This window comes from Myotis myotis, unplaced genomic scaffold (genome assembly GCF_014108235.1).
Source record: "Myotis myotis isolate mMyoMyo1 unplaced genomic scaffold, mMyoMyo1.p scaffold_m19_p_6, whole genome shotgun sequence".
Classification (NCBI taxonomy): Eukaryota; Metazoa; Chordata; class Mammalia; order Chiroptera; family Vespertilionidae; genus Myotis; species Myotis myotis.
The window spans coordinates 85,986,526-86,058,614 of NW_023416368.1; the positions used below are offsets into that span (position 1 = coordinate 85,986,526).

Consider the following 72,089-nt stretch of genomic DNA (forward strand, 5'->3'; position numbering starts at 1 on the left):
CCTAAGCCAGACTCATGGCTGGCAAGCAAAATGTTGGTGGCGGGAGCTTCTCCAATGTCTGCAGCAGCACTAAGGATATCTAACTGCCTAAGGCATCAGTCAGACAGCCCCCAAGGGTCCCAGACTGCTAGAGGGTGCAGGCCAGGCTGAGGGACCCCCCCCCTCCAGTGCAAAAATTTTGTGCACCAGGCCTCTAGTAACTAAATAAAGGTAACAACAATGTTTACCTGAAAGGCCATATTAGAATGGAATATTTTCTATATCGTCTCCATATGTGAAAACACAATATCAGTTAGCATTAGATGGCTTAGTAAAAGTTAATAAAATATTCTTTTTAATATGTTTTTGATTTCAGAGATGAAGGGAGAAAAAGAGAGATACAAATATCGCTCCCTCTGCCACTTGCTGCTGCGTCAGTAAGGAGGGTAGGAGAGCCAACACCGGGTTTGAATAAAGACTCTTATGCTTTTGCATCAGAACTGGCTGGTTCCCTGGTGTGGTTTCTTGGGGATCCTGAAATCTGGGCATAACATTTGGGGGCTCGTCTGGAATCCCCAAGTCCTTCAAGGGACCCCTGATCCGGAGAGTCTGACTGACCACGTTTGTCTCTGCCAGGTCACAAGCCCAGCTCCTTCTGTGCCCAGGACAGCAGGGAGCCTGAGTGGAAGATGACCTCTAACCAGACACACCCACTGCAGATCACCCTCAAGAAGAGAGCGGACCTCGCCGGACCCCTTGTAATCCTCCTAATGCTGTTGACTTCCGGCCCTTGACTAGTCTAATTTGTCAAGAACCGTCCACCTCATGATTGAGCCAGAAGTTCCAAGACAAAGGGGGGGAATGAAAGGGCGAGGGCTATGTCCTCCATCTTGCCCGAGTAAGGACTATGCCCTCCATCTTACCCTGGATCCTCCATTTTTGGGCAGCCATGTGCTCCGCAAGGAGCTTCTTCCTGGAAGCCCAAGCCTCTGCTAGACACACCCAGGACTTCTTTAAACTAACCAATGACAATCAAGGGAAGTGCACGCCATAGATATACCACATCCTGTGTAACAAGACAGCGACTTGCGCCTGGCCAATTGGCAGAGCCCACAGTCCTTTCTCCTCCCCTTACTCCAACCCCCTATAACACCCCTCTCCCCACAGGGCTGGCTCTCTCTGCCACTTGCTTCTGAGTCAGTAAGGAGGGTAGGGGAGCCAAGCCCAGTTTGAATAAAGACTCCAATGCTTTTGCATCGGGGGGGGGGGGGGAAGAAATATCAATGATGAGAAGGAATCATTGATCAGCTGCCTCCTGCACAACCCACATGAAAGATTGAGCCCACAACCCATGCATGTGCCCTTGACCGGAATAAAAACCGGGACCCTTCAGTCTGCTGGCCAATGCTCTCTATCCACTGAGCAAAACCAGGTAGAGCAATAAAATATTTTTATAAAACAGGAAAAGCGTTCCCTTATTAGAAATATGTAAATGCAGCCCTTGTCAAGTAGCTTAGCTAGTTAGAGAGTTGTCCCGCTAGCCCAAGGTTGCAGGTGAGATTCCCAGTCAGGACACAAGTAAGAGGCAATCAATGAATGCATAGATGAGTAAAATAACAAATCAATGTTTTCTTTTTGTCTTTAAAATCAATTTTTGAAAATTGAAAATAGTTTAAGGGAGCTCTGAGATGACATCAGGCATAACAACATTTGTGTTACAGGGATAGCAGAAGAGAAGAAAGAAAGCAAAGAATTGGAACCTTTTTAAAAAAATAATTACAGAAAATTTCCATAATCTGGCAAAAGAAAATAGACAGAAGTCCAGGAAGTACAGACAGTCCCAAGCAAGATGAACCAAAGGCCTATTTTAAGACCCATCATAATTAAATTGCCAAAGATCAAAGACAAAGACGATCTTAGAAGCAGTAAGAAAAAACCAGCTGGTTACATACAAGGGAAATCCCATGAAAGTGTCAGCTGGATTCTTAATAGCAACTTTACAGGGATGTGCCCACAACCAAGGTGCACGCCCTTGGCCTGAATCAAACCTAGGACCTTTCAGTCTGCAGGCTGACACTCTACCCACAGAGACAAATCGGTTAGGGCAAGCCTGGATATTTTTACTGATGAGAGAAAGAGAGAGAGGCATCAGTGTGGAAGGAAAACATGAATTGGTTGCCGCCCACATCTACACGACCAGGGATGGAACCAGCAACATGGGTATGTGCCCTGACAAGGACTCAAACTGGCAACCTTTCTGTGCTCAGGACAATGTCCAACCAACTTACCCACACTGGCTAGGGCTGGCATGGAATATTCCTAGTAATGAAAAAGACCTACAACCTAGATTACCCTACCCAGTGAGACTAAAATTCAGAATTAAAAACAAAAAACAGATAAAGACTTTCCCAGACAAGAAAAAGGTAAAGATGTTCAGTGCCATTAAACCAGTTTTACAAGAAAAGTTAAAGGGCCTTACTTAAAAACAAAAGAAAATATTAAAAATATGAATAATAAAATGTTAATTAATTATTGTTCCCATAGCAAGAATTTATTTTATAAATTATTAATCATACTTCAACACCTCCAGTCTAAACTCTAATAATCTATTTGACTCACTCGAAATAACAGAGCTTGTAATATTCCTACCAACACTTGGAAGAAGCAAGCCAAACAATAATTTAATACATGCAATGTAGCGATAAAATATGTTATTTCTCTGAGAGGCACTTGTGTCCAGAATACTTGAAAATATTTTATACTTTATTTTAAGTTGCAATGATTGCATACATTTTTATTCATTAAAAACCTGAGGTTGCCGAAACTGGTTTGGCTCAGTGGATAGAGCGTCGGCCTGCGGACTGAAAGGTCCCAGGTTCGATTCCGGTCAAGGGCATGTACCTGGGTTGCGGGCACATCCCCAGTGGGAGATGTGTGGGAGGCAGCTGATCGATGTTTCTAACTCTCTATCTCTCTCCCTTCCTCTCTGTGAAAAATCAATAAAATATATTAAAAAAAACAACAAAAAAAACACCTGAGGCTAAAATAAAGTGAATAAATATTTAAAGGTGACAAACTTGGGGAGAGGAAGTGCTGCATCCAGAAAGATACCCAAGAGGAACCACCCGAAGGACTTCTCATAGGATTTCTGTTCCCCAGAAAAGATCCTGGAAAGAGAGGCACAAAATGTTTATGCAAATTACACCCAGGTGGTTATTAGCTACCTGTAAATACACACACGCACACACACAATACACTTTTTAATAACAGCCATTTATTGACTGAGAAAATAATTAAAATTTGCGTCTATTCTATTTTTAAAAAAGTGTCAATGGGCACAAAATAAATCACTTGTGTAAAGTCACATCACCAAAAGCAAAACTTAATACAGTCATGAGCTACATAACAACATATGCTGAACAACAGACCCCACATTTAGGATGGTAGACCCATAAGATTAAAATGGATTTGGAATAAAAAAATAAAATCCCTAGGAATAAATTTACCCAAGAAGGTAAAAGACCTGTACTCAGAAAATTATAATACACTAAAGAAAGGAATTGAAGAAGATACAAATAAATGGAAGTAAATACTATACTCATGGATAAGAAGAATTAACATCATTAAAATGTCCATACTACCCAAGGTGATCTATAGATTCAGTGCAATTCCTATCAAAATACCAATGATGTTTTCCACAGGACTGGAATAATTCAAAATGTGTCCCTAGCTGGTTTGGCTCAGTAGATAGAGTGTCAGCCTGCAGACTGAAGGGTCCTGGGTTTGGTTCCGGTCAGGGGTACATGCCCGGATTGCAGGCTCAATCCGCAGTGCAGGGCATGCAGGAGGAAGCCGATTGATGATTCTCTCTTATCATTGATGTTTCTGTCTCTCTCCCTCTCCCTTCCATTCTGAGATCAATGAAAATATATTTTAAAAAATATTAGTAATTCAAAATTTTATATGGAACCACAAAAGACCCCAAATAACCACAGCTATCTTGAGGAAGAATAACAAAGTCAGAGATACCACAATAACTGATATGAAATTATACTACAAAGCTATAGCAATTAAACCAGAATGGTACCAGCATAAAAACAGACATATAGAACAATGGAAGAGAACAGAGAGCCCACAAATAAGTCCACACTTATATGGTAAATTAATATATGACAAAGGAGACAAATACACACAATGAAGTGAAAACAGTGTATTCAATAAATGCCATTGGGAAAATTGGAAAATGCGTGCAAAAAAATGAAACCTAGACCACGTTTTTACACAATATATACAAGAAAATAAACAATCCAATTAAAAGATGGCAGACGACCTGAATCTCCAAAGAGGATGTACATTACAGATGGCCAAAAGACATATGAAAAGATGTTCAGTGTCACTGTTCATCAGAAAAATACAAATTAAAACTAAAACTGTGCCCTAACTGGTTTGGCTCAGTGGCTAGAGCTTTGGCCTGCGACTAAAGGGTCTCAGGTTCGATTCCAGTGAAGGGCACATCCCCAGTAGAGGGTGTGCAGGAGGCAGCTGATTGATGTTTCTCTCTCATCAATGTTTCTGATTCTCTATCCTTCTCCCTTCCTCTCTGTAAAACAATCAATAAAATGTATTTAAAAAATAGACAAGTGGATAACGAAGAAGTGGTACATATATACAATGGAATATTACTTGGCCATAATAAAAAATGAAACCTTACCTTTTGCAACAGCATGAATGGACTTAGAGGTTAAACTCAGTGAAATAAGTCAGACAGAAAGATAATTACCATATGATTCCAATTATATTTGAAATCTAAAGAAAAAAATCAATGAGCAAACAAAATAGAAAGACTCATAGAGATCAAACTGATGGTTGCCAGAGGAGAGAAGGTTTGGAGGCTGGAGGAAATGGTGAAGGGATTAAGAAATACAAATTGGTACGATTAAAAATGGCGGCAGAGTACTAGTAAGTTGATATTGCACAGACATGGTCCTGGAACAAACTTGAAGAGCAACTAATATACAGAAAAACTTCCTGAATAATCAAATGGAAGATTCACTGGATAGAACCCTAATCCTTGGGTGGAAGTAGATGGGCTTAATGGTAAAAGCATGAGAGTGGAAGATTGGGGTTAGGAGAGAGAAATCCGTTTGACTGGAATCACTTGAAATAACCTCAGGGATTGAAGGAAGAAATATTTTCTCACACACGGCAACTAATGATTTCAGGTAAGAACTGTTCCTCTAACCAAGAAGCTGCTTAGCTGGCTTCATTTTCTTTCAGCTCCCAAATCGGGAGGAGCAGGTGTCCAGCTCAGCTCTGACTGGCTGCAGGTTGGGGGAAGGGCTTCTCTTGGCAGCTGATATTAAAAGGTCAAGGGACTTGCAGGACTCATAGGCCACCGTCTAAGTGAGGACTGAGATTTCTGGGGCATCCACTTCTCATTGCAGAGCCCAGCTTCCCGAAGAAACCCACCTCAGTCCATGCCTTCTTTCGGGGCCCACTGGTGGTTGAAGCAACTCTGGCAGGACTCCTGGCAGAAATCAACTATCCCGTCTGTCTGGATGACCTGAGAAAGCCTGTCACTATGGAAGGTGAGCACAACGTCCGTCACTCCTGCATCCAGCAGACCTGGGCTGATCTACAGGACAGGTTCCCTTGCCCTGTGTGCCGTCACCCATGTGAAGAGAGGCATGTGAGGAGCAACACCCAGCTGGGAAGGATGGTGGTCATCACCAAGCTCCTCTAGACCACCAGGGGCAAGAAGAGACAGGAAGAGGTGCTTGTGGGACAAGCAGAAGGTCCTGACCTGCTTCTGAGAGAAATACCTAGAGCTGGTGTGTCACCTGTGCACTCAGCCCCCTGACCACCAGGAGAGGCCCATGGAGGGGGCTGCCTGTCATCACAAGCAAAGGCTCAGCAGCTACTTTGAGCCCCTGAAGAAGCAGGTGGCAGACATTCAGAAATTAATAAGCATTCAAAGCAAAAAACTCTTAGAATTTAGAGAGAAGATGGAAAACCAAAGGCTGAAATTATTCTCTGAATCTGAGCACCTTTGGCACTTTTTAGAACATGAGCAAGAAGCAGATCTTTCAAGATTAGCTAATGAAGAAAAGGCTCTTGAAAAGAAACTCAGTGCTAATATAACTGCACTTTCAAAGTACAATTCCACATCCAAAGATCTACCAAGTAAGGTAGTAGAGTGCACTGCGCTGAGGGCAGTGGAATGGCTGTTTATTTATCTTCCATGACTTCGCTTTCATGCTCCTCCTCTAGCCTAAATAAGCTTTCTGGAGTGCCCCACCAATACACTCTTTTATCTTTTCAGAATCCAACTCATCTTTCAAGATCCCAGCCAAACAAAACTTATTCTCTGTAAAACTTGTCTAGACAAGTGTTTTCTTTCTACTTGAAAACTCCTATGAAACATACAACCCTTAATATTTAGTTGCAATATTTCTCATGCTGCCTTGTATTATTTTGCAAGACTACATTGAAGGTGTTGAGCCTACAATAGTGTCTGTTCCCTGTCTCTCATTTGATGTTCAATAAACACATGGCTATATCAAAGACACTGTCCAATGGATCGCACAGGAATTATAAGTCCATACAAATAGGACAAATCATTCTCTAATTCACATCTGCAAGTGAAAGGGGAAGGGAAGATGCCTCCTGAAAACAAATAATTTCATTTCCCCCATTAATAACTACATTTCTACCTGCAGAACAAATCTCTTGTTTTTGCCCACACCAAATCTCTTCTCTATCTTTTGTGACAATAACTATTTTCGTTGGGGACCCACCATCTACCTCTGCATTAAGTCTCAATGGGAACATCTTTCAACACTCTTCTCCCTCCTCTGGCCTAAGGATGGTCATGGAAGTAAAGAGATCTGGGCAATTCAACTCTGTGGGCAGTAATGCCAAGGGAGACCCTGGTTAACACAGATCCACTCCAGGGCAGACCCTGACAGGACTTGAGCTGCCCCTGCTGGGTCCTTTCAGAGACCTGTGTTCCTCTGCCCATTTCAGAGAAATGCCTGTCTTCCTTACATTAGCCAGAGTTGGTTTCTCTGCTTGCAAACAATTAACCTCCACTAAAAAGCCTTCACTTTTTTGAAGTCACTGAAGTGTCTGGGCCTATGACATGGCAGATCATTTTTAGCTTTGTACTGAACGATAGGATTCATATCCACAAATTCAGTGATAAGATCATAGTAATATTTCTACTAATTTATCAATCCAAATTAGTGCTTTAATGTCTCTCCACTTTATATTTTTCAAAGTTCACTCATTTTATTTTGTGCCAGTAGGGTAATTCAGTCATTTCTAGGTACAAATATGTTTCCCCTAAAAATGTTGCAATATACTTAAGAAAATATTTTTTGCAATTATGCTTTCCCTCCATACACTGTAAAATAGGGCACTGTATTCTAGTAATCTGCTTTGGCTCCATCTAAGAAAGAAGAGTAAAAAATCGTTGCATTCCTACAATGCTGCCGCCTAAATTCAAAACATCCATTGTTTTCCTCCAAAGTCGGTTTTCAGGTAATGATAGCCACAGGTCTGCCCATGGGATGCTGGTGGCTGGCCTGCCTGTTGCAGCCGCTCCAGGTCCCACAGCCCTTCAGAGCCAAGGTAGGCGACCCGCAAGGAGGGGAGATTCTGAAAGGACAGAACAGGACTGATAGCTGTGTCCCTAACCCCTCTTCCAAGAAAAAGCCACAGAATGTATCAGTTACTCAGCCTGCCCTTATCTCGGCCAATGGGAAAGCGGGGGAAACTAGCCCAAGGCCAAAAGTATGCTAGCCACCCCCCGTGTCTTTGTGTAACCAGACCCTAGCTGCACCCTGCCCTTGCATCACTAGCCCCCGGCCCTCACTCAACCACCGGAATCGGCCAAATCAGTGGTCAGAGTGTGCCCCCACCCCCCGACCCCAAGCCCTATAAATTCTTTGTTCTCTTGGAACTACGGGCTCTCTCGCACCCTACTGCTGCGTCGGTAGGGGAGGCAGAGGGACCAAGTCCCAGGCTGGAATAAAGACTCTATGCTTTTGCATCGGACTCAGTGCTCCCTGGTGATGTCCTTTGGGGCATGTTGAAGTCTGGGCATAACAATTCGCCCTGCACGTGCCAGTGGGATAGAGGGGAGCCCAGCAGTCGAGCACCGAGGCCACACACAGAGCCTGGACTGTGAGGCCAGGTGCAGAGCTCAGTTCCCAGAGCAGATTCACACTGCATGTGGGCTGGGAAGCCCCCACACAACCATCACCCAGCAAACTACCCTGGTGAAGAACCAGGATAAAAAGGCAAAGCCGATGTGTTAGGGAACCCACCCCACCCTGTAACTCCTCCTGCAACCCCGCACTCTGAGCCAGGCCCCTTCATGAAGCTTATTTCCATCATGTCTTCTTTTATGTCTTGAAAGATGTGTGACACAACATAAGGTTTTCCCACAATGCTTTCATTGATAATGTTTTTCCCTAGTATGTGTTCTTCCTTCAATGCTTTCTAAGAGACTTGGAGAAACTGAAAACTTGACCACATTCATTACATTCATAGAGCTTTTCTGCACTGTGTGCTTAAATGGCTGGGGATGTGCAGGAGGCATCGAACTGATTTGTTTCTTTCATATCAATATTGCTCTCTGTCTTACTCTCTGACTTCCACTGTCTCAATGGAAAAATATCCTCTGGTGAGGATGAAAAAAAAAAAAAAAAAAAAAAAAAGAACCGGGATGGTCAAAGGCTTTTCTACAATCTTTACACAATAGGGCTTATTTTCAGTGTGAATTCTTTCATTCTTTATAATTTCTCTCCACTATTATTAGTGTTTTTGTGATTTTGAAGGGAACTGGGATTAATAAATGGTTTTCCACATGGATAACATTCATAGAGTTTTTCCTTAGTATGAGTTCTTTTATGATGTTGGCAGGAACGTGGAGAAGAGAAAGTTTTACCACAATGGTTACATTCATAGGGTTTTTCCCAAGTATGAATTTTTTCATGATTTCTAAGCAAAGAGGGATAAAAGAAAGTTTTACCACATTCCTTACATTCATGAGACATCTTTCCATGATGAATTAGTTTATGTTCACTAAGACATTTGGCAGAAAGGGCTTCCTCACATTGCTTTCAGTCGTAGAGTTTCTCCCCAGTATGTATATTTTTATGATCTCTAAGAGATGCAGGAAGACTAAAAGCCTGACATACATGGTTTTTTTTTTCCAGTACGTGTTCTATCATTTTATGGGAGGGAAGCTGGATAAGATACACTTTTACCATAATGCTTACGTTCATAGGGTTTTCATCCAGTATGAATTGTTTCATGTCTTCTAAGTAAAGAGGGAAAAGGAAAGGTTTTCCCACATTCCTTACATTCATGAGACTTCTTTTCTTCATGACTTCTTTTATGACTTCCAAGAGAGCAGGGAGAAATGAAGGCTTTCCCACATTCCTTACATTGATAGGGCTTTTCCCCAGTATGGATTCTTTCATGATATTGAATGGAAGTTGAAGAAGACAAAACTTTACCACATAGCTTACATTTATAGGATTTTACAACAGTATGAGTTCTATCATGACGTTGAAGAGAAGATTTATAATAGAAACCTTTACCACACTGCTTACATTCATAGCATTTTATGCCAGTATGAGTTCGTCCATGACTTTGGAGGGCAGACAGATAATAGAAAGCTTTACCACAATGCTTACATTCATAGGGTTTTTCCCCAGTATGAATTCTTAAATGATATCTAAGTTTACAGGGATGATGGAATGTTTTACCACATGCCTTACATTCATGAGGCTTCCTTCCATCATGAATTCTTTGATGACATCGAAGAGAACTGAGGTAACTGAAGACTTTCCCACATTGCTTACATGCATAGGGTTTTTCCTTATTATGAGTCATTTCATGATTTCGGAGGGAAGATGGATAATAGAAAGCTTTACCACATTGCTTACACTCATAACGTTTTACACCAGTATGAATACTTTCATGAATTTGGAAGTAATATTGATAATAGAATGTTTTACCACATTCCTTACATTCAAGAGGCTTCTTTCCATCATGAATTCTTTTATGCTTTCCAAGAGAGCTGGGGAAAATGAAGGCTTTCCCACATTCCTTACATTGATAGGGTTTTTCCCCACTATGCATTCTTTTGTGATATTTAAGGGAAGTTGAATAAGAGAAAACTTTACCACAAACCTTACATTTATAGGGTTTTTCCCCAGTATGAGATCTTTCATGATCTTGGAAAGAAGACTTGTAATAGAAACCTTTTCCACAATGCTTACATTCATAACGATATTCCCGAGTATGAGTTCTTTCATGACGTTGGAGGGCAGATAGAAAATAGAAACCTTTGCCACAATGCTTACATTCATAGGGATTTTCCTCAGTATGAGTTCTTTCATGATTTCTAAGGGAAGAGGGATGATAGGGTTTTTTACCCGTATGCATTCTTTTATGATATAGAAGAGCAGCTGAATAAGAGAAAAGTTTACCACAAACCTTACATTCATAGGTTTTCATTCCAGTATGAGTATTTTTACGATTTCTAAGGGAATAGTGATGATGGAATGTTTTGCCACATTCCTTACATTCATGAGGCTTCTTTTCATCATGACTTATTTTATGATTTGCAAGAGAGCTGCTGGAACTGAATGCTTTCCCACATTGCTTACATTCATAGCATTTTTTCTCAGAATGAGTTCTTTTATGATCTTGGAGGGAAGTTGAATAAGACAAAACTTTACCACATAGCTGACGTTCATTTGATTTTTCCCCAGTATGAGTTCTTTCATGATCTTGCAGGTAAGAGTGATAATAGAAACCTTTACCACAATGCTTACATTCATAGCATTTTACCCAAGTATGAGTTCTTTCATGATTTCTAAGGGAATAGGGATGATGCAATGTTTTACCATATTCCTTACATTCATGAGGCTTCTTTCCGTCATGACATCGTTTATGTTTTCCAAGACAGCTGCTATAATGGAAGGCTTTCTCACATTGCTTACATTTATAGGGTTTCTTCTCAGTATGCATTCTTTCATGATTTCGAAGAGAAGTGGAAAATACGAAAGCTTTCCCACACTGCTTACATTCATAGGGCTTTTCCCCAGTATGCATTCTTTGGTGAATTATAAGGGAATAGCGATGACAGAATGTTTTACCACATTCCTTACATTCATGAGGCTTCTTTCTGGCATGACTTCTATTATGTTCTCCAAAAGACCTGAGCTGATGGAAGACGTTCCCACATTCATAAGGTTGCTCACCAGTGTGTGTTCTTTCCTGATTTCTAAGTGAAGTGTAACTTAAAGCTTTTCCAGATTTCTTACATTGATATGGCTTTTCTGCAATGTGTGTTCTATCATTTTCTCCAGAGTACTTGGGAGAACTGAAAGCTTTGCCACGTTGCTTACTTTGATAAGGTTTCTCTCCGCTATGAGTATTTTTGTGAAGTTCAAAGTAAGTGAGACGATTAAAGCCTTTCCCATATTGCTCACACTCATATGGTTTCCCAGCGATATACGTTCTTTTATAATTTCTAAGGGAAGTTGAATAGTGGAAAGTTTTGCCACTGGGGCTGCCTTCATGGCTCTGAATATGTTGGTGAGGCTTGAAAACGTTCTCACATTCCTTATATTTATAAGGTATTTCTTTGTATTCCTGACACAGGTACAGTTTGGGTCCAATGTGAGAGCTCAGGTGGTTATTCAAGGATAAGTAACGTATGAAGATTTGCCTACACAACCTGGATTTAGGTTGTTTTATTTCAGTAGGAGTTTCCTTCTTTTCATTATGATTTGGAATTTGGCTGAAGTTTTCTCTGCATTGACTACCATCCTTCCTTGTACAGAGTCTCTCTACAATACGATTGCTGTAAAAATCAGAAGCATATTATTAATACTCTGTTAACAATTTAATATTTATTAATAGCATGACAATGACATTTTTAACATTTTCTAAGAAAGGGTGGGGCTTCTGAACATTCCATTTTTGAAAGTGGATATCTTAAAACTTCTGATATAGGCTGGATCATAGATATTATGAAAACACTTATATTCATTAATGGTACTTCTGTATATTGTTTCCAAGTGTAATTATTTCTTATATACTAAACATTGAGGTCATATTTCAAAAAAAAAAACACATTTTGATGAGATTATTCTAAAAATCAATACATTTAAAACTGGACTGATACAATTGGATTATCTGTTTTTGCTTTTCTGGACTTGGGTCATAGGGCTCAGTGGTTCAGGATAGACCCACACACCAGGGGCTAACTGGTTCAATTCCCTGAAAGGGAACATGGCCAGATTGCAGACTTATTAAACCCAGTACAGGACATGCAGGAGGCAGTCTCCTGATTTTTTTATCTCTCACTCTCAACACAATATATCAAAATCAATAATAGCATATTTTTGCACCACCAGCGAGTCTCACTGAACCTCTGAACCAGGTAGTCATAGTGCAATTTCTGGTCAGGGCACAATCCCAGGTTCCAGTCATGATTACAAATGTGGTGCATGCAGGAGGCAGCCATCAATAATTCTCTCTCATCATTGTTTCTTTCTCTTTCTCCCTCTTCCTACCTCTCTGAAGTAAATTTAAAAAAAATTAAACATACAAATGAATAAAATAAATATATAAAAAATATATTAAAAAACACACACACACAAAGACGCTCTTAATGCTTTCTCATGTCAATGAAACTCACCTAAGATTCATCCCATTCTTCTTATACTGATCTTCACTGTCATGGTCATCACGTTGTTCTAAAATACAGGCTAGAAAAAGCATTATAAACTATTAAAGAATATAAAAAATGGTTAGATTTTAAGTACACAATGAGTTGTGATCATTCCTGGTTTAATTACCAGTATACTCCCTTTCCATATTTCAGTTTTTGAAACAGCATTGATGAGCAAGCAATACTCGTTTTCTAATTGCTTAAGTAACAAGTGGTTGCAGGCCAGAGGTGCTCTGTGGTTGACTGTCAACCTATGAACCAGTATAAACTGGGAGGTCAAAGGTCAATTTCCAGTAGGACTGGTTTGCAGGCTAGATCCCCAGTGTGAGGCACGCACGAAGTACCAAATCAGTGATTTTCTCTCATCATTGATTTTTCTCCCATTCTCTCCCTCTCCTTCCTCTCTAAAATCAGTAAAAATATATATTAAAAAATAATTTGTGATACCTACCTACTGATGCCAGGTTCCAGAAGGTTTCCAACATCACATCTGTGTACAGTTTCTTCTGGGTGGGATCAAGGAAAGCCCACTCCTCCATGGTGAACTCCACATTAACATCCTCAAAGGCCACTGAGTCCTAAAACATCCCACATATACATATAGGAGAATGGATGAGATAGACAACCCTGGGGACCCATACATAATTCATAGGAAGTTCACATAGGACACATGATCCCCAACATTCAGTCTATGACTTGATTGTGAGAATATTATTAATTTGCCATATTCACTTCCTCAAGAGAGGAATTTATTGATATGATTTTATGGTGATCACTTCAACTCTTCTTTGCTCTCTAATGTCAGGGTAAAGAACACCTTGAACAACTTCTATATTAATAAGTTAAAATACTTCTGTTTTAAGCCCATCAATTCCTTGTGAGAAAATGCATCTCTATTATAACCACCATTTGATGCAGCAGTCCATGAAACATACAGTAATGTCTGCATAAAGTTTTAATGACTTTGAATACAATAAAGGCCTCATAGCTTTTTCTTCTATTCTCATCACCAAACAGGAGAGGCCAGGCAATGTGTGGAAATTCAAATTAGAACAAAGTGTACTTGGCCATATTTCCTGAAGTACTCCAAATTATCAGAAATAGTCAGATACACCTGAATGAATGAAAATATTCTTATGAAGGAGTATGAATGATCATTCGCTTTTATAATATTTGTTAGTAACTCAGTTCAACCTTCTTTTGCCTCTCTCATTTCCTGGAGATAGTAAGTTAGAGTTAGAGCTCAGGTATGAGCAAGATAGGGCAACTTAGCCCTCTACAAAAGTCCTCTACTCATGAGCCTCAGGGTTACTTCACACTGATTTTTAGGACACATAGACACGTATATTGAAATGATAATATCACACTAAAAAGAAGTCTTTCCAGCAGAATTGTGATACTATAACCAGGGCCTGGACCTTGAGGAACAATTTAAGACTTGGTATGTCCAAGGGCATTTAGTGATAGCTGCAATATTTTCATGTTGAAATTAATTTCAACAGAAACTAATATAAAATGAAATTAAACGTTAACTGTAATTGGAATGTAAACTATAAATGGAAGCATATATGGTATTTATGGAGGAAAAATTAATATAATTAAAATGTCCATACTACCCAAAGCAATCTATAGATTCAATGCAATTCCTATCAAGATACCCAAGATAAATCTCACATAACTAGAATAATCAAAAATTTTATATAGACCACAAAACACTCTGAATAGCAACAGCAATCATGAAAAATAAGAACAAATGTGGATGAATCACACTACCTAATATCCAACTGTACTACAAGACTATAGCAATCAAAACAGCATGGTCCTGGTATATAAACAGCATATAAATCAGTGGAATGGAACAGAGAGCCTAGATATTAAACCCATGCCTTTATGGTCACGGAACTGTTGACAAATGAAGCAAGAATGCACAATAAAGTAAAGATAGTATCCTGTATTATAAAAGGACAATATGGAAATTGTCCCCAGGAGTTTGAGCAACTGGGAGTTCCACTGCTTGCTATGATTTGCGCTGACCACCAGGGGGCAGCACGGAACATGGTGGGCTTCAATGTGTAGAGGGTGGCAGTGGAGGCAGTGCTGGCCCCGATGGGCCCTGATGAGAGCAGGACTGCTATGGGTTGGTGCAGTAGGTGAGCAGATGGCACTAGGCCAAGGCGGATGAGAGTGGATGCCCCCAAAACCCCGCCTGTTACTGCACAGATGGGGAAAGGCCATTAAGGTGGGGGGGCAATGCCGGCGAGCGAGTGGCACCAGGCCAATGCAGGTGGGAGCAGTGCCCCTGATGGCCCCGCTGGTTGCACCACAGATGGCAACAATATATAATAGTGTTTAAACAGCTGTGAAAAGCAAATAGTGCCTTGGTTACAAGGAAACAATTAAAGGGCCTTTTGCAGACTATTATAACTTACTAGAAGCCCGGTGCACAAAATTCGTACACGGGGAGGTGAGGGGTGGTCCCCTTAGCCCAGCCTGTACCCTCTCCAATCCGGGCCCCCTCAGAGGATGTCTGACTGCCAGTAAACCAGCAGACGGACATCCCTCTCACAATCCAGGACCACTGGGTGCTAACTGCTCACCTGCCTACCTGCCTGATCGCCCCCAACTGCCCCCCCTGCTGGCCTGGTTTTCCATCACTGCCCCCCCGCCCCGCTAGCATGTTCGCCCCTAACTGCCCCCTCCCGCCAGCATATTTGCCTCGTACTGCCCTCCCTGCCAGCCTGGTCACTCCCAACTGTCTCTCCTGCCATCCTGGTTGTCCCCAGCTGCCCCCCACACTGTCCTAGTCAACACCTACTGCCCCTCATGCCAGCCTGGCATCCCTTCACTGCCCCCCGCCCCGCTGGCCTGGTCATCATACTTATTTTGTTAAGGCAAAACAAATATAACTAAAATGAAGCTGGTTTGGCTCAGTGGATAGAGCATCAGCCTGTGGACTGAAGGGTCCCAGGTTCGATTCCAGTCAAGGGCACATGCCCAGGTTGCAGGCTCGATCCCCACAAGGGGGTGTGCAGGAGGCGGCCTATCAATGATTCTCTCTCATCATTGATGTTTCTATCTCTCTCTCCGTCTCCCTTTCTCTCTGAAATCAATAAAAAATATATAAATAATAAATAAATAAATAAAATGAAGGGTATATGATAAAACTTTATTAGGGCTAATTATATATGCCTAAAGAGTTCCCCAAAGTCTTTGGTAACTTAAAACTTTCGAGTTTGCTGGCTTAAATAGTAAAAATTATTAAATATCTAGGTATTTTGAAATAACAGGATACTGAAATGTTAATCTGAATTTGCGTCATATGGAGAATCTAGAGCAGTGGTTCTCAACCTGTGGGTCGCAACCCCTTTGGCAGTTGAACGACCCTTTTACAGGGGTCGCCTAAGACCATCCTGCATATCAGATATTTACATTATGATTCATAACAGTAGCAACATTACAGTTATGAAGTAGCAATGAAAATAATTTTATGGTTGGGTCACAACATGAGGAACTGTATTTAAAGGGCCAGAAGGTTGAGAACCACTGATCTAGAGAATAGATTTGAATCTGTTAATGAATAAGTCTTGTATTTTATTTGAAGCAGCTTTTAAAATGTAATGTATTGCCCATCTGAGGAACGTTACTTACATGCCACCTAAAAATTAAGATTATTAAGGGTTAAGAATTCTAATTGGAAAGAAATATGGCATTGGTGTAATGGAAGGCATGAGGCATGAAGCTGCAGTTTGAAGGAAAAAGAAAGTGGAATCTAAAGCTGGTTACTTCTGAGTTATAAGGTGTCTGAAGAAAGATTTGAGAAAGTGGTAGAAAGTTTGTGGAAGTTATGGGATTTTGTGATGAGAAATGTTAAAAAGAAATTGTAGAAATGACACAGGACAGTAAGCCAGGACAAGGGGAATGGGAAAATTGAAGATGGTTAAACAGCAATTTGGAGCCATCTAGTAAAACCCATCTTCCCTAAATCAAGGACACTTAAGAGTAAATGATTTGGCTGAAACCAGTTTGGCTCAGTGGATAGAGCGTCGGCCTGCAGACTGAAGGGTCCCAGGTTCGATTCCGGTCAAGGGCATGTACCTGGTTTGCGGGCACATCCCCAGTTGGAGATGTGCAAGAGGCAGCTGATCAATGTTTCTCTCTCATCGATGTTTTTAACTCTCTATCTCTCTCCCTTCCTTTCTGTAAAAAATCAATAAACTATATTTTTTAAAAAAAGAAAGAGTAAATGATTTGCATTTTGCCTCCCTAACCAGAGGGTATAACCAGATGGTAAATGCCTTCTATCAATGGACTCAAGGAGACAGACAGCAGAAATCCAATTAGTGTCATTTGCTGACCACACCCAAGGACAAATGAAGTTAGAGAATAAACCTTATTTTGGATAATCCTTTTCTAGTCTGTTAAAAGGAAAAGGATCTTTCCTGTTTTTGTACCCAGGAAGCAAGAGTTCTATAAATTATTAAAATGGCTTTATTAATCAGGAAGTTCTTTTAAAGCCATCTTTTCATCATGGGAACTGAAGTTCACTAGCCTGTTTGTGCTTAATACACTTTGATATATGAACTTCTGGAAAAATAAATTTGACAATCCTTCCAGGGTTTGAATTTTAAGAAACTTTCTCTTTCTTTTTTTTTTTTTTTTTAAATATATTTTATTGATTTTTTTACAGAGAGGAAGGGAGAGAGATAGAGAGTTAGAAACATCGATGAGAGAGAAACATTGGTCAGCTGCCTCCTGCACATCTCCTACTGGGGATGTGCCCGCAACCCAGGTACATGCCCTCGACCGGAATCGAACCTGGGACCCTTCAGTCCGCAGGCCGACGCTCTATCCACTGAGCCAAACCGGTTTCGGCAAGAAACTTTCTCTTGACATAGAATTGGCTTTAGATCGCTCCAATAGTCTCTGGAATGCATCAAGTAGTTGTTTCCTCTCCCATGAAGGAAAATTTTCTGCTTAAAGCACATGGAAAACTTTGTCAAATAATAACTATATTTTGCTTTCATCTATAGCTCTGTTATTCAGGAATATTGTGTTTTGCAGATAAGACAATATTCCATGTCATTTGCAAGTACTGCTGATTCTTTTTGTTTTTTAGATAGAAGGAAGCATTTTTAAAGCAATTTTGTAAGTTATATATTTCTCTACCTACCTGTCCCTCCAGTAATTGGCAATCTACACTAATAAAAGACAAAGATGCTAATAGACCGTACCTCTGCTATGCCCACCAGCCATTCAGAGCAACTATATGCAAATTAACCCAACCAAGATTGCGGCAGGCAGCCACGGAGCTGGAGCAAGCAGAAGGCTTGGTTGCCCGGGCGATGGAGGAAGCCAAGCTTCCCGCCTGCCCTGAGCTGGTTGTGGCCTCCGCTCATGGCAACAAAGTTTCAATTATAGAAGACAAATAAATCCCAGATACCTGCTTCCAGCCAGCCTCCACTGGGAGCTTGGGTGGCTGGGAGTTGTGGCCAGCTAACAAACAGCCAACAGCCCCTCACCCAGGCTGGCCACACACTCATAGGGTGATGGTCCCCACTGAAGGGCTTAGTCAGCCTGAAAACGGCCCTCAGCCCCTCACCCAGACAGGCCAGGCACCCCAGTAGGACCCTGCACCCTGAAGAGGCTGTGGCCAGCCTGCAAACAGCCATCAGCCCCTCATCCAGGCTGGCCAGGCACCCCAGCAGGGACCCCCACCCTGAAGGGGCTGTGGCCAGCCTGCAAAGAGCCATCATCTCCTCACCCAGGCTGGCCACACCCTCATCGGGTGAGGGTCCCCGCTGAAGGGCTTAGCCATCAGCCACTCACCCAGGCAGGCCAGGCACTCTTATATAATTAAAGGGTACTATGCAAATTGATCCTAACAGCAGAATGGCTGGGAATGACTGGTCGCTATGACACACACTGACCACCAGGGGGCAGATACTAAATGCAGAAGCTGCCCCCTGGTGGTCAATGCACTCCCACAGGGAGAGCTCTGCTTAGCCACAAGTCAGGCTGCCGGCTGCCAGTACAGCGGTGGTGGTGGGAGCCATTCCCGCCTCCTCAGCAGTGCCAAGGATGGCCAACTGCAGCTTAGGCCTGCTCCCCAATGGCAAGTGGACATCCCCCAAGGGCTCCCAGGCTTCTAGAGGGATGTCTGATTGCCAACTTAGGCCCAATACCCCATGTGCCTTGGTTGTGGGCACATCCCCAGTGGGGGGTGTGCAGCGGGCCTAAGCCAACAGGTGGTCATCCCCCAAGGGGTCCCAGACTGCGAGAGGGCACAGGCCGGGCTGAGGGACCCCCTCCCCCCCGAGTGCACAAATTTTTGTGCACTGGGTCTCTAGTTTTTAATAAGTAGCAATAAAGTTCTTTGCATGAATTCAATAAGACCTGTTTTCAATTTTAGCTATATAAACCAAGAAAAACTGATAATGGGCCTGCTTATAGCAGCCTTGGCTTTCCTCCCTTTTGCAGACCTTTGTCCATTCAGCATTCCATGGGAATGCCTTACAATCCACAAGGGCAGGCCACCATTGAATGTGCGCATGGTACCCTGAAGGGTATGCTAGTAAACAAAAAAGGGGGGTACTGGACTGAAGGACCCTGCTACACTACTATCTAAAGCATTCTTTATTCTTAATTTTTTGAATCTGAATGATCATTTTCAATCCTCTGTAGAACAGCACTTGACCTAAACCCCATCTCAGAAATCACAAGTCTTGTGGCGAGATAGGACACTAATAACTAGATGAGACCCAATGAATTATTAACATGGAGGAGAGGATATGTGTGTGCTTCTAGCTCTACAGGGCCATTGTGGATTTCAGCTCGCCAGATTAAACCCTGCCATGGCATGGCACGGGACCAATCCTCTTCCCGAAATGAAGAATTTGGGCCTGGGAACTCCACAGCCCCGAATGATGCTCCTTCCCCAGACCTAGATGGCCCCCGAATATCCTGGGGAATGATGATGAAGCTGACGGCCAATGATTAGCAATTATTGGAGTGTACTCACACTCTACACATTCCAGATAACTAACCATTCCTCTTTTTGTTTTTCTCATAGCCTGTAAAATCAGAACTGGAACAGTAAATGCATTTCACAGACTCCAATATTCCAAAGCAGAAAGTTCATCACCTCTCTCTGTCTTCTACCAATACATTCAGCAAAACAAAAAGGGGAAGATGTTGGGAAGCACCCGAGACTTGGTTGGAAAGTTTGTAAGGACATTCTGGAAAAAGGGAAGTGTGTGGATGGCTGCCTGCCCTGTTTATGAAAATTCTGACCTAGTGCCCTGACCGGTTTGGCTCAGGGGATAGAGCGTCGGCCTGCGGACTGAAGGGTCCGGGTTTGATTCTGGTCAAGGGCATGTGCCTTGGTTGAGGGCACATCCCCAGTGGGGGGTGTGCAGGAGATGGCTGATTGATGTTTCTCTCTCATCAATGTTTCTAACTCTCTATCCCTCTCCCTTCCTCTCTGTGAAAAATCAATAAAATATATTTAAAAAAAAAAAATTCTGACCTAGGGGTGTGCCAAAGGCAGTGCCCCTAATTATTCCTTGACCTTTCCAAACAATTCTGTGCATGTGCAGAGACCGGGTGTTTACTGGAATCCTTATACTTAATCTTTGGGGGTCCTTGCTTAAAGGATATTACAAACACAAGTCTTTGGGGGTCCTTGCTTAAAGGATATTACAAACACAAGTGTCCTCCCAAAATTACATCTCTTACTGAATATACCTGAAAGATAAACTTTATCTTAAACTGCTGTTACAATAACAGCCTAATGTGGCAGGCAATCAAGGCTCCCTGGGTTCCTTTAGCCAGGTAGTACCTTAGGCCTCTCTTTCACAGCAAACTTTGTGCCAGAGTAATCCATTCATCTATCACTCAGAATCTGTAGGTCAACCGGGCAATGACCCAGCCATTTCACTTCTGGGAATATATCCAAAAAAACTCAAAACACTAAAGCAAAAGAAAATATGCACTCCTGCCCATCAATAGGTGAGTGGATAAAAAAGCCATGGTACAACTCAATTGAATTTTACTCAGCCATAAAAATGAAGGAAAACTTACCCTCCATGACAACATGAATGGACCTGGAGTGCATTATAATTAGTGAAGAAAAGCAGTAAGAAAAACATAAATATCACATGATATCATTTATATTTACAATGTAAAGAAGAGAAATTAATGAAGTATACAGAGACTCATATAAATAGAGAACAGACTGACAGCTGTCAGATGGGAGGGGATGAGAAAAGGGGGAGGGAGTAAACAACACAAACAAAATCTTAGACTCAGAAAACAGCATGGGGTTCCAGAGGGAAAGGGGAGTGTGAGGAAGTGGAAAAGGGTAAAGGGGAGGATTAAATGGTGATGGAAGGGGACTTTGGGTGGGGAACACACAATACAATATAGACATGATGTGTTATGGAATTATACACTTGAAACTTCTATAATTTTATCAGCCAATGTCATCTCAATAGGGTTTTTTTTTTAAATCTTCAATTTGTAGACATAAAACTTACAAAGTGATTTTCTCCAAAAACTTGATGCTACTCTAGGGGCTCTTCTCCCAACTGGTCTCATTTCTGACCTCACCTTTGAGTTCCAGAAGCAGCAGGACAGTCTATCTCAGGCATAGGACATGCCCAATAGCATATTTCCCTTAATGCTGCTCCCAGAGAGACATCATACCCACTGATGTCTTATGTGTAGGGAACAGAGAAAAGGTTTCCACTCACCACTTGTGATGCCTGAAAACCAATGATCTATTCAGTAGAGCAATGACAAAATAGGAAAACCTCTCTTGTGTTAGGTCCAGGGAGAGGAAGGAGTAAGACAAGCTGCCTGCTTGAGCCCTGCTTATTTTTTCTACAGAGCAGGGGTTGGGAACTTTATTTCTGCCAAGGGCCATGTGGCTAGTTATAATGTCATTCATGGGCCATACAATATCATCAACTTAAAAATCAGCCTGCTCTATTTGGTCACACATTTATTTAAGTGGCAGAGCCAGACCAAATGATTCCAGAACCACTTTCAAGAGGACCCAATACCATACTCTGCCTGCCAGTTGCCTAGAAATGCACGAAAGCTCCCACTGAGGTACAAACAAATGAGGCACAACAGGCTCAGCAATGCCACATGGGGAAGCAAAGCCTGGCACCCAGAGCCACAGGTCAGCAAGGCTGAGAAACAGAAGTCAGACCCACATGGCTGGTAATGTTGGGATATGCTGTTCCTGGCAGCAAGTGCAAGTGTCATGTTCACCTGCAGAGGTGTGGATGAGAGTGATGCTGGTGTGTCACACCCCTCACACCCACACCAGGAGAGCAGGAAAAGCCTTAGGACTCACATAGAGGTCTTAGGAGGGCCGGGCTGGCCTCTCAAGTAGCTGAGACCTGGCTTCAGACCCAGAAATGGAGCCTGGTATGGTCATGTGAGGCTTTGAAGATGGGTCCTGGGCAAGCGTTCTGCACAGGTAGGGATTCTGTGGTTTGAATCATCTGCCTACTGTATAGGAGACACCACCCAGGCTTTCTTATCAGCTTGTTCAATTGGGAGGCAATAGGGACAAAAGCAGACTGAGGCTCAAGCTGTAGCAGGCAACCATCAAAAAATGCATAGTTTGGCCCTAGATGGCTTGGCTCAATGGATAGATCTTCGGCCTGTGGACTGAAAGGTCCCGGGATTGATTCCGGTCAAGAGCACATGCCTGGGTTGGGGGCTTGATCCCCAGTAGTGGGCGTGCAGGAGGGAGCCAATCACTGATTCTCTCTCATCATTGATTTTTTTTCCCTCTCTCTCTGCCTCTCCTTTCCTCTCTGAAATCAATAAAAAAAAATATTTTTTAAAAAAAATGCGTAGTTTGGGGAAACCACATGACTTACTGGTTGAGCGTCCACCTATTAACCAGGAGGTCACAGTTCCATCCCTGGTCTGGCCACATGCCCAGGTTACAGGCTTGATCCCTAGTGAGGGGATGTGCAGGAGGCAGCTGATGGATTATTCTTCTCATTATTCATGTTTCTATCGCTCTCTCCCTCTCCCTTCCTCTCTGACATCAATAAAGATATATATATATATATATTTTTTTTTTTAAATGAATAGTCCGAATGCTAATTACAAGGTAAGAAAAACCCTGCAGATTTTGTACTCTGCTGAGGAGTCAGCTGCCTGTGCCTGAGTGTGAGCAGACTCTACAGTGACTGACTTGTGTGCCTCCGGGGAAGGAGTCATTTCCCAAAGATTCCTGTGAACCTGACTGGTGCCTCCTTCTCAAGAGAGATGCTCTAGTCCCACCTCTGGACTCCCAGCAGCACGCCCCTCCTGGTGGCTCCACCATGCTGAGGGTTGGGCAGAATACAGAACAGCCTGAGTTGGGTGCTCAATACTGAGTGCCACTCCACCCACCTTCCCCCAAGCCTGACGGACACCTACCCCTCAAGGGAGACCCCCAATCCCCGCCTGCCTCACACTTAGTGGGCCTGCCCTGCAGAGATCAGGATCCTGGAGAATCTGGCACAAACTGAGTTGTGTGGCTCTAGGTCTGGGGTCACTTTTTCTTTCCAGGCATGACTTGTACAGAGTCCTCCCTTCACAAGACCAAATTTTGGTCTGTTTGCATCTGATAAACTCTGCTGGCCTCATCCTGAGGACTTCCTGAGGCCCTGCCCCACCATAAAAGTGTGGAGCATCCAGCCGTAGTGGCTAGTTTTGGTATAAGTTGGACATTTGCTAAGAAATGATCAAAACTGTATTGGGGGTGGGGGTGGGGTCGGGGAGCCTGGAGAAACAGTGCTGCAGGGATCAGCATATGTGGATAGTGAGCCTTAAATTGGACCTTTCTATTTTACAGATTTATTTAAAATAAATGCGGAGATTTACATACTCTTTTTTAAAAATATATTTTTATTATTTCAGAGAGGAAGCAATAGGGAGAAATAGAAACATCTATGATGAGAGAGAATCATGGATTGGCTCCCTCCTGCAAGTTCCCCACTGGGGATCGAGCCTACAACCTGGTCATGTGTCCTTGACTGGAATAGAACCTGGGACCCTGTAGTTCACAGGCAGAAGCTCTTTCCACTGAGCCAAACAGTATGGAGTTTCCTCAAAATCAACAAACGGAACTCCCATTTAACCCAGTGATCCCAAGAAATCAGAAACACCAATCAGAAAGAATATATGCACCCCTATGTTCACAGTAGCAAAATTTACAATAGCTAAGAGTTGGAAACAGACTAAGTGCCCATCAGTAGGTAAGTGGATTAAAAACCTGTGGTACATCTACACAATGGAATACTACACTATGGTAAAAAAGAATTCTTACCATTTGCATCAGAATGAATGGACCTGGAAAGCATGATGCCAAGTGAAGTAAGCCAGTAGGAGAAAGATAAATAAAATATCACATGACCTCACTCATTTGTGGAATATAGTGAACAACATACTAGTAAACTGATGAACAAAAATAGATGCATGACCTACAAGCATCGAACAGACTATCAAACCTCAGAGAGATGGCAGGGGAGCGGGGGATAAGACATCAACCAAAGGACTTGTATGCATGCAAATAAGCATAACCAATGGACACAGACAGGACGGGGTGAGTGCATGTGCTGGGCGTAGGAGCATCTGAGGAGAGGTCAATGGAGGAAAAAGAAGTTATATGTAATACTTTAAATCATAAAGAATTTAAATTTTAAAAAATTGCTAAAGGGACTGCTGTAAATAAGAACAAGAAACAGAGAGAGAAGCCTATGCATACAGAATTAAAATGGCAATAAATAACTACCTACCAATAATAACCCTAAATGGATATGGATTAAATGCTCCAATCAAAAGGCATAAGGTAGCTGAATGGATACAAAAACATGACCCAACTATATGCTGTCTACAAGAGCCCCATCTCAGAACAAAAGACACACACAAGATGAGAGTGAAGGGATGGAATCCATTTTTCCATGCAAATGGAAAACAAAAAAAATGCTAGAGTTGCAACACTCATATCTAACAAAATAGACGTTATAATGAAAGCCATCACAAGAGACAACAAAGGTCACTTGTAAGACCCCCAGAGGGAGACCCTTACTCTGTCCCGCGGATCGACGGCAACCCCAATCAACCGCAGGAGGCGTCAACTTGATGCAAACAGCAAGAAGCTTTATTCCAGCGCGCTGGGGCTCAACTCGTAACTCACGCAGGAGCAGAGGAGTCGAGCCCCGAGCAGAAAGTCTTACAAGTATATATAGGCAAAAACCACACATTGGGAGGGGTTACACACGGAAGGGGGAAGAGGGGAACAAAGGAATTCCAAAGGGGAACTGGGCTCGTTAATAACATGTTTCATGACAGGGCTTAAGCTTAGTCAACAGTCCCATCTGGTAATCTCATATCCTGTCTTTCTTAACTGTCAGAGCACTGTTTGCTCTGCTTGCTCTTTGCTCGGGGCTGTTTCCTGGGACAGCTTTAAGGGCTTTGTTCCCATCACTGGCAGGGACCTTGGGGAGTTGAGATAAAACAGGCAGCTTTTAAACACAGGCAGCCTTTAAACACACACAGCTTTTAAACACTTTTATTCTTTCAACTACACAATATTAAAGGGATCGCTCCAACAAGGGGACACAACCCTGCTAAACATATATGCACTCAATATAGGAGCGCCTAAACACATAAAAAAAAAAAACTTCTAGAGGACTTTAACAGAGAGATCAACAACAATATAGTCATAGTAAGGGAATTCAACACCCCGCTGACTTCACTGGATAGATCTTCCAGAAAGAAACTTAAGGAGACAATGACTCTAAGTGACACACTGGATCAGATGGATTTAATCAACATTTATAGAATATTTCACACCAAAGCAGTAGAATATACATTCTTCTCAAGTGCACATGGATTATACACAAAGATAGACCACATTAGGACACAAAACAAGTCTCTACAAGGCCAAAAAGACTGAAATCATATCAAGCATCTTCTCAGATCACAGTGGAATGAAATTACAAACCAGCTACAGTAAAAAAACACAAAAACATTCAAACACATAAAGGCTAAATAGCATATTATTACACAATGAATGAGTTACCAACGAAATAGAAATAGAAATCAAAAGCTTCATGGGAAAAAATAAAAATGAACACACAATGACTCGAAATCTCTGGGACACAGCAAAAGCAGACCTGAGAAGGAAGTTCATAACACTACAGGGATACCTCAAAAAACAAAGAAAATCACAATAAACTATTGGACCCTACCACTTAAAGAATTAGGAAGAGAACAAGAAGAAAAGCCCAGGTAGAAGAAAGGAAGGAAATAATAAAGATTAGAGCATAAACAGATAACATAGAGACTAAAAAAAAAAAAAAGAATGAAACCAAGAGCTGGTTCTTTGAAACGATAAACAAAATTGATAAGCTAGCCTGACTTGAAAGGACCCAAATAAAACCAGAAACAAAAGTGGAGAAGTAACCACCGACACCACAGAAATACAAAGGATTGTAAGATAATACTATGAACAACTATATGCCAACAAGCTGGACAATGTGGATGAAATGGACAAATTCCTAGAAAAATACAATCTCCTAAAACTGAATCAGAAGGAATCAGAAAACCTAAATAGGTCAATAACAACTGATGAAATAGAAGCAGTAATAAAAAAAAACTCCCAGCTAACAAAAGCCCAGGTCTGGACGGCTTCCCAGGGGAGTTTCACCAAACATTCAAAGAAGAACTAATACCTTTATTCTTCAAACTATTTCAGAAAATCCAAGAGGAAGCAACACTTAACACTTCCAAACTCTTTTTATGGCGCCAGCATTATCCTAATTCCAAAACCAGATAAAGACACTACAAAGAAAGAGAATTACGGGACAATACTACTGATGAACATAGATGCTAAAATCCTCCACAAAATATTAGCAAATCGCATCCAACAATATCTTAAAAAGATCATACACCATAATAAGTGGGATTTATTCCAGGCTGGCACAATATTTGCAAATCAATCAACATGATACATCACATAAACAAATTGAAAGATGAAAATCACATGATCATATCAATAGAGAGAGTAAAAGCATTTGACAAGAGTCAACACCCATTTTTGATAAAAACTCTCAGCAAAGTTGGAATAGAGAGAGCATATCTCAACATGATAAAAGCCATATATAACTAACCTATAGCCAACATCATACTCAATGGGGATAAACTAAAAGCATTTCCCCTATTAACTGGAACAAGACAGGTATGTTTGCTTTCATCACTCTTATTCAACACTAGAGCCTAGTGCAAGACATTCTGGCACTTGGGTTGCAGGAGGGGGTGGGGGGGAGGGTCCCTCAGCCTGGCCTGTGCCCTCTTGCAGTCTGAGATCCCTCGGGGGATGTCCGACTGATGGCTTAGGACCAATCCCTGTGGAGAGGAGCCTAAGTCAGCAGGCCAACATCCCCCAAGGGGTCCTCAGCACTGCCCCAGAGGCAGGAGAGCCTCCCGCTACCGCCAGCTGTGAGCCCGGCTTCTGGCTGAGCAGTGCTCCCCCTGTGAGAGCACACTGACCACCAGGGGGCAACTCCTGCATTGATCATCTGCCCCCTGGTGATCAGTGCACATCATAGCAACTGGGCATTCCACCATTTAGTCAATGTGCATATTAGCCTTTTATTATATAGGATACTACTGGAAGTCCTAGTCACAGCATACAGAGAAGAAGAAATAAAAGGCATCCAAATTAGAAAGAAGGAAGTAAGACTCTCATTATTCACAGATGACATGATATTGTACACCAGGGGTCCTCAAACTTTTTAAACTGGGGGCCAGTTCACTGTCCCTCAGACCCTTGGAGGGCCGGACTATAGTTTAAAAAAAAACTATGAACAAATTCCTATGCACACTGCACATATCTTATTTTGAAGTAAAAAAAAATAAAAAAATAAAAAATAAAAAAATAAAATGAAAAAATAAAAACAAAAACAAACAAACAAAAAAAGGGAACAAATACAATATTTGTATTTGCATGTGGCCCGCGGGCCGTAGTTTGAAGATCCCTGTTGTACACAGTAAAACCTAAAGACTCCACCATAAAACTACTAGATTTAATAGTGAATTTGGCGCTTTTTTTGCCGCATTTATTGCGAGGATGAAGACCGTTCTCTGCAATCAGACTGTAGACATCCCAGAAAATGTGGACATCACTCTGAAGGGATGCACAATTATTGTGAAGGGTCCCAGAGGCACCCTGGGGAGGGACTTCAACCACATCAATGTAGAGCTCAGTCTCCTTGGAAAGAAAAAGAATAGGCTCCGGGTTGACAAGTGGTGGGGAAATAGAAAGGGATTGGCCACAGTTCACAGTATCTGCAGTCATTGTACACAACATGATCAAGGGTGTTACACTGGGCTTCTGTTACAAGATGAGATCTGTGTATGCTCCCTTCTCCATCAACATTGTTATTCAAGAGAATGGTTCTCTTGTAGAAATTAGAAATTTCTTGGGCAAAAAATACATCCTCAGAGTTCAGATGAGGTCAGGTGTTGTTTGTTCAGTATCTCTAGCCCAGAAAGATGAGTTGATTCTTGAAGGAAATGACATTGAACTTGTATCAAATTCAGCTGCTTTGATTCAGAAAGCCACAACAGTTAAAAACAAGGATATCAGAAAATTTTTGGATGGTATCTATATTTCTGAAAAATGGAACAGTTCAGCGGGCTGATGAATAAGATCTAAGTTATCCAGCTATAGAAACACCGAGATGCCGAATGATTTGTCACACTTCTTTGTGAAACTAAAAAGATGTACAATAAAAGCCTTGTATTGATTTGGGGGGGGAGGGGGAATGAATTTGGCATTGTAGCAGGATACAAAATCAACACCCAAAAATCGATGGCTTGTTTATACACCAATAATAAATTCTCAGAGAAACTAAACAACAATCCCATTTACTTTGGCAACAAAAAAAATTAAGATACTTAGGAATAAACTTAAACAAGGTGGCAAAAGACCTGTACTTGGAAAACTACAGGATATTGAAAACAGAGCTAGAAGAAGATATAAACAAGTGGAAGAATATACTCTGTTCATGGATTGGTAGAATCAACATCATTAAAATGTCCATACTATCCAAGGCAATCTACAGAGTCAATGAAATCCCATTAAAATACCAATGTCATCTTTCACAGAGATAGAGCAAATACTCCAAAAATGTATATGGAATCAAAAAAGACCCCAAATATCTGCAGCAATTTTGAGAAAGAAAAACAAAGTAGGAGGAATCACAACACGGAATTTGAAGTTATACTACAAAGCTACCAAAATGAAAACAGCCTGGTACTGGCACAAGAACGGGCATATAGATCAATGGAACAGAACAGAGAATCCAGAAATTGAACCAATCCATTATGCTCCATTAATATTTGACCAAGGAGGCCAGAGCATACAATGGAGTCAAGAGAGTCTCTTCAATAAATGGTGTTGGGAAAATTGGGCAGATACATGCAAAAAAATGAAACGAGACCACCAACTTACTCCATACACAAGAATAAACTCAAAATGGATAAAAGACTTAAATTAAATGTAAGTCATGAAACCATAAAAATCCTAGAAGAAACCACCATAGGCAGCCAAATCTGAGACATCTCTCCTAGCAATATGTTTATAGACACATCTCCTAAGGCAAAGGAAACTAAGGAGAAAATAAGCAAATGGGACTACATCAAAATATACATCTTCTGCACAGCAACAGAAACCATCAATAACACAGAGAGCCCACTGTATGGGAAAAAATATTTAGCAGTGGTACATCTTATAAAGGGTTAATATTGAAAATATATAAGGAACTAATACAACTTAACCGAAGGAAGGCAAACAATCGAATTAAAAAATGGGCAACTTCTCCAAAGAGGACATACAGATAGCCAAGAGACATGAAAAATGCTCAGTCCCTAATCATCCCAGAGATGCAAATCAACAGGACAATGAGGTATTGACCATAGCACTGTCACAAAGATGGCGGAGCCCACAGTGGAGACTGGGTTTCCATAACACAAGATGGATGCACCCACAGCAGAGGCCAAGTTCCTGTATCGAGCCTTAATGAGCAATTAGCAGGGACCTCACACCTTGTCAGAATGGCTACCATCAACACATCAACAAATGACAACTGCTGGTGAGGATGTGGAGAAAAGAGAACCCTAGTATACTGCTGGTGGGAATGCAGACTGAGTGCAAACATTATGGAAACCAGTATGGAGTTTCCTAAAAAATTAAATATGATTTGCCATTTGACCCAGTGATCCCACTTCTAGAATATACCCTAAGAAAACCTGAAACACCAATCAGAAACAATGTACGCAACCCTATGTTCATAACAGCACAATTTACAATAGCTAAGATCTGCAAACAGCCCAAGTGCCCATCAGTAGATGAGTGGATATGAAAGCTGTGGTACGTTTATACCACAGAATACTATGCAGCAATAAAAAAGAAGAATCTCTTACCCTTTGAGACAGCATGGAGGGACCTGGCGAGTATCATGCTAAGGAAAATAAGTCAGTCAGAGAAAGACAAGTATCACATGATCTCAGTCATATGTGGAATCTAAGTAACAAAAAATAAACTAATGATAGGAGTGGATCCAGAGACATTGAAGCATGGAAGAGAGTGCAGAATCTTGGAGGGAAGGGGTTGGAGGGTGGGTGGGTGGGAGCTAATCAACCAAAGGCCTTGAATGCATATATGCATAACCCAGGGAGACAGACAATAGGGTCCTGAAGACCTGGGGTGGAGGGTGGGGCGGGGAGCAGGAGGACGCGAGAAGGCTGGAGGGGGGCCAATGGGGGGAGAAAGGTGACATACATAATACTTTCAACAATAAAGAATTATTTTTTTAAAAAAGGAAATACACGCCCTAGCCGGTTTGGCTCAGTGGATAGAATATCAGCATGCAGACAAAGGGTCCCAGGTTTTATTCCGGTCAAGGGCATGTATCTTGGTTGCAGGCTCCTCCCTGGCCCAGGCTCTGGATCAGACTCCTGCAGGAGACAACCAACTGATGTGTTTCTCTCTCACATCATTGTTTCTCTCTGTCTTTGCCTCTCTCTTCCACTCTCCCTAAAAAATTAATGTGAAAATAGCCTCAAGTGAGGAATCACAAACAAAAAAAACAGAAAGGAAGCACAAATTGGTAGATACAAAATAGTGAGGGGTATGTAAAGTACAGCATAGAAAATATCCTATCTAATAAAGAGGGAATATGCAAATTGACCATCGCACTGTCACAAAGATGGCGGAGCCCACAGTGGAGACTGGGTTTCCATAACACAAGATGGATACACCCACAGCAGAGGCCAAGTTCCTGTATCGAGCCTTAATGAGCAATTAGCAGGGACCTGAGTCTATGCCCCCCACCCAGTGGGCTTGACAGGGGACCTCAGGCCACGCCCCCTGCCCCTGTGCCAGGCTAGGGAACCTCAGACTGCACCCCCAGCCCGGCAGGGCTTGACAGGGGACCTCAAGGCATGACCCTGCCCTGGTGCTGGGCAGGGGACCTCAGGCCACGCCCACCACCCCGGGGGCCCTGAGGCTGCGCCCCCGCTGCCCAGCAGGGCTTGACGGGGGACCTGAGGCTGCGCGCCCCACCTGGCGGGGCTTGACAAGGGTGGGGCCGGCCAGGTCTGGATCTCGCCCAGTGAGGCCGGCCGGGTCTCGGTCTTGTACAATTTTGAGGCTCCATGGGTGGGCAGAGACTTGACTCTGGGTCCTGCGGCACACCCCAGACTCTGACAGGAGGAAGATTTTCACATACATTTTACTAATTTTCTTTCATCTCTGACACTTCGATTATAGAGAAAGGGCAAATAGTAATATTAAAATACTTCCTCTAATTAATCCCTTTAATGTGCACGAATTTCATGCACTGGGCCACTAGTAGTCAATAATATTCTATTAACCACGTGTGGTATCTGATATGTATTAGACTTTGTAAGTTTATACATGTCTAATCACTATGTTGACACCTGAAATTAATATATAGTGTCAACTTATTGAAAAAAAAATTAAGCCCTAGCCAGTTTGGCTCAGTGACTAGAGCGTCAGCCTATGGACTGAAGGGTCCCCAGATCAATTCCAGTCTGCAAGCAACCTTCCAAGCAGGGCCCTTGTTAAGGCACATGCAGGAGGCAACCAATCGATGTGTTCCTCTCACAGCGATATTTCTGTCTTTCCCTTTCTCTTCCACTCTCTCCAAAAATCAATGGAAAAACATCCTCAGGTGAGAATTAAAACAAAAAAAAAAAACATTTTAAAGAAAATGGTGTATACACACACATAGAGGAATACTATTGTATTACTCAGCCATTAGAAAAAGAAATCCTGCCACTTGTAATAACACATTCATGGACCTTGAGGGCAGGATGCTTTGTGAAATAAGTTAGAAAAAGAGAAATACCATGTGTTCTCACTTATCTGTGGAACCTTTAAAAAAGCAAGTCCAGCCGGAACCGGTTTGGCTCAGTGGATAGAGCGTCGGCCTGCGGACTGAAAGGTCCCAGGTTCGATTCCGGTCAAGGGCATGTACCTGGGTTGCAGGCACATCCCCAGTAGATGTGCAGGAGGCAGCTGATCGATGTTTCTCTCTCATCGATGTTTCTAACTCTCTATCTCTCTCCCTTCCTCTCTGTAAAAAAATCAATAAAATATATTTAAAAAAAAAAAAATCAAGTCCATAGATACAGCGCACAGACTGATGGTTGCTAGAGGTTGCGGGAGTGGTGTATGGGGGTGAGGTGGGGGTCAAATGGATGACCGGTATCAAAAGGTACAAACTTCCAGTTATAAAATAAGTCATGGAAATGCAAGTTACAGCAAGGTGACTGCAGTTAGTAATACTACATTTCATATTTGAAAGTTGCTATGAGTAAATCTTAAAAGTTCTCTTTACAATAAAAAAAATATTCTTGTTTGAAATCCCAGCAGCGGCCGTGGGAAGATGGCTGCTGGGCTGCAGCGGCATTGCTCTTCGTATGCAAAGCTGCGGGAGGCTGACTTTTGTGATGGCGGATCCTCTTTTAGGACTTCCATGGAGTGGAACACACAGGGGTCACAAGTAACGTTGTTTTGGAAACTCCCTTCCTTGTTGGCATTGAAGGTTTACTCCAAGGCAGCACTTACAGCCTTTTATTCTGTAGTTCCTGTGGGATTCCCATTGGTTTCCATCTCTATTCTACCCATGTTGCCCTGGCTGCATTGAAAGGTCACATCTGCCTTTCCAGGGACAAAATGGACAAAATGGAATGCTATCTCTTAAAAACAAAAGCCGTACTAAATGCATCTGAGATGGACATTCACAACATGCCTCTACCAGAAAAGACTGCAGAGCTAAAAGAGAAGATAATATTAGCGCATAAGCACTGAAGTTCACTGATGAAGATGCTGAAGGAAGTGACTCCTGACCAGTCCAATGCAAAAAACTGATCTAGAACCACAGCTTGAGTATCAGGGTCAGGCCTCACTGCCACCTTCAAAGACAGGTGCTGTCGATCGTTTCTTGAGAAAGATCAACTTCAAGAATGGACAGGAAATGTGGTTTATTATGTTTACATCTAGGTTGATTTTCCAAATGATTTGTGAAGCAGCTTATAGAAGATGAGAAATTAAGGAGCTCTCTGGCCATGATTCATATCTACTTGACTTTTGAAATTATTTTAGCTCTCTGATCAGTTTCATAGTAATTTCTGAAAACACCGTTAACTGCATATTCAGGGATTAAGGGGCAATGTGCCATGAATGAGCTTAAGAAATACATGGTAATAAAGTTGTACTTAATGTTAACTACTGCGATTCCTACATGGAGCAGTTATATGAATAGTTGTAACCAAGAATTAACATTTCAGTTAAGCAATAAAGGTTTTATATTCTGCATTTTCTCAAAAAAAGAAAAAATATTCTGTAAGTATGTATGATGACAGATGCTAACAAGACTTATTGTGATGATCACTTCACAATACACACACATATCAAATCATTATGATGTACACCTTAAACTAATATAATGTTGTATGTCAATTGTAACTTAATGAAAAATAAAATCCCTTGTATAAAAAAAGATTACAGTGGATTTGAAAAACTGGAGTCACCTAGTGATGTCACACCCATCACAATATCATAGGGAAATGAATTACTCAGATGTTTATAATGACGCAGGTGTAAACAAGCTTCCTATGCGGCCAGTCCTATGAAAGTCCAGCACACACAGTTACCTTCACTACATAGAATACTTGATGATGAAAAACTGGTTTATGCATTTGCTATGCTATCCTCTTTATCTTTGTGTGCTTTCTACTTAGTGAAAGAAAACTTTGCCGTGAAGCAGTATGCTGTTTATGCGGGCAGCAGCCTCAGCAGTCTTGTGTTGACTATATCTTTAGATTCCATCATTGCCTCCTGGACTTGATTGAATCTGTTTTTTGTAAATTTCCTGGCCTAAGTGTACAGTGTGAAAAGTCTACAGTGGTGCCCTAGCTGGTTTGGCTCAGTGGATAGAACATCCGACTGAGGACTGAAAGGTCCCAGGTTTGATACCTGTCAATGGAACATGCCAGGGTTGGAGGCTCGATCCCCACTAGGGGCCATGCAGGAAGCAGCCAATCAATGATTCTCCCTCATCACTGATGTTTCTGTCTCTCTCTCTCCCTTTCCCTCTCCCTCTCTGAAAGCAATAAAAATATATTTTTAAAAAACAATAAATAAAGTCTACAGTCGTGTACAGTAACATTCTCTGCTTTCATATTCACTCACCGATCACTGACTCCTGCAGAGCAGCCTCCAGTCCTGCAGCCATTCAGGGTCAGTCCCCACACGGATGTACCATTTCCTACCTTGCACACCACATTTGTACTGCACCTTTTCATAACTGCTTCCTGCCATTGCATCACAATTGACAACAGTATTCAGTACAGTAGCATGTTGCACAGGTTTGTTGCCTAGGACCCACAGGCTACACCATATGACCTAGGTGTGTAGCAGGCTACACCCTGCAGGTTTGTAAGAGAACTGAAAACAACAAAACTGCCTCCAGATGTCCTCCCCAGGTTCAGGGGTGCAGGACTGTAGGTAACTGCAGTTTCACCTCTCCCAGGAGTAAAGTTTTAGCCCAGTCACTCTGCAACTTGCTGTTCCACACTAATCTGCCTAAAGACTCCTGCTGTTCCTTCCCCTAAGGAAGGGTGACCCTGCCTGAAGCAATCCCCTCTTTTCTTTCACTAATAACCTCTCAAAGCCACTTCCTTTCTGCCTATTGTAAACGCATTCCTTTTGAACAGCTGTTCTGAGATTCTATTTCCTAGATGGGATGCAGCCCGATTCGTGAACGGAATCAAGCCAATTAGACCTTCCAATTTTATTCAGGTGAATTTTGTGTTTTAACAGTTTGAAAAGCACCACAAAAATAAATAGCCGATAAAGATGCTGTGACTCAGAGAAGGGAGGATTTAGGATTCGGGGGAGAGACTGGAAGTGCAGGCATTTGCTGCAGAGCTAGGCCTGGGGGACAGGGGGTGGACTTGAGAGCCTGCTCCACAAACATCTAAACTCAGGAGAAAACGGGGTCCTTCTGGGGAGAAAGGAGGGACAGGGGGCCCCACAGACCACAGCTCCTCCCATGCACGAACCGCGGGGACCGAGTCACCATTGTCCCCATGACCCTCCACGTGGTCACCGCACCGACTGCGGAGCCGCGGGGATGAGGGTGCAGAGCTGCCCAGACGCGCTCCGCAGCCCAAGGCCCTGCCGCGGGGACACACTGGACGCCCGGGTGCCGGCTGGGCCCCACCCTGCGAGCCCGAGGGGCCTGCAGTTTCAGCGGAGCCCCCGGCGCCTCGGGTCCGCAGGCTCCGGACCGGACCGTGGAGAGACGGTCCCGCCACGGCGGCTCCACCCGCCCCTCCTCCCCGTCCCCGCGCCCGGCCGCACACTCACCATTTCTGGTTCCTGGGCCCCCCGATCCGCCCGCAGCTCCCACCACCTTACAGATCGCAGATGAGGAAGCCAGAACAAGGGAGATGTGATCCCAGGGCCGCTGAAGCAAAGGAACAACAGGGAGGAAGCTGAACATAGGCCCGCCCCCCGCCGCGTCCCCACCTCTCCTCATAGGACGGACACTTCACAGGAAATCGCCCCCTAGCGCCTGAGGTGCACAGGTCTGAGCCCAAAGCAGCCAGATCTCCTGTCCAGGGACTTTTGCACTGAGAGGCAGCGCTGAGAGTCCCAGGGAACAGTGGTCCTTCCTTGCAAACACACACACTGAAAAGGCACCTAATGAATCTGGCTCCATTTTCATCTTTGTTGACACCTGGAGTCTGACGTGTGCATTTGCCAAAAAGGTGCACAGGCTCAGGTACCAGGGATGCCTTAGAGTGTTATCCTCCTAGAACTACAGCCAGATTCCCATAAAGATCATTGAATCCAGAAACAAGCCATGATTTCCAGCGGGAAAACTGACTTCTGTGCATTTAGAATGGTTAACTTTAGAAAATGTTTTTCACATGAAAATCTGTTCCCACTGGTGATTCAGTCACGCTCCTCTGAGGCCATGAGCCACCCCTTACTTGTGGTTGTCTTGTGGGCAGTTCCACAGACCTACCCAGAGCAAGGAGATGGGCCAGGGACAGAGGTCACCAGGGTGGAGAGCCCAGGTGTCCAGCAATGGGCAATCAATTGTAGGGTGGGGGCTTGTCCCCAGGGTGACTTTTCCTCCTCTAGCTCCAGGCCCAGATAAGCAGCAAAATGCCAGGGCTGACATCAGGACCAGCTGCACTGAATAATGACCACTGGCCTGGTGTTGGCCAATCCATCAGTGGAGGCCACATCCCTGAATGGACATACCTGGAAAGCTACAGAATATTCCATTCAGCTCTTCCCCTGGGACCTCCCCTGAAATCTCCACCCTTAAAACCTTTAGGAAGCAGGACCCAGTGTGCTCTCCCTCCCTGGAGCACACCTGTACCTTTCCGTTCTCCTCCTTCTCCTCCTCCCCCAGGCAGGTTACCATTAGCTTGTGCTCCCAAGCTCCAAGGACACTTCCTTTACCTCCTTAATACCTTTCCTAAGCCCATTTCTTCTAAGAATTACTTCTACCTCTGTAATTTAGAAAGTAAATGTTCTCTTACACTTTGGGTCTTGCTCTGAATTCTTTTCTAGCCAGAACTCAAGTACCTACGTTGCTTAACCCACCTTTGTTCTGAGCCCAGTCAGATACCTGATGTCATTCCTGCTGCCACCACAGTTACACTGTTAAATCCAGCAATAATGAGATTTAAGAAAACTGGATCCCATCCATGTAAGAATCATTCAAACCTATACAGAATTTTTATAAGTTCATGTCAGGAAGCAAAATGTCAATGAATGGAGATAATGTCCGGAATATGGCAGTTTGGTACCTTATTTTATACATTACAATCAAAAGAGAATACTCAAGTGGGTTACATGAAATTCATTGGGGATAGATTACGGAGCTGGGAGGAAGCAAAGCAGGAAATCCTCTGGGATAAGATGAAAAGCAAAATGATAGACATACATATATTTTACATAGCTGGGTACAGGGTAGTTAATAGTTAATGATAGCATGATAACAATAACAATGAGAGGAGCTATGGTCTCAGCCCTGGTGTGTTAGTTGTGCACTGAGGGGTCTGAAATAGGGGGATTCACCCTGACATTGCCAAGGTATGCTATCTTATATGCAAAAGACAATGGACAGGCGTAGGAAAGGGAGATTCTAGCCTGGAACATGACTATCTAGCATAAACTGCTTTTAGTTAAAATCTTTTCATTTCAGACCATCCTTTTTGGTTATTTTAGCTCTTTTAATTTGCAAGGCCATCACACACAGGCCTTCTCTAAACTTGGCAGGTGGACTCTTTTCATCCCCACATCTCAATAATATTCACCCCGATTGGTGAGTCTGTGATACTAGCATAACATTCATTCTAACCATGATGAAAGCACTCCCTGCCAGGCAGCCTCTCCATAGAGTATGCACAGCTTCCTGGCTCTGACCATTGCCTCTCTTCAGTCCCTGAGGAAATGCTCACCTTTAGTATCATCTGAGACAAACAGCCCCACCCCAACAGCAGCAATAACCCCATCGAGCCTGGGACACAGAAGAACCTGGAGGCCACCTGACACAGGCAGCCTAGGGCAGAGCCACAGAGCCACAGGTGACCTCAATGGAGAGAGGAAAGGAGGGCACACGTTTCACCCAGGACTCAGCTTACCAGGAGGCCCACACAGGGAGGAGTGGCATCAGTCACCATACACAGCAGGATGAAAGGTCTGTGGGTATTCACCATGCAGAACTAGGATGGAGAATATGTTTGCATTTCATCATCTTTTTTACACCTTCCTTTTCACAGCTATCTCAAAAACAATAGTCTCCAATCACTATTTCTAGAAATCATTCTGATTTCCTAAAGTCTGGAACACCTCTGGTTTCTTGTTTTGTTTCCTCTCTCATCTCACCCTCAAATAAATGACCTCCTACTAAAAATGCATGTTCACTGGGGAAGATGCCCATGTTTGGTCTCTTCTCTCACACCGTTGAACTTCAGGAACCTGCTGCTGCAGAAATTACATCCCATCCCTGCCCTTCCACACCCTGCTGGTACTTGCTCCTGTGGGAATTGTATACTTCCAGCTGTGGCCCCATCTGGGCAGAAACGCTCCATTTCTCACAGGTAACAAAACTGGTTGCTTTGCTGAGGCCACTTCATGCTGCTCTCTAAGGTGCTTGAATTACTGGGTTGTGTTTAGTAAGAGGAGGTGGTTCCTGTGATCTCCGTCATGGCAAACGCAAGGGCCAGAATAGACTTAGTGTTGCTGCATCCACCTGCACCATGGAAACCATGAGGTCTCAAGACTCACCCTACAAGATGGTCTTTTCAGTCAAAGAGCCCCACTGAAAAGGCACGAGGAGTTCCTTGTATGTATGGAGAGATTTGCCCTGGTAGCCTTGGCATATAGCTCTAATGGAAAGAGTTACGCAAGGTTCAAGCAGCTGCTCTGTGGGAGAGTCACTGAGATAACGTGACAGCTGGTCAACCCATGAGCTGGGCAATCAGATTCCTTCCTCCCACCCCTGTCCTTGGGATATATGTTCTGCCCACGGATGGAGAACTAAGAGCCATTTCAAGGACACAGCTTTGAGAGAACAATGTGTTGCTGACCCCACCTCAGCTGTGTACATGACCCAGTGAAGGCTTCTAGGTAAACTTTGAAGATTCTGCTGGGCAGTATCTACTCCCCTTCTGTCCACCCAAGACCACCCTGGTATGGGAGTTCCTTTGCTTTTTAAAACTGACACTAACACTCACGATTGGCCGGGCTCTGTGGTTGAGTGCCAACTCATGAATCAGAAGTAAAGTATGGGTAATACAAACATTTTTATCATAAATTGTTTATTTGAAGATCAAGTGTGAAAACCTAAAGCTGAGATGGAGAAGTGTGCCTGAGGAAACACTTCCAGCTCATCCTTGAACAAAGGGGGCTAGTTTCCCTATAGAGAGCAATGTAGTTTGCTTCTTTCCAGTCTTTTCAGTGTTCATGCGAAAGGACACCATGTAAAGCATACTGTTCTCTCTCCTCTTTGACAAGCACAGGAGATGTTTTGAAATATGCTTTTCCCCTCTCGTTCATTTAAAAATAAATCCTGCTCTAATTTTCATGTCCATGGTGCTGTGCCACCAGCAAAGGAGATGGAGAAGAGATCCCTGGAGAGCTGCTGCGACTGACCCTAACACAGCCATCCCTGCTCTGAAATGGGACCCAATGAACAGCAAGATTAGCCACCCTCCAGGCAATCATGCCACAGGATGCCCTAGCTAATAGTTGACCCCATCTGTACATTTTTACATTTTTTAGGCCATTGCCAATGGTCTAGATCTCTGGCACCAAGAGCAAGAACTTGTAATTGAAGATCACCCTTTGGGATAAAGTGCTCTGGAATAACCCTGCTCATAATTACTCAAAAAGAAGAGAATGTCACACGTCTTTGCACATGGGACATATGAAACCGCAGGGCTTCATTTTAATCACAGCCGGGTAAATTGGTATAAGTTTCTGAAACATACTGACACTTTAGGTGCACTCAGAAGCAGAGAGAAAAACAGGGGGGTGAGGGAATCCGAGATTGTAGTATGAAGACAGTGAGGTGTCCCTGTGCTTCATGGGAAGATATAATAGGGTTGTTAATACTTCTATGCACAGACATGAAAATGACCCCTGCTACCCTGTAGGCTGAGAAGACTGCAATACTATTCTGTGAAATTATGCTATATGACACCCTGTAAAATAAATTATATGTTAATTATCCTATCTAATAAAAGAGAAACATGGTAATTAGCATACAGCTGCTACCCTTCCCATTGGCTAATCAGGGCGATATGCAAATTAACTGTCAGCCAAGATGGCGGCCGGCAGCCAGGCAGCTGGAAACTAACATGAGGCTTGCTTGCTTCAGTGATGGAGGAAACCAACGTTCCCCGGCTGCCTTGCCGGCCTCTGAGCCTGCAGTTTGAAACATTGTAACAAATATAGAACCTAAACAAAACCCCAGAAACCTGCTTTCAGCGAGCCGGGATCTCAGAGCTGGAGTTATACATTGTTTCGATTATAGAACCGAAACAAACCAGATACCTGCTTTCAGCAACAGAGGCCTCAGAGCTGGAGCGCCAGAGCTAAAGCCGGCCCAGAATAAAAAAGAAAAGAAAAAAAGGAGCAGTTGGGAGCTTCCGTCACCCGCCAGCATGAAAACAGCCCTCAGCCCCTCACCCAGACTGGCCAGGCACCCCAGTGGGGACCCCCACCCTGAAGGGTGTGTGACCAGCTGCAAACAGCCATCATCCCCTCACCCAGGCTGGCCAGGCACCCTAGTGGGGACCCCCACCCTGATCCAGGACACCCTTCAGGGCAAACCAGCTGGCCCCCACAGGTGCACCAGGCCTCTATCCTATATAGTAAAAGGGTAATATGCCTCCCAGCACCGGGATCAGCAGAGACGAGAGGCCTCCTGGCACCAGGATCAGCGTGACAGGGGGCAGCGCCCCAACCCCCTGATCACCCTGAGGCTCTGTGTGTGACAGGGTGCAGCACCCCAACCCCCACCCCCTGCTCTGTGTGTGATGGGGTAGAGCCATAACCTCCCCATCGGCCCTCCCCTGAGTGTGACAGTGGCAGCACCCCAACCCCCTGATCGGCCCTGCTCTGTGTGTGATAGAGGGCAGCGCCCCAACCCCCTGATCCACCCTGCTCTGTGTGTGACAGGGGGCGGTGCCCCAACTCCCCTATCGGCCCTACTCTGTGAGTGACAGGGAGGAGCTCCTCAACCCCCTGATCAGCCCTGCTCTGTGCATGACAGGGGGGAGCTCCCCAACCCCCTGATTGACCCTGCTCTGTGCATGACAGGGTATGGAGCCCCAACCCCCCTGATGGGCCCTGCTCTGAGCCCGACCAGGGACTGCACCTAGGGATTGGGCCTGCCCTCTGCCACCTGGGAGCAGGCCTAAGCCAGCAGGTCGTTATCACCCGAGGGGTCCCAGACTGCGAGAGGGCACAGGCCTGGTTGAAGGACCCCCCCTCCCCCCCGAGTGCACAAATTTTTGTGCACCAGGCCTCTAGTATAATATATTCTAATTATGCAAAATATATGCTAAGATACACTAGTGAACTATATACTACCTATACTATACAAATATACTACATACACTATATATACTACATTATACATCATATATACATACACAGATACACATTGATATAGACTATATAAAATAATTTTGCACTATATAATCTTCTATATCTATATATATAAAAGGCTAAGTGACCATCTGTCCATCTGTCCATCTGGCCATCTGGTACACATGAGGCGCACTGGCAATCCTATATAATAAAGAGGTGATATGCAAATTGACTGTCACACCCTCACAAGATGGCTGCCTATGACCAGGCCAGCAGGGGGGTTAGTGAGGGACAACCAAACGACTGAACAAGAGGCTGCGTGGGTCACCCAGGCCAGCAGCGGGGTTAGTTAGGGATGACCGAACAACTGAACAGCAGGCTGCATGGGGCAATCCGGCCTGCAGGGGGGCAGGTGGGGGTAACCAGGCCGGCAGGGGAGGCAGTTGGGGGTCATTAGGCTGGCAGGGGGGGACAGTGATGGGCGACTAGGTCAGCATGGGGGGCAGTTGGGCATGACCAGGCCAGCAGGGGGTCAGTTAGGGGTGACCAGGCCAGCAGAGTGGGGCAGTTGGGGGTGACCAGGCTGGAAGGGGGGAAATTAAGGGGTGAACAGGCCGGTGAGGGGGGCAGTTCGGAGCGACCAGGCCAGCACAGAGGGAGTAGTTTGGGGTGACCTGGCCAGCAGCGGGGGACAGTTGGGGCAACTAGGCAAGCAGGCAGGCGAGCGATCAGGAGCCAGCAGTCCAGGATTGTTAGAGGGATGTCCAACTGCTGGTTTAGGCCCGATCCCTGGGATCAGGCCTATACTGGTAGTCGGACATCCCCTGAGGGGTCCCAGATTGGAAAGGGTGCAGACTGGGCTGAGGGGACCACCCCCATCCATGAATTTCATGCACCAGGCCTCTAGTCTATAATAATAAAAGGGTAATATGCTAATTAGACTGAACGTCCTTCTGGGCATCATTCCAGACATCCTTCTGGACGAAGCCAGGGCCAGAGCAAAGCCAGGGTTCCGGGTGCTGGAAGGAAGCTGATGCCGGTAGCTGGGGGAAGGAAGGCCTACTTTTGCATGAATTTTCATGCATTGGATCTCTAGTTTAAAAATAAACATTGATTTGTGCCTTAACCGGTTTGGCTCAGTGGATCGAGCGTGAGCCTGCAGACTCAAGGGTCCCAGGTTCGATTCCGGTCAAGGGCATGTACCTTGGTTGCAGGCACATCCCCAGCAGGGAGTGTGCAGGAGGCAGCTGATCAATGTTTCTCTCTCATCAATGTTTCTAACCCTCTATCCCTCTCCCTTCCTCTCTGTAAAACATCAATAAAATATATAAAAATAAATAAATAAATAAATAAATAAATAAATAAAAATAAACATTCATTTGTGCATGCACTCTACATATAAAGCTCTCATTGGCACCAATTGCACACGTGTGCTTCAATCTGTCATTGTCAACAAGTTTAAAGTATTGTAGTGTCTGGGGATGTTTCAAACAGTTGTCTCTTAAAATGAATATGAGGTCAGAGGATTCTGTTTATAGTGAACTAGTAGCTTTGCGCACAAATCCGTGAGCCAGTAGGTTGCTGCCGCCCTCCTGTAGCTCTCCTCCTGATGCCCCAACCTCCTGTAGCTTCCCTGACCCCTGCCTCCTCCCCCCTCTTCATACCTTGCCACCCTGCCCCTTCCTGTAGCTCTCCGCAGCCCGCTTGTACCTCGCTGGTACACCCTCCTGCTGATCATGATCTGGTCCTGACCCACTTGGTCGTTACACCTCAGGGCATAATGGCTAATTAGCATATTCCTCTCTTATTATATAGGATGGTTAGTAAAACTTGGAGATGGCAAACTTGATTGCAGATTTCATTTAGGAATGGATATTATTGAAATCCCCCATGAAATGATTTGTAATGGATCTATTATTGAAGCTACCTTTGGAAATAGTATATCTATAAATAATGTTAAAAATATATCTAAACATACAGTTCTTTGTCCTAAAAATGAGCATGTTCATAAATTAAATGAAGAAATTTTGGATGGGCGGGGGTAAGGGGAAGAGATCAACCGAAGGACTTGTATACATGTATATAAGCCATACCAATGGACATGGACAACAGGGGGATGGGAGCATGAGTTTGTGTGTGTGGGGGAGGTTGGTGGTTAATGGGGGGGGATGAGGACACATTTGTAATACCTTAACTAATAATAAAAAAAAAAAAAAGAAATTTTGGATATACTCGATGGAGATTTTTGCACCTGTTTGAGTGATGATTTCCATGGATTCAATGGATGGATAAATTTTCCCATCAAATTTCTTCAATCCGCAGGCTGACGCTCTATCCACTGAGCCAAACCGGTCTGGCAGCCATCAAATTTCTTAATAGTATTACTCCTTTGGGAATGCTGTGTCATAAATTAAAATTGAAAGTAGGTGCAATCATCATGCTACTGAGAAATCTTAATAGTAAATGGGTCTTTGTAATGGTACTAGATTATTATCAAAAGATTGCGACCTAACAAATTGAAGCTGAAGTTAACAGGATCTGCAGGAGAGGTTGTTCAGATTCCTAGAATTGATTTGTCCCTATCTGACACTGGCCTCCCATTTAAATTAATTCAAAGACAGTTTCCCGTGATGCCAGCATTTGCAATGACTATTAGTAAAGCACAGGACAAACTCTAGACAGAGTAGAAATATTCCTACCTGAACCTGTTTTCAGACCTGATCATTTATATGTTGCTTTCTCTTGAGTTCAAAGAGCGTGTGACGTTAAAGCTGTAAATACTTCATCACAACGAAATTGCTCAAGCACTCTGACAGTGTTTTTACTCTTAACGTGGCGTACAGGGAGATAGTAGAATAAGTTTAATCAATTTATCAGTCATTGTTTTTATCAATGTTGTTTTTATATCATGTTTTTTTCTGTCTTTATATCATGTTTTGGTTGTTTTCATATGTTTTTGTTGTTTTGATATCGTGTCTTTGTTGTTATATCATGGTGTTATTGTTTATTAATCAATTTATATATTATTTTCACATACATTTTACTAATATTATATAGAAAGGGTAAATAATGATACTAAAATATTTCTTCTAATTAAGTTCCTTGCAATATGCATGAATCCATGCACTGGGCTACTAGTACATTATAATTCACTAGAGGCCCAGTGCACAAAATTCATGCACTGGAGGGTGTCCCTCAGCCCAGCCTGCTCCCTCTACAATCTGGTACCACTTGAGGGTTGTCTGAATGCCAGCAGTCAGACATCCCTCTCACAATCCAGGAGTGCTGGCTCCTAACTGCTAACGTGCCTGTCTGCCTGATTGCCCCTAAGTGCTTCTGCCTGCCAGTCAGATCACTCCCTAACTACTCCCCTAATGGCTTGATTAACACCTAACTGCTTCCCTGACAGCCTGATGGCCCCCAATTGCCCCCCCCCAAGTTCCCTTGGTTGCCCCCAACTGCCCTCCTCTGCCGTCCAATTTGGTTCTGATTGGTCAGTTTCTATGCCAGTCAGTGTGAAAAGCTCCAATTCCTAGGCAGCCATTGGTTCCTCACAGTTCACCCAGATTTGGTTCTGATTGGTCAGTTTCTATGCCAGTCAGCATCTCTGAGACTATCAACGGGGCCTAATCAGAAAGGCGGGGCTGATCAGCAGCCATGGTGGAGGCCTGGAGAGAAATGGACATGTGGCTGCTGGCCAGGCCCAGAGAGAATGAGAGGCAAGTGCTGATCAACAGCTGCCACAGAGGCTACGGATCAGACCCTGCCTCTCTCTTCAGGCCTCTCTCCGGGCCTGATTCCCAGATCCCTCAGCAGTCAATACTGGGTCACCGGGACTGCAGGACTGACTTCCGGATGGTCAAGCCTCCAGTCATTGTGGATGTGATGGACCCAGGGATTTTTGTTTTTAAAAAATATATATTTTATTGATTTTTCACAGAGAGGAATGAAGAGGGATAGAGACTTAGAAACATCGATGAGAGAGGAACATTGATCAGCTGCCTCCTGCATACCTCCCACTGGGGATGTGCCCACAACCAAGGTACATGCCCTTGGGCGGAATTGAACCCGAGACCTTTCAGTCTGCAGGCCGATGCTCTATCCACTGAGCCAAACCAGTCAGGGCTAAACCCAGGGTTTTTATTTATTAAGATTACACAGAAACCACTCTTAAAAGAATTTTTTAAATTGGTTTCAGAGGTGATGAGAGAAGGAGACAGAGAAAATTTCAATGATTCTCTGGTGAGATAGAATCAATAATCAGATGCTTCCTGCATGTGCACCACTGGGAATCAAGACTACAACACGGGCATGTACCCTTGCCCAGAATCTAACCCAGGATCCTTCAGTCCAAAGGCCGATCCTGTACCCATTTAGCCAAACTGGATAGGGACAGAGACCACTTTCTACTATAGATGCAAAAGCCTTAACAACATATGAACAAACTGAACTGGGCAATATATAACACAACCTATACACCATGACCAAGTGAGATTTAACCCAGGAGAGAGGGTTGGTTTTGCATCTGACAATGAATTAATGTAACATACCGTTAATAGAATAAACCTCAAAACTACAGGATCATCTCAATTGAGATAAAGCACAGGCCCTTCCTCACTTTGTTTCCCCACTGGAAGCTCAAGGAGGACAAAAAAGGGTCGAAAGTTCTCACTCAGCTGCTAAGTCTTGTGCTGCAGGTTCATGGGAAAGGTGTCTACCACCTCCCTGAGGTCACCCCTGTGCACAGGCCTCCCTGGGTCAGCACCCCCTGAGCCTGTCCTCGCCCAGCCTTTCATCTCTGCCCCTCACTGAATGTCCCTTGATGGGGATGGGTGGTAGCCTGTGGACCCTGAACCACAGACAGGTGGACTTGTGGACTCAGGAAAACACTGGAAGCTGTTGCACGACCATGGGAGGAGTTTGGGCTCATTTCTCACTCTTCCTGCAAGAACAGGGACAGGGCTCCAGCAAGGGGACCAGGAGCCACCTCCTGTGCCTGCTCACTTGAGGGAAAGCAAAATACTTGGCATTCTGAGCCCCTTATTAGGTGTGGTGCTAAACTGCATTCTGGGAGCCAAGTGAGGTGAGGGGTATCCCACAGGGATGTGATTTCCTGTCTGGGATGTTACTTCCCTCAGCCCATGGGGCTGACATTCTGCAGGGGGAGTCCTGTTCCAGAAGAGTAGGCACCAGATTTGGTGGGTGGGCTCCGCACTCACTCTGGAGGCAGCTCTGAGGAGAGGGGGCCGGGTGTGGTCAGCCTCTTCCCTTCTGAAACTACAGGGTGGACTGGCCCGCAGGATCAGGGAAGGCGCTCTAGGGACGGCGTGGCTCCTGAGGGACTCCTAGAGCTAGGACAGGCAGGGCATCTCCTTTTCACATTGCTGAGGGGTTTGAGATTCCTGTGCAACGTGCTTCTTGGTACAGGAGTGATGGTCATGCAACTGTGGGGATCACTGTGTGTGAGGGGCCTGCTCCTCGTGACATGGGCTCTGGGTTCTGTCACTGTTTCACCACAGTCACCTGAGGTGGCAACAGAAAATTTCCAGAGTCGGACTGATGTTGCCTATAAACACGTTACCCAGAGAGCAGGCAGAGTCAGCTTGAGATGGGAAACTTAAGAGCTGGAAACAGGCTCAAGACCTGCTGATGACCAAGGATTAGATTAGGACATTCCCAGGCTGACCTCACCTGTGCAGACCAGTTGGTTTCCCCATTTCAGATCATCGCATTTCCTGAATAGGACTCCAGAACCCTGGCGTCACCTCAAAGGTGGGGGCCAGGAGCCTATCACTGTCTCAGCATTTGTGTGAATGAGGGTGGAGGTTGCCCGAGAGGGTGATTCCTGAAATTCAACCCTGTTGTGTCCTCCCCCAGACCTCTGTTCTTTATAAGAATCCTGAGGTGGGAGTAGGAAGTGTTGCACATGTAGTGCTCCAAGTTCAGGACAGTTTAACATCCTCCCAGCAAGAGGATATACTTTTGCCATTTTATTTATTTATTTATAGATATAGTAGAGGCCCAGTGCACAAAATTTGTGTGGGGGGTTGGGGGGGTGGTGGGTCCCCTCAGCCCAGCCTGTGCTCTCTCCAATCCGGGATCCTTCAGGGGATGTCCTGGGGATCGGGCCGAAACTGGCAGTCAGACATCACTCTCACAATCCTGGACCGCTGGCTCCTAGTCATTCACCTGCCTGCCTGCCTGGTCACCCCTAACAGCCCCTCCCCCCGCCAGCCTGATAACCCCTCACTGATTCTGTGTGCCAGCCTAATCGTCCCTAACTGCCAGACTGGTCACTCCCAATTGCCTCCCTCTGCTGGCCTGGCTGCCCCAAACTGCTCCCCCTCTGTGGGCCTAGTCTCCCATCACTGCCCCCCGCCCCTCGCCAGCCTGGTCACCCCTCAACCCCCACAAGCCTGGCCACTCCATGAAGCCTGCTGTTCAGTCGTTTAATAATCCCTCACTAACCCCTTGCAGGCCTCGTCGAAGACAGCCATCTTGTGAGAGTGTGAGGGTTAATTTGCATATTACCTCTTTATTATAAAGGATTTTTATTAATTTCAGAGAAGATGGAAGAGGGATAGAAAGAAACATCTGTGATCAGAAAATCATTTATCGACTGCCTGATGCATGCTGCCTCCTGAGGATGGAGCCTACAACTCGGGCATGTGCCCTTGACTAGAATTGGACCCCGGTCACCTCAGTTGCAGGACGATGTTCTTGCCACTGAGGCAAAACAGCTAGGACCACTTTTGTTATTTTTCATTGTTTTTAATATTGCACATACTGTTTCTAGAGCAATTACGAGTTTTTACAAATGCAGTTACACCACCAAGACAATGGAAAACATTCCATCAATTCAGAAGAACACAATCATGGTGGCTATTTATATGGATTTGTTAGAGGTTCCTCTAAACCTTTATCTTTTTTCTTTTCTTATTTAAATATGTTTTTTTATTGATTTCAGAGAGGAAGCGAAAAGGAGAAACAGAAACTTCAATGACTAGAGATAATCATGGATTGGCTGACTACTGCACGCCCCCTACTGAGGATCAAGTCTGCAACCCAGGCTTGTGTCCTGACTGGGAATCAAACCATGACCTACTGGTTCATAGGTCAACACTCAAACCACGCAGCCATACCACCCAGGCCCAACCTTTACCTTTTCCAGAATGAGATGTAGTGGATCACCATGTTGTCTTCACCCTGGCCAGGTAGCTCAGTTGGTTACAGCATCATCCAACATGACAAGGTAGCAGGTTAAATCCCAGATCACACACAAAAATCAACCAATGAATGTAGAAATTAGAACAACAGAGTACTGTTTCTCCATCTATCAATTATTTTTTAAAAAATGTAAAAGAAGGCTCTAGCTGGTTTGGCTCACTGTATAGCGAGTAGGCCTGTGCACTGAAGGGTCCCAGGTTCGATTCCATTTAAGGGCACCTGCCTGGGTAGCAGGCTTGATCCCCAGTAGGGGGCATGCAGGAGGATTCTCTCTCATCATTGATGTTTCTATCTCTCACCCTTCCCCTTCCTCTCTGAAATCAATAAAAGTATATTTAAAAATAAAAAGTAAAAGAAAGTCATACTCTATCACTAGGAACAGTTTCTTTGGAAGTGAGACTGTGACTTTGTTTTCCTGCTTGGTTTGTATACTTTGACAATATCCCTAAATTTATGAACTTCAATTGATTCATAAAGGAGATAACTATTCAAGAAGTAAATGATTAGAAATTATAGATTTATCACTTTTCGGAAATGCATCCAATACCCTCTAGGAAATATTTCAGTATTTAGATAACAAGAAAGGCAAAAGCTGTTCCAGACACTTGGTTAAAGGCCTTGCACTCCCTGCCAGGCCTAGATATATGTTGTGGAAAAGAAAAGGTCACACATGTCCATCATCACACAGAGCTACTCCATGACCACGATGAATCAAGACGGAAGCAAAGGCATTCATGTCTGTATACCTGATGAAAGAGAACATGTTTCCAAAGAATAAAAATAACAAAACCCCCCTTTCTTCACTAATATGATTTGTTTCCTACAATTCAGGGTTAGCATGACTTTATTTTTCCCTGCCTTCTAAATAAAAATTAATATCACCACCCAATGTAGAATTAAGTTCATTTCCTCACAGAATCCAATGCAGAAAAATGTCTGGCTTCCCTCAATAGCAAATAAATGATCTATTATAAGGCAAAATACAAGAAACTCTTTTCAGTGTGCTGTTACTGTCACAGCCCACAGCCATTTATGGTTTGTGGTCATTGTTATTATTTGTATTCATCCCATTCCATGTCTCTTTTACCACAGATGTGATTTTGTTGGTATTTGGCTGGAAGGGACAGAAAAATACATGATTGAAGCTTTTAATATTTTGAACAAGTAAGAAAGCAGTCTGTGCCAAATAAGTATAAAAAAGTTTTAATTTCCCTGAGAAAACATGTTTGAATTTATACACACATAATTGTGACTCAGATTATATGATTAAATGAAAAAGATAACATGTTGATCTGAAAACACATAATTACAATGGGATAGTTAAAGATATCCTCAGGAAACAATAAAACGGAACAGCTATTAGCATAAGAGTGGTTGGGAAACAGTTCATATTTCTTTAAAAAGTACAGAAGCATTGATTGGAGAGAAAAAATACACATAATTTCAATCACATACAACCCAAGATAACTGAAAACATTGAGATTAGGCTCAGCTCTGAGTGACAGCACACATCAGAGTCTGCCTGCAATGAGGAAAGAGCCGATTCTCACATGGGAGGACTGGTTCAGAGCCCTCACTGCAGAGGGTGGTACAAGAGCAAACTGTCATGGGGCTCCTTGGCACTGCACCACTGCAGCTGTCACAGTGGCATCTGAATCCCATTAGTAGTAGTATCAATAGGACGAGATGATTATTAGTCAAATTAGACCTCAAGCAAATGCAATCTAGAGAACAGTGCGTACCCTTCAGAATACAGCCACAACCATTTCAGCCTACGCTTATTAGCTGGTGGACACCTATGGGCTTGCAGGAAAAGCCAACCTATGCTGGATTTTTTAAAAAATATATATTTTATTGATTTTTTACAGAGAGGAAGGGAGAGAGATAGAGAGTTAGAAACATCGATGAGAGAGAAACATCGATCAGCTGCCTCCTGCACATCTCCTACTGGGGATATGCCCGCAACCCAGGTACATGCCCTTGACCGGAATCGAACCTGGGACCTTTCAGTCCGCAGGCCGACGCTCTATCCACTGAGCCAAACCAGTTTCGGTGTATGCTGGATTTTTAATGTTGAATTCTAAACAACTGTAAAGCTTACACCTGACATCAAAGGAAGTAAAGCAGTGGCTGGCAGTTCTGAGGATATTCCTGGCTGGTAGGGTAAAGAGTGAGAAAAACAAACTAAAATATTCTCTTCCTAATGTGAACCCCATGGCACAATTCCCAGCAAAAAGGACCACAAAAACCAACCATGAAAATAATTCACATGAGACTCTACAGTGAACTGTAAGCACAAATATATGGCGAATACTTATTATCTAAAATAACAGTGAATTTCAAGTGCAATTGAAAAATTAAAAAAGAATACATATGTGTGTAGGGCCTATTCATTCAAAACCTGTCAGGTCACATTACTGGGTAGCTGGATCGATCCTTGGTCAGGCACATGGAAGATGTTCCTCTCTCACATCGTTGTTTCTCTCTACTACTCTCTCTCCCCCTTCCTCACTCCAAAAAAGCAATTTTTTAAAAAAACTAACAAACAAAGAATGAACATTGACAATGAATATGTCAAAGTTTATAGAATTTTTTTAATGCTGTGAGTTTTGGAAAGTATATGACTTTATTTGTAACAGGCTTATTTATATGCAGCAGTCAGTTACACTAATAGGATTTCTTTTAAGTACAATTTTCAAGGTACTTTGAAATTATTTGTTAAAATTTTAAAGTTTGTTTTCATTGTGAAATATACCGTGTACATTCTCACATGGGAGCGTAAGGATACTAGTGGCCTGGTGAATGAAATTCGTTTACATTAAAGGGAAATTAGAGGAAAAAAATTTTTTTTGAGGTATAGATTCAGTATTTGTATACACTGTGAAATGATCATCACAATAAGTCCAGTTATCATCCATCACCATAGTTATAACATGTTTATTCCTGTGATGAGAACTTGCAAGATTTACTCTCTTAGCAACTTTTAAATACACAATACAATATTATTAACTAAAGTCCCCATGACTTCTTTATTAGTGTAAATTTGTATGTTTTGCTAAGACTAATGTCAAGGAGTTGACTGCCAATGTTTACTTCTAGGAGTTTTTTTGTTTGTTTGTTGTTCTGTCTTCTGGAAGTTTTATGGTGTTTTTAAAAATATTTTTTTTAATTTTTAGAGAGAAAGGGAGAGGGAGAGATAGAAACATCAATGATGAAAATCATTCAGGGGCTGCCTCCTGCATGCCCCCTATGGGCATTAAGCCCACAACCCGGGCATGTGCCCTTGACTGGAATCGAACCCAGGACCCTTTAGTTCACAGGCTGATGCTCTATCCACTGAGCCAAACCAGCTATGTCTAGAGGAAATATTTTAACACTATAGGCCCGTGCATGAAATTTGTGCATGGGGGGCGAAGGGTTTGTCCCTCAGCCCAGCCTGCACCCTCTCCAATCTGGGACCCCTCGAGGGCAGTTGGACATCGCTCTAACAATCCAGGACTGCTGACTCCCAACCGCTCGCCTGCCTGCCTGCTGGACTGCCCCTAACCGCTTCTGCTTGCCAGCCTGATCACCCCATAACCAGTCCCCTGCCAGCCTAATCGATGCCTAACTGCTCCTCTGCGGGCCTGATTGCCCCTAATTGTCCTCCCCTGCTAGCCCAGTCACCCATAACTGCCCTCCCCTGCAGGCATGGTCCCTCCCAACTGCCCTCTCCTGCTGGCATGATCGCCCACAACTGCCCTCCCGTGCAGGCCAACTTGTGTCCACATGGGGCGGCCATCTTTGACCACACAGGGCGGCTATATTGTGTGTTAGAGTGATGGGCAATTTGCATATTACTCTTAATACATAGGATTGCTATTTGCCCTTTCTCTATAATAGAAGTGTCAGAGATGAAAGAAAATTATAAAATGTGTATGAAAATCTCCTTCCTGTCAGAGTCTGGGGCAGGCTGTGGGACCCAGATTCAAGTCCCTGCCCACTTGCGCACACCTTGAAATTGCAAGAGACCCAGACCTGGCCAGCTGCACTCCCGTCAAGCCCCACAGGAGAGGGAGCGCAGACTCAGGTCCCCTGGCCCGGCCTCAGGTTTCTCAGCCCTGGCGCGAGGGTGTGACAGCCACTTGCATATTAGCTCTTTGTTATATAGGATGAGGCAACATGAAGGTTTTCCTACATTTTTACATTCAATAAATTCCACCACTTTGAGTTTTTTTCATGATCTTTTTAAGGAAAACGGACAGCTGAAGACTTACCCACCTCTATCTGTATACACTGTTTCTCCAGGTGCATTCTCACATGTCCAAGAAAGGCTCTGCCACGTTCCCTATGTTCATACACTTAGTCTTGGGTGGGAGTCCCTTCATGATTTTGTAAAGAACTTGGATACCAACGGCTCTTCTACAATCTTTACATGACAGGGCTTCTCTTCAGTGAGTTCCTTCATCCTTTACAATAAACTGGAAGAAATGAATGCTTTCTAACCCTCTTACATTTCTAGGGTCCATCCCCAATATGAATGGATTATATAATGGCACAGCTGAGAGATAAATGAAGGTTCTTTGCTATTCTTTACATTAAGAGTGTTTATCAACACATTTTGTTTTCACATGTCTGTAAAAGCTAGTTGAAACCTGAAAGGTTTACCATTTTCCTTTCATTGATATGGTTCTCTCCACTACAGTGGGGCCTTGACTTACGAGTGTCCCGACTAACAAGTTTTTCGAGATACGAACTGTCTCTCGGACGATTTTTTGCTCTGAGTTGCGAGCTAAAATTCGGGTTATGAGCCAGCTTCAGATACCCCACTGCTAGTTGGGCCAGCGAACATCACAGTGAACGCCACAACATCAGCCCAGCATCACGTGTCTCACTCGTTCACAATTGATTTGACATACGAGTAATTTGAGTTATGAGCTCCATCACGGAACGAATTAAACTCGTAAGTCAAGGCACCACTGTATGTGAATTTTTGTAAATTTGAAAGGATCTGGGATGACTATGGGCTTTCCTACATTGCTTGCATTCATAGGGTTTCTTCCCAGTATACATTTCATGATATCTAAGAGAAAAGAAGTGACAAAAAGGTTTAACTCATTCCTTATTCATGAGGCTGCTTTCCATCATGACTTCTTTTATGTCTTCCAAGATGTGTGACACAACAGAAAGTTTTCCCATATTGCTTACATTCCTAAGGTTTTCCCCCAGTATGTGTTCTTCCATGCTTTTGAAGAGACTTGGAGAAACTGAAACCTTCACCACATTCCTTACATTCATAGAGCTTTTCTCCACTGTGTGTGCTTTCATGTGTGGGCATGAGCAGGAGCCAACCGATTGATGTTTTTCTCTCACATCAATATTGTTCTTTATTTTTCTCTCTGACTTCCACTGTATAGATGGAAAAATATCCTAAGATATCTTCAGGTGAGTATATATATATATATATATATATATATATATATATATATATGAACTAGCGCTAACCGGTTTGGCTCAGTGGATAGAGCATCAGCCTGCGAACTCAAGGTTCCCAGGTTCGATTCCAGTCACGGGCATGTACCTTGGTTGCGGGCACATCCCCAGTAGGGGGTGTGCTGGAGGCAGCTGATTGATGTTTCTCTCTCATCGATGTTTCTAACTCTCTATCCCTCTCCCTTCCTTTCTGTATAAGTCAATAAAATATATTTTTAAAAAAGAACTAGCATAGTCAAAGGGTTTTCAACAATCTTTACAGGATAGGGCTTATTTTCAGTGGGCATTCTTTCATTCATTATGATTTCTCTCCACTATGAGTATTTAGGTGAATTTCAAGGAAACTGGAATGAATGCAGGCTTTCCCACATTGCTTACATTCATAGGGTTTTTCCTCATTATGAATTCTTTCATGACATTGGAGGGTGGTTGTATAAGAGAAAGCTTTACCACAATTATTACATTCCTAAGGTTTTTCACCAGTATGAATACTTTTATGAAGTCGGAGGTGATATAAATCATGGAATGTGTTACCACATTCCTTATATACATGAGGGTTCTTTCCGTCATGACTTCTTTTATGTTTTCCAAGAGAATTGGGAGAACTGAAGGCTTTCCCACATTGCTTACATTCATAGGGTATTTCCTTATTATGAGTTCTTTCATGACATTGGAGGGAAGTTGGATAAGAGAAAGCTTTACCACAATGGTTACATTCATAGGGTTTTTCCCCAGTATGCATTCTTTCATGAATTCTAAGCAAAGAGGGATAAAGGAAAGTTTTACCACATTCCTTACATTCATGAGGCTTCTTTCCGTCATGATTTCTTTTATGTGTTGCAAGAGAACTGGAAGTACTGAAAGCTTTCCCACATTGCTTACATTCATATGATTTCTCCCCTGTATGCATTCTTTCATGATTTCTAAGATATTTGGAACATCTGAAAGCTTTCCCACACTGCTTACATGCATAGGGTTTTTCCTTATTATGAGTCCTTTCATGAATTCGGAGGGAAGATGGATAAGAGAAAGCTTTACCACAATGCTTACATTCATAACGTTTTTCCCCAGTATGAATACTTTCATGAAATCGGAGGAAATATCGATCATAGAATGTTTTACCACATTCCTTACATTCATGAGGCTTCTTTCCATCATGACTTCTTTTATGTTTTCCAAGAGAGCTTGGAGAAATGAAGGATTTCCCACATTCCTTACATTGATAGGGTTTTTCCCCAGTATGCATTCTTTTGTGATATTGAAGGGAAGTTGAATAAGAGAAAACTTTACCACAAACCTTACATTTATAGGGTTTTTCCCCAGTATGAGATCTTTCATGATCTTGTAGAGAAGACTGATAATAGAAACCTTTTCCACAATGCTTACATTCATAATGTTTGACCCGAGTATGAGTTCTTTCATGATTTCTAAGGGAAAAGGGATGATGGAATGTTTTACCACATTCCTTACATTCATGAGGCTTCTGTCCATCATGAATTCTTTTATGATATCCAAGAGAGCTGTACAAACTAAAGATTTTCCCACATTGCTTACATTTATAGGGTTTCTCCTCAGTATGCATTCTTTCATGATTTCGAAGAGAAGTGGAAAATATGAAAGCTTTCCCACATTGCTTACATTCATAGGGCTTTTCTCCACATTGTGTCCGTTGATGCTCCCGATAAGACTTTGGACAACTGAAGGCTTTTCCACATTGCTTACAACCATAGGGTTTTTCCCCCGTATGAGTTCTTTTATGATTTTGGAGGGAAGTTGGATAAGAGAAAACTTTACCACAAAGCTTACATTCATATGGCTTTTCCCCGGTATGCATTCTTTGATGAATTATAAGGGCATAGCGACGACGGAATGTTTTACCACATTCCTTACATTCATGAGGCTTCTTTCCAGCATAACTTCTTTTATATTTTTCAAGAGAGCTGAGCCAGCTGAAGACGTTCCCACATTCATAAGGTTTCTCACTGGTGTGTGTTCTTTCCTTATTTCTAAGAGAAGTGGAACTTAAAGCTTTTCCAGATTTCTGACATTGATAGTGCTTTTCTGCAATGTGTGTTCTTTCATTATCTCCAGAGTACTTGGGAGAACTGAAAGCTTTGCCACATTGCTTACTTTGATGTGGTTTCTCTCCGGTATGAGTGTTTTTGTAAAGTTTAAAGGAAATGAGATGACTAAAGCCTTTCCCACATTGCACACACTCATACGGATTCCCAGCAATATTTCCTCTTTCATAATTTCTAAGGGAAGTTGAATAATGGAAAGCTTTCCCACTGAGGCTGCCTCCGTGGCTTCTAATATGTTGATGAGGCTTAAAAGCTTTCTCAGTTTCCTTACATTTATAAGGGTTTTCTTCATATTCCTGACACAGGTACAGTTTGGGTCCAATATGAGAGCTGAAGTGGTTATTCAACGATAAATAATGCATGAATATTTGCCTACACCTGGATTTAGGTTGTTTCATTTCAGGAAGAGTTTCCTTCTTTTCATTATGATTTGGAATCTGGCTGAAGTTTTCTCTCCATTGACTACCATCTGTCCTTGTACAGAGTCTCACTACCATATGCCTGCTGTAAAAATCAGAAGCATATTATTAATACTCTGTTAACGATTTAATATTTATTATTAGCATGACAATGACATTTTTAACCATTTTCATAGAAAGAGTGGGGTTTCTGAACATTCCAATTTTTGAAAGTGGATATCCTAAAACCTCTGAAATAGGCTGGATCACAGATATTATGAAAACACTTATATTGATTAATGCTACTGATGTATATTTTTTCCAAGTGCAATTATTGTTATACATTAAACATCTAGGCCATATTTCAGAAGAAACATTTGGATGAGATAATTCTAAGAACCAATGTATTTAAAACTGGGCTGTTACCATTGGATTACAGGTTTTTAAGATTTTTTGTGGACCAGGCCCATTTGGCTCAGTGGTTCAGGATAGAGCCATGCACCAGGGGCTTGACGATTCATTTCCCTAAAAGGGAACATGGCCAGACTGCAGACTTATTAAACCCAGTACGGGGCATGCAGGAGGCAGTCAGTTGATTTTTATATCTCTCCCTCTCACCTCCATACTCTAAAATCAATAAAAACATACTTTTGCACCACCAGAGAGGCTCACTGACCTCTTAACCAGGTGGTCATAGTTCAGTTTCTGGTCAGGGCTCGTGCCCTGGTTCTTGATTCTGAATGCACAGCATTCAGGGGGCAGCTATCGATAATTCTCTCTCATCACTGATGCTACTTTGTCTTTCTCCCTCTTCCTACCTCTCTGAAGTAAATTTTAAAAAATTAAACACAAATAAATAAAATAAATATATTGCACACACACACACACACACACACACACACAAACACACAACACACACAGATGCTCTTAATGCTTTTTCATGTCAATGAAACTCACCTAAAATTCACCCCATGATTTTCATATTGATCTTCACTCTCACAATCATCACACTGTTCTTCGAAAAGACATGCTAGAAAAACCATTATAAACTATTAAAGAATATAAAAACTGGTTAGATTTTAAGTACACAATGAGCTGTGATCATTCCTAGTTTAAGTACCAATGTATTCCCTTTCCATATTTCAGTTCTTGAAACAGCATTGATGAGCAAGCAACACTAGTTTTCTTTTCTTGTTTATAAAAAATATATTTTATTGACTTTTTACAGAGAGGAAGAGACAGGGATAGAGAGTTAGAAACATTGATGAGCTGCTTCCTGCACACCTCCTACTGGGGATGTGCCCACAATCCAGGTACATGCCCTTGACCGGAACTGAACCTGGAACCTTTCTGTCCACGGGCCAACGCTCTATACACTGAGCCAAACCAGTTAGGGCTAGTTTTCTAATTGAATAAATAAGTACCAAGTTGTTGCAGGCCAGAGTCGCTCTGTGCTTGACCGTCAACCTATGAACCGGTATGAACTGGGAGGTCACAGGTCAATTCCCAGTAGGAACGGTTTGCAGGGTAGATGCCCAGTGTGAGGCGCGCACAAGGTACCCAATCAGTGATTCTGTCTCATCATTGATTTTGCTCTCATTCTCTCCCTCTACTTTTTCTCTAAAATCAATAAAATTGTATTTTTAAAAAAGAATTTATGATACCTACCTACTGATGCCAGGTTCCAGAAGGTTTCCAGCATCACATCTGTGTAGAGTTTCTTCCAGGTCGGATCCAGGAAAGCCCACTCCTCCATGGTGAACTCCACATTAACATCCTCAAAGGCCACTGAGTCCTAAAATATCCCACATACGCATATAGGAGAATGGATGAGATAGACAACACTGGGGACCCATACATAATTCACAGCAAGTTCACATAGAACACATGGTCATCAACATTTAGTGTATCACTTGATTGTGAGATTATTATTAATTTGCCACATTCACAGCCTCAAGAACACATGGAATTTATTGATATGATTTTACTGTGATCACTTCAAGTCTTCATTGCTCTCTAATGTCAGGGTAAAGAACAGCTTGAACAACTTTTATATTAATACATTAAAATACTTCTATTTTAAGCCCATCAATTCCTTGTGAGAAAACTCATCTCCATTATAACCACCAATTGATGCAGCTATCCATGAAACATACTGCCATGTCTGCATAAAGTTTTAGTGACTGTGAATACAATAAAGGCTTGGTAGCTTGCTCTTCTATTCTCATCACCAAACAGGAGAGGCCAGGCAGTGTGTGGAAATTCAAATTAGAACACAATGTACTTGGCCATATTGTCCTGAAGTACTTCAGATTATTAGAAGTCGTCAGATACACCTGAATGTATGAGAATATTCTCTTGGAGGAGTACAGATGATCATTTGTTTTTATAATATTTGTTAGTAACTCAGTTTGACCTTCTTTTGCCTCTCTCATTTCATGGAGATAGGATGTTAAAGTTAGAGCTCAGGTATAAGTAAGACAGGGCAACTTAGCTTACTACAAAAGTCCTCTACTCATGAGCCTGAGGGTTACTTCATACTGGTTTTTAGGACACATAAACATGTATATTGAAATCATAAGATCACACTCAAAAGAAGTCTTTCTGGCAGAATTGTGACACTATACCCGGGGCCTAGACCGTGAGGAACAATTTAAGACTTGGCAAGTCCAAGGGCCTTTATTGAAATCTGCAATGTTTTCATGTTGAAATTAGTTTCACTGGAAACTAATACAAAATAAGATTAAATGTAAACTGTAATTGGAATATAAATTACATGGTGTTTATGGAGAGGAAAAATTAATATAATCAAAATGTCCATACTACTCAAAGCAATCTGTGGCTTCAGTGCAATTCCTATCAAGATACCCATGACAAATATCACATAACTAGAACAAATATTCAAAAATTTTACATAGACCACAAAACACCGTGAATAGCAACAGCAATCTTGAGAAAGAAGAACAAATGTGGATGAATCACACTACCTAATATCCAAATGTACTACAAGGCCATAGTAATCAAAACAGCATGGTCCTGGCCTAAAAAGCATATAAATCAGTAGAATGGAACAGAGAACCCAGATATAAACCCATGCAATTATGGTCACGGAATACTTGACAATGGAGGTAAGAATACACAATAAAGTAAAGGTTGTATCCTGTATTATAAAAGGTTAATATGGAAATTTTCCCTGAGAGTGTGACTGACCGGGAGTTCCATGGCTTGCTATGACCAGCAGGGGGCAGCACAAAACATGGCGGGTGTCAGTGACTCTGCACTAGTAGCAGGTGGCAGTGGAGGTGGTACTAGCCTCGATGGGCCCTGATGAGAGTGGGACGGCTACGGGATGGTGCAGTAGGTGAGCGGTCTGCACCTGTCCAATGTGGATGTGAGTGGGTGCCCTGAAAACCCGCCAGTTGCCCCACCAATGGAGACGGGTGCTAATGGTGGGCGGCGGTGCTGACAAGTGGGTGGCACCAGGCCAATGCGCCTGGGAGCAGGGCCCCCGATGGCCCTGCTGGTTGCAGCACTGATGGCAACAATATATAACAGTGCTTAAACAGTTGTGAAAAGCAAATGATGGTTTTCAGTTATAAGAAAACAATTAAAGGGCCTTTTGGAGACTATTATAACTTATAACCCTTGCTTCCCTGATGCTGGAACATTAGACCTTGATCTCTAGGAACAAGTAGGTAGGAATTTAAAGAGAAATCAGGCCCAGGGAAAACAAGTGCCTTTGTCATCTTTAATTATGTGGTCCCCACCTATCTGCCCCCTGCCCCAGCCCATGCCCCGGCTGGTACACCCCTTCTCAGTGCCACTCTGTGCCCCTTTGGTTGCCCGCCTCCTGGCCGTCCACTTCACTGAAGCCGTGGAGCTTGCCAGGGAGCCGCTCCTCAGGCAGCCCCACAGCCAGGCCTTTTGCAGCTGCTAGATCTCCACCCTCACCTAGGACACCTTTCTTCCACGTTCGTCCTTCATCCATCCCTCTCTCTTGCTGGGATTGTGCTCCGGGCATGAAAGAAAAGGACCAAGGCCAAGAAGGACAAAGCCCAAAGGAAGTGAGTCTTGAACCCCACATCTCATTCTCTGGATTTCCTCTCGCACCTCCACTCTGTTTCATGTCTTGAATGGGCACTGGGTTCGGGCACCCTACGGCCCAGGCACGGGGCCTCTGGGCGGCCTAGTAGAGTCAGTCTCTGTGAAGCTGTGGATCTGTGGCCAGATGCCCTGTAGTGACGTTATGGTGTCCCGGCTAATGAGCATATTCCTCTATGATTATAGATAGATAGAGCAGGGACTGGGAACCTTTTTTCTGCCAAGGGCCATCTGGATAGTTACAACAACATTCATGGGCATACAATATCATCAACTTAAAAATTAGCCTGCTCTATTTGGTCACACATTTATTTAAGTGGCAGAGCCAGAGCAAATGATTCCAGGACCACTTTCAAGAGGGCCCAATTCCATACTCTGCCTGCCAGTTGCCTAGAAATGCATGAAAGCTCCCACTCTGGTACATAGAAGTGAGGCACAACAGGCTCAGCAATGCCACATGGGACAGCAAAGCTCCCACAGGTCAGCAAGTTTGAGAAACAGAAGTCAGACCCACACGGCTGGTAATGTTGGCATGTGCTGTTTCTGGCAGCAAGTTCAAAGGGTCACCTGCAGAGGTGTGGATGAGAGTGATGCTGGTGTGTCAATCCCCTCACACCCACACCAGGAGAGCAGGACAAGCCTTAGGACTCACATAGAGGTCTCAAAGGAGGGCCGGGCTGGCCTCTCAAGCAGCTGAGACCTGGCTTCAGAGCCAGAAATGGAGCCTGGTGTGGTCATGTGGGGCTTCGAAGATGGGTCCTGGGCAAGAGTTCTGCACAGGCAGGGATTCTGTGGTTTGAATCAACTGCCTGCTAATAGGAGACACCACCCAGGCTTTCTTACCAGCTTGTTCAAGTGCGAGGCAATAGGGACAAGAGTGGCTGAGGCTCAAGCGGTCAGCAGGCAACCATGAAAAACTGCATAGTTTGCCTGAACCCCATGGCTCAGTGTTGGGGCATCCACCTATGAACCAGGAGGTCACAGTTTCATCTCTGTTCTGGGCAGATGACCAGTTGCAGTTTCTATCCCCAGTGGGGAGTGGGGCAGCAGGATGCAGTCTATGCATTATTCTCTTTCATGATTGATATTTCTATTTCTCTTTCCCTCTCCCTTCCATTCTGAAATATATATGTGTATACACATATATATGTATATATATACATATATATATTTAAATATATTTTATTGATTTTTTACAGAGAGGAAGGGAGAGGGATAGAGAGTTAGAAACATCGATGAAAGAGAAACATTAATCAGCTGCCTCCTGCACACCCCCTACTTGGGATGTGCCCGCAACCAAGGTACATGCCCTTGACCCCAGTGAACCTGGGACCTTTCAGTCCGCAGGCTGACGCTCTATCCACTGAGCCAAACCAATTAGGGCAATAAAAATATATTTTATAAAATTAAAATGTGCCTCAAAACTTAAATACATTCATTTCACATTTGGAGTTTCTCTTGCATAAAAGGGAAAAGAAAAATCTGTTTGCTTTCACAAATTTCCTTGCTTTTTTCATCTTCTCTCACTCCCTCTCTCTCTCTTTAATGCTCACCTGAGGATATTTTTCCACTGATTTTTAGAGAGAGTGGAAGAGAGAGGGAAACACAGAGATAAATACCTATGTAGGAGAAACACATCGATTGGCTGCCTCCTGCACACGGCCAGACCAGGGCCTGGGCCAGGGAGGAGTCTGCAACCAAGTATGTGCCCTTGTTCAGAATGAAACCTGGGACATGTCGATTCACAGGTCAATGCTCTATCCACTCAGGTAAACTAGCCAGGGCTATATCTCTCCCTCTCTATCTCTCTCTCTCATACACACACACACACACACACACACACACGAATAAATGAATATATTTGAGAGAGGAAAAGAGAGGGAGATAGAGAGAAACATCTGTGATGAGAGAATTATTGATCGGCTGGCTCCTGCATGCGCCTTACTGGGGATCAAGCATGTAACTCTGGCATGTGCCCTGACCTGAATGGATCAGTGACCTCCTGCTCCCTAGGTTGACACTCACCCACTGAGCAACTCTGCTGGGAAGTATCAATATTTCTCTCTCTTTTTTTCTACCTGATACATTCAATCAATGGACATTTTCATTCTCGGGGAAACGAGAGTGAAAGGGCTTCCCCAGGTGATGCATAAAGGCTCTGAAGGAAAGAAACACATCCATTGGATTCAGCTCAGATGAGCAGCCTGCTTCCCACAGGACAGAGGGAAATCCACTTTCAAAAGGTTCCACATCCTAGATTATCCCAGCTGAGACAGAACCCCTGGAGTGTTACAGTCCCTGGGGAAGCAGAGGAGGGACACCTGAGCAGCCAGACCCAGGAATGAAGTCTGGGAGCTCCAATACCTCCTGTCCCTGGGGAATAATGGAAATGTGCTGGGCAGTTAGACAGACATGAGCAGAGCAAGGAGAATGGGCCAGAGGCAGAGGGTCATGCCGAGCAACAGACAACTGTAGGCTGAGATGTCATCACCAGGGTGACATTTCATCCGGTAATGTATCGCTGGCCATGCAGTTTGGATCCCCGGACCTTTTCCCCCTAGAAATAACCCCTAGGCCACACTTCTATTTTAGCTACAGGCCCAGAAAAGCAGCAAAACCAGAAAAGCGATGCCAGGGCTGACCTCAGGACCAGCTGCATTGAATGATGACCTGTGCACTGGCCACAACCAATCAATCGGTGGAGACCCAGACCGTGAAGGGACACATCTGGAAAGCTGCTGAATATTCTGAGATTTTCCCTGGGACCTCCCTTAAAATCTCCACCCTAAACCCCTTAGGACAGAGAACCCAGCTGGCTCTCCTTCCTGGGAGCATGTCCCAACCTCTCCTCACCCACCCATCCCCCCAGGCATGTGACAGCTACCTTTCTCACTTCTAAGAGCCAAGGGCCCTTCCATTACCTCTATAACTTGTTCCTTCTATGAATTTCCATTTCCTGAAGAATTTCTTCTTCTATCTCTATTATATCCCAAATAAATGTTCTCTTATAGTTTGAGTCTTGGCTCTGAATTCATTCCCAGCCAGAATTCAAGCACCTATGTTGCTGAACCCAGATCCAGTCTACCCCACGGGTCTAACAGGAGGTGCTGCTCCCACCATGCCTCCGCCAACAGACATGCTCCCTCTCTCAGGCTTCATCTCAGTGACGGGGTGCTCAGCTGGATTCCAGCCATGGGCAAACTATGGCCCGCGGGCCGGATCCGGCCCGTTCGGCTGTTCTACCCGGCCCGCGGAGCCGAAAGAGAGGAGAGTTCTCTTGCTCTCCCCTCCGCTCCTTCACCAGCAGCAGTGTTAACACATATTAGTTCACACAAACACTCCATCCATGCTTTTGTTCCGGCCCTCCGGTCCAAGTTAAGAACCCATTGTGGCCCTCGAGTCAAAAAGTTTGCCCACCCCTGTTCTGACCCAAATGAACTCCCAATTTCACAGTCCCTAACCCAGGACACACACTCCTGGCTTTCCCTGATTTTCTCAATGTGCAACTACAGTCTGGATGCAAAACTTCAACCGATGCCTAGAATCAGGCCCAGGGGGACCACAACTAAAACCTCAGAAGGGTCATCACCCCCTCCCGCAGGTGCACTTGCTTCCCCAGCTTTCCAGGGCTGTAGCTTCTCTCACTGTATAGGCTCCTTCCATAGGGGGTGTGAGCAGGTAGGACACCTGCAGGGGGAGGCTCCCCAGGATGATCAGTGGGCCTTCAAGTACTTCCCTTGGTAGGCTCAAGGGTGTGGGGGGCTTCTTTAGCTTAAAGCACCTGGCCTCAGACCTCTGCTCCCCGCTGACGTTGTTCTGGGCCACCATTGATGTTTCAAGCGACACAAAGCCAGTATTGGAATAATCAGTAAACTTGCTTAAACTCGGTGTTCATGTGTAAAGAAGGTATTAAAATGGTAAGGCACTTTGCTACCTCAATAAGAAATTCCACAAGTATCTATTATTGCATTTTAAAAAGATGCTTATTAATTATTGTTCCCATGGCAAGAATTTGTTTTATAAACTATTAATCATATTTCACCACCTCCAGTCTAAGCTCTAAAAATCCATTTGACTCACTCAAAATAATAGAGCTTAAAATATTTCTACCCACACTGGGAGAAAACAGGCCAAACAATAATTTAATACATGCAATCTATATATATAAAACCCTAATATGCAAATAGACCAAATGGCGGAACAAACAAACAACGGAAAAACCAGTTGCTATGATGAGCGGCTGACCACCAAGGGGCGGTTGCAAACAGGACCAGCACCATCAGCGCATGGGAGTGGTGGCGGCAGGAGCAGGGCTGCTGGCAGACAGGGGATGGGGGGCTGTGGAGGGAGGGGCTGGGTGGGGGTGCAGAGTACAGGCCGAGACCCACCCCTGTGCCCACAGAAGCCTCATGGCCCACATTTCCTTTCAAGGTCAACAAATTCGTTCACTGGGCCCCTAGTGTAACAATAAAGTATTTTATTTCTCTGAGATGCACTTGTGTCAGGAATACTTGCTTTGATTCAAATTATTTCCAGGTGGTTATTAGCTACCTGGAAATACACACATACAAAATATACTTTTTAAAGACAGTCATTCATTGACTATGGGAAAATAATAAACAATTCAAACTCTGAGTCTGTTCTATTAAAAAAGGGGACGACGGGTGCACAATGAATCACTTGTGTAAAGTCACATCACCAAAAGCAAAACTTAACACATTGCAGGCGGATCATGAGCATTCTGGTGTTTTCTTATGACACAGTGTTTTACATACTAGTAAATGTTAAAGGCATGCCTTAAAATTAAATGCCCATTGCATTTTGAAGTTATTTATTACATGTTCTTACAAGCTAATATCTTTTGAAAATATGATACTTTGTAAAACATTTTTTTTTACTCGTTCAATAGAAACTTACCTGGCCACTGGGTAAAGCTAGCAATAAAACTACTGGTCCGCAATGTGTTAATACAGTCATGAGCCACATAACCTATGGTCAACAACAGCCCTCATATAGGATGGTAGTCCCATAAGAGTATAATGGATTTGGTTTAAAAAGCAAATTACCTAGGAATATATTTAACCAAGGAGGTAAAAGACCTGTATTCAGAAAATTAGAAGACAGTGAAGAAAGAAATTGAAGAAGATACAAATAAATGGAAGCAAATACCATACTCCTAAATAAGAAGAATTAACATCATTAAAACGTCCATACAACCCAAGGTGATCTATACATCCAGTGCAATTCCTATCAAAATACTAATGACGGTTTTCACAGGACTAGAACAAGTAAGTAATCCAACATTTCGTATGAATCCACAAAAGACACCCAACAGCCATAGCTATCCTGACGAAGAAGAACAAAGTCAGAGATACCATATTACCTGATATCAAACTATACTAAAAACTATAGTAATCAAACCAGCATGGTACCAGCATCAAAACAGACATATAGAACAAGGGAAGAGAACAGAGAGCCCACAAATAAATCCAAACTTATATGTTAAGTTAATATATGACAAAGGAGATTAGTGTATACAATAAAGTAAAGACAGTCTATTCAATAAAGGTGTTAGGAAAATGCGTGCAAAGAAATGAAACCTAGACCTCATTCGTACAAGAATTAACTCAAGTGGATTAAAGACTTAAATGTAAAACTACTACAGTAAAATCTCTTAATATTTCTCTTAATATTTTTATGACATGTCCCCTTGAGCAAGGCAAACAAAAGAAAAAATAAACAAATGAGACCACCTCAAACTAAAAAGATTTTGCTGGGCAAAGGAAACCATCCACAAAATGAAAAGACATCCTACAGAATGGCAAAACATATTCAGCAATGATACACTTGATAAGGGGTTAATATCCAAAACTTATAAAGAATGCACACAAGTCAACACCAACAAAACAAACAATCCAATTAAAAAAGACCTGAACAGTTACATCTCAAATAAGGACGTACATTACAGATGGACAACAGACATATGAAAAGATATTCAGGACGGAGCAACTAAGATGGCGGCATAGGTAAACACCGGGAAATTATTGCCTCACACAACAATTGAAAATTACCGCAAAGGACTGAGCAAACATCATCCAGAACAACAGGAAGGCTGGCTGAGTGTAAATTCCACAACTAGAAGGAAAGAAAAGCACGCTGAGAGCCAGAGGCGCTGCGGAGGTCGGAGGTGAAGTGCAGAGGTACGGTGGCGCGCGCGCGCGAGGAAAGGGGGTGGCGCCTGAGGACGCGGTTGTCTTTTTGAATCACAAACTCCCGACGGCTCTGAACTCCGGTTCCGGGAAGTCTCTGGGGACCCAGGTCTCATACGGGGAGAAGCTGGTCTGTCCGGCAGCGAGCGAACTTGAGGGCGGCTTTCCCTCAGAGGTGCTTGCAGCCGTTACCGGAACACTGAGACGCGCGACTCCGGGCGGAGAATCGGCCATGGCCGCTTTCTCCGCCCTCTGACTCCCTGAGACCCCGCCCCACCCAGGCTGCGGCAGAGGCTTTTGCATGTGAATGTACCTAACTGCAGCCGAACCAGGCAGACCTGGAACTTCCAAGAGAAGGCCCAAGGCCCCGCAGCGGCTTGCATTGCTTCACAGCTGAGCCTCTTCGTGGCTCCTGCTGTGTGGCCTCAGGCAGAGGCTGAATTAGCACCTCCTTAGATCCAGGAGCCACTGTACCCAGTGGTCAGAGGGGGACCATCCAGACTGCAACTCCTCAGATCCATAAGGGACGCACTCAGGGAGCAGACTCAGTGAGCACCAAAGCCCCACTGAAGCAAGTCTTGCCCCAGAAGGGTGTCTTCAGCACAGAAGTTCTCCCACTTTAGACACAGCTGATTCTCACAGCCAATTGGCCTGGAGGTCAATTCCTCCCAGTGATTCTACAACAACCAAGGCACCAAGAGTGCACCAAGAGTGTCCACCCCAGGTAACTGGGGAGGCTGAGCTACTGGGCCCTACAGGACACCTGGCGCACAGGGCCACTCTATCAACACAGGGAAGCTGCCAAAATGCGGAGACAAAGAAACAGGTCACAAATGGCAGAAATGGAGGAAGGCAAACGATTGGATATAGAGTTTAAGGCCACGGTTATAAGGTTTTTCAAGAATTTTATGGAAACCGCCGATAAATTTAATGAATCCCTCAATAAGTATAGGGAGACCATGGAGGACATGAAAAAGGACCAACTAGAAATTAAGCATACACTGACTGAAATAAAGAATAATTTACAGAGATCCAGCAGCAGAAAAGAGGATCCCAAGAATCAAGTCAAAGATTTGAAATACAAAGAAACAAAAAATACCCAACGGAAAAAGAAAAAAGAAAAGAGATTCCAAAAATATGAAGATAGTGTAAGGAACCTCTGGGACAACTTCAAGCGTACCAACATCAGAATTATAGGGGTACCAGAAGGAGAGAGAGGGCAAGATATTGAAAACCTTTTTGAAGAAATAATGACAGAAAACTTCCCCTACCTGGTGAAAGAAATGGACTTACAAGTCCAGGAAGCACAGAGAACCCCAAACAAAAGGAATCCAAGGAGGACCACACCAAGACACATCATAATTAAAATGCCAAGAGCAAAAGATAAAGAGAGAATCTTAAAAGCAGCAAGAGAAAGACAGTCAGTTACCTACAAGGGAGTACCCATACGACTGTCAGCTGATTTCTCAACAGAAACCATGCAGGCCGGAAGGGAGTGGCAAGAAATATTCAAAGTGATGAATAGCAAGAACCTGCAACCAAGATTACTTTATCCAGCAAAGCTATCATTCAGAATAGAAGGTCAGATAAAGAGCTTCACGGATAAGAAAAAGCTAAAGGAGTTCATCACCACCAAACCAGCATTATATGAAATGCTGAAAGGTATTCTTTAAGAAGAGGAAGAAGAAAAAGGAACTCTTACCATTTGCCACAGCATGGATGGAACTTGAGAGCGGATAAATACCACAGGATCTCACTCATTTGTGGAATATAATGAACAACATAAGCTGATGAACAAGGACTGATCCAGAGACGGAGAGGCATTGATTGGACTGTCGGGACTTGGAGGGAAGGTAGGGGAGGGTGGGGGTAAGGGGGAAAGATCAACCAAAGGACTTATATGCAAGCATATAGGCCTAACCAATGGACATGGACAACGGGGGGGTGAGGGCATGAGCGGGGGTGGGGGGGGGTGGGGGGTAGAGGGTAACGTGGGGACAAGGACACATATGTAATATCTTAATCAATAAAAAATATATTAAAAAAAAAAAAAAGAAAAGAAAAGATATTCAGTGTCACTATTAACCAGAGAAATACAAATTAAAACTACAACTGTTTCCATTGGTTGGAGCATCATTACCAAAAGGGTGCAGTTTCAATTATGGTCTGGGCACTTAGCTTGGTTGTGGGTTCGATCCCCAGTTGATGATCCGGGAGGCACCCGATGAGTTTCTTTCTCTCTTCCTTTCAAATCAATAAACAAATCCTTGGTTGAGAATTACAAGGAAAACACAAAATGAGCTATCAACTCATACCTGTCAGAATGGCTCTCATCAATAAATCAACAAACAAGTGCTGCTAAGGTTGTGGAGAATAGGGAACCTTTATGCACTATAGGTGAGAATGAAGACTGGTGAAGCTACTATGGAAAAACAGTATGGAGGTTCCTCAAAAAATTAAAAATGGAACTGCCTTATGACTCAGCAATTCCACTTCTGGGTAAATACCCAAAAAAATAAAAAAAACTAATTCACAAAAATATATGTTCATTGCAGCATTATTTACAATAGCCAATATATGGAAGCAACCTAAGTGCCTATCAATAGACAAGTGGATAAAGAAGAATATTACTTGGCCATAATAAATATTGAAACCTTACCTTTTGCAACAGCATGGATGGAATTAGAGGTTTAACACAGTGAAATAAGTCAGAGAGAAAGATAATTACCATATGAGTCCACTTACATGTGAAATCTAAAGAAATAAATCAATGAATAAACAAAATAGCAATACTCTAGAGATCAGACTGATGGTTGGTTGCCAAAGGGGAAAAGGTTTGGTGGATGGGTGAAATGGTTAAGAAGTACAAATTGGGGTGATTAAAAATGGCAGCAGAGTAAGATGATATTGCACGGACATGCTCCTGGGAACAAACTACAAGTACAACTAATATACAGAAAAACTTCCTGAATAATCAACGGAAGATTTGCTGCAGAGAACCCTGATACCCAAGGACTGAAAGTGGAGACCCCATAGAGACTGGTAGGTGGGGCAGAGGCAGGAAGGGCTGGCATCTGCATCCAAAGACAGCAACTGAAGCTCCAGAGAGATATCTCAGCTGTGGAGGATTGCCATAGAGAACTCTGGGATCTAACCACCAAGCTGGGCACCCAGCAGAGAGCACAATTGAGAAAGGTACCCAAGTAACATCTGGATGTGAAAAGCAATGTAGTTGCTGTTTCTCAAGGAGTGATAGCTGCAAATTCAGCCACCATCTTAAAGGGCCAATGCACAAAATTCCCTTCCAGCCAACCACCTTGTGCTTCAGCAGAGGGAGGGCAGAGCAGACAGGAGCTGTGTAAGCTGAAGCCAGGATTGGGAACTCGGAGGGTAGAGATCAGAAAACAGACACCCCCAGATTCCTGGGACGACACCCCCAGTTTCATTCCCTCACACAGCAGAGGGCATCTTTCCCACATAGACATTTGCCTTGTTTGGAGGGAAGGCAGCTGACACACACTATTGGAAATCACCTTGCCCTGAGGCCACTTAGGAGACTAAAAATTACAATTAGCCTCCAGGCAGAAGCAACTGCTCCACCCTGTTGAGAAAAACTCACCATAACTCAGGACCACTGCCTGGCGGGACAATTCAAGCCTGAAACCTATCAGTGTGTAGGTAGAGGTGGTCTCTGCACACTGAGTCTTTGCTTGATCTAATTAGTCAGAAACAGCATTTGACACTGTCCTGCACTGAAGTTTGAGAAGTGTAGAGGATTTACCTAGCATAAAGTCCGAAATCCAAACAGATAGCCAAAATGAGGAGACAACAAAACAACCCCCAAATGAAACAACAAGAGAATTCTCCAGAAAAAGAAATAACTGAAGCAGAGATAAGAAATTTATCTATAACGGAGTTCAGAGTATGATGTCAAAGATGCTCAACATGATATAGTAACTATGAAAAAAAGAAGAGTTGGAAATAAAAACGATATAACACTAATAACAATAGGAAGGAATACACTGCGGATTAGGGGAAACTGAGGATCAAATCAGTGAATTACAAGACAGAATTGAAAATATCACTCAATCAGAGAACCAAGAAGAAAAGTCAATTAAAAAACATGAGAATAGCTTAACAGAGCTGTGAAACAACGTGAAGTGTAACAATATTAAAATAGCAAGTGGGCCAGAATAGGCAGAAAGGGAGAAGTGAACTTGTTTGAAGAACTAATGGAAGAATACTTCCATAATCTGGTAAAGGAAAAAGTCACACACGTTCAGGAGGCACAAAGAACCCCAAGCAAGAAGAACCCAAACACAGACACATCATAATTAAAATGCCAAGGGCAAAAGACAAAGAGAGAATTTTAAAAGCAGCATTAGAAAAACAGTTAGTTACCTACAAGGGGAATACCCATACGACTGTCAGCTGATTTCTCAACACAAACTATCCAGGCCAGAAGGGAGTGGCAAGAAATATTCAAAGTGATGAATCGCAAGAACCTACAACCAAGATTACTTTATCCAGCAAAGATATCATTCAGAATTGAAGGTCAGATAAAGAGCTTCACAGACAAGGAAAAGCTAAAGGAGTTCATCACCACTAAACCAGTATTGTATGAAATGCTGAAAGGTATTCTTTAAGAAGAGGAAGAAAAGGTAAAGATAAAAATTATGAACAGCAAATACATACCTATCAACAAGTGAATCTAAAAATCAAGTGAATAAAAAATCTGATGAACAGAGTAAACTGGTGAATATAATAGAACCAGGGGCATAGAAAGGGAGTGGACCGTCAATTCTTGGGGGGAAAGGGGTATAGGGGTACAGGAAGAGACTGAACAAAAATCGTACACCTATGGATGAGGACAGTGGGAGGGGTAAGGGCAGAGGGTGGGGTGGGAACTGGGTGGAGGAGAGCTATGGGGGGAAAAAGAGGAACAACTGTAATAATCTGAACAATAAAGATTTAATTTAAAAAAAGGTAAAGATAAATAATTATGAACAATAAAGTGACAACAAATACATATCTATCAACAAGTGAACCTAAAAATCAAATGAATAAAAAAAACCTGATGAACAGAACAAACCGATGAATGTAACAGAATCATAGGCATGGAAAGGGAGC

At 43.3% G+C, this 72,089-nt stretch overlaps 2 protein-coding genes and 1 pseudogene across 2 annotated transcripts; 1 reads left to right on the forward strand and 2 right to left on the reverse strand.

Annotated features, from left to right (window-relative positions):
• Positions 1-7,889: 7,889 nt before the first annotated feature.
• LOC118659222 (zinc finger protein 14-like) lies at positions 7,890-35,813 on the reverse strand. The gene is made up of 4 exons (XM_036315430.1): positions 35,718-35,813; positions 13,191-13,317; positions 12,707-12,776; positions 7,890-11,866 (listed from the first exon to the last, which is right to left on the reverse strand). The coding sequence occupies exons 1-4, from the start codon at positions 35,718-35,720 to the stop codon at positions 9,280-9,282; spliced, it is 2,787 nt and encodes a 928-aa protein (XP_036171323.1). The 5' UTR covers positions 35,721-35,813; the 3' UTR covers positions 7,890-9,279.
• LOC118659223 lies at positions 27,870-28,500 on the forward strand (annotated as a pseudogene).
• Positions 35,814-54,352: 18,539 nt separating the features above from the next.
• LOC118659326 (zinc finger protein 709-like) lies at positions 54,353-58,439 on the reverse strand. Its single transcript, XM_036315606.1, has 3 exons — positions 58,318-58,439; positions 57,607-57,679; positions 54,353-56,755 (listed from the first exon to the last, which is right to left on the reverse strand). Exons 1-3 carry the CDS (start codon positions 58,403-58,405, stop codon positions 54,637-54,639), a joined length of 2,280 nt encoding a protein of 759 aa, XP_036171499.1. The 5' UTR covers positions 58,406-58,439; the 3' UTR covers positions 54,353-54,636.
• Positions 58,440-72,089: the final 13,650 nt, after the last annotated feature.

Coding starts and splice junctions, on each gene's coding strand:
- LOC118659326 (XM_036315606.1), bottom strand. CDS start 58,405: ATGGAGGAGTGGGCTTTCCTGGATCCGACCTGGAAGAAACTCTACACA. Junction 57,680..58,317: donor CTGGAACCTGGCATCAGTAG/GTAGGTATCATA, acceptor TGGTTTTTCTAG/CATGTCTTTTCGAAGAACAG. Junction 56,756..57,606: donor AATCATGGGGTGAATTTTAG/GTGAGTTTCATT, acceptor TGATTTTTACAG/CAGGCATATGGTAGTGAGAC.
- LOC118659222 (XM_036315430.1), bottom strand. Junction 12,777..13,190: donor CTGGAACCTGGCATCAGTAG/GTAGGTATCACA, acceptor TGCTTTTTCTAG/CCTGTATTTTAGAACAACGT. Junction 11,867..12,706: donor AAGAATGGGATGAATCTTAG/GTGAGTTTCATT, acceptor TGATTTTTACAG/CAATCGTATTGTAGAGAGAC.